Genomic DNA, 60,948 nt, shown 5'->3' on the forward strand with positions numbered 1-60,948 from the left:
ATGTGTAATGTTTCATTTTAAACATCTCCCAATAAAAGTTAAGATGCTTTTAATTGTGCATATCTTACAATTAATGGATGAAGCTTATCCCTACACCTTAAGTGCTCCATGTTTTTCATTAAATCTAAACAAACACGATAAAGTAATGCATAGAAAAAAGCTTTTTATTGGACAAGAAACTGAATGGAAGAGACTATATTCATATAGTGGATTATATTGAGATAATAGTAGTATTTTTGTAATCATGCTACTTTATATGTGTATTTTCAACATTCACTCATATTTTGATGTAAAATCTGTATGTTGCTTCACTTTAACTTTAAAAATCAACCACCTTTACACCATCTCTTTGGTTTGAGCTCTAATTAATATAATTGTAGACATGTCATTTTTAAGAAAGAGAATAAACTATAGAAAGAATGATGATGAGAAGAAAGATGCTCTCATGTCTTCAATGATCATGATGGTTTTTGGTACTTTGGCTAGTAGGTTCACATTAACATATTTAATAATAACTCTAAAAAGGAGCACCTTTCTGGCATCTTGTGCATATTTTGTCCTAGAAGGCTAATCGTAAAAGTTGAACTGAAAGGTTGTTGAAATTCAAGTGTTCACCACCATAATGTCTTTTATGCAAAAGCGAAGGGGATAATATTACAAATAGACTACAACTATTGCCAAAAAATTAAGAACATTTGGTTTACTATAAGGAAGTGGATAAAGGAAGTAGGCCTTCATGATGTTATTGCTTGAAAGACATGTACCTTTGGAGGAATGGGGATATTAGATGGAGAATCCTTGTATACATGAAAATTGCAAGAGATGTAAACTTTGATAGATTGGGAACTATGTGAATAGCAAGTTGCACTCTAAAGCCCCTAAGTATAGAGCTTTAATAGAGTGTGTTTTACTTGGTAACGAAGAGCAATACCATGTTTCCCTAATAAGGTAAAAGATAGAGCCTTTGTTTAGAAAATAGCACTTCAAGGATCATCTAGGTCAATGTAAGACCACAAGGCTATTCGTCTCTTTTTATGTGGTGAGTATCCTTTTTTAATCCTTCTTTTCACATTTCTTTTAGAAGTTGAACTTATTGGCCTAGAAATAGGGGCTAATTTTCACATACAGGACCCATGTTGAGCCTAACCATGTTAGAGCCCATCAAACAATGTTTTCATTCATGCTTTCCTTTCATTCATGCTTTCCTTACAGGCACGAGCCCATTCACCTCCAAGACTTCCACTTGTGCAATTGAATTAAGAGTGCAATAAATGGAAAAGAACACAATATTGTGCCACAAAGAATATTTCAATATGATCAATACCCGATTTAAAAATATACATTGGAATGCTTAATATAAATGCCAAAGATAATAGCCACATGACACTAAACAATAGACTATTCATTTTAAAAAGTGAAATTGAACCAAAGGTAGCATTGATTGGACAAAAGTCTCAACTCAGAAGGGCGGTGAACAAAGAGGATGTCATGTCTTAACCTAAGATGCTTGTCTATGTTGTCCTTTTCCTAGTGTTACCTCTTGTTGTGGTAAACTTTTTCTTTCAAAATCAATGTTTAGTGCTATAAGTAAGAAAACTTACTTTTTTGGTCTAGAAAATAAGAAAATGTAAAATTAAGACAAGTTGATTGAAGTGCATATTGAGTGGGTTATGTTGCCAAGTTTGAAAACCCTTCAAAGTCAACTTCTTGTGCATAATCATATTAGTGGGTGATATTAAGTTTTAAAAATTACTCGACCAGCTTCTTTCATGTGTGTGCATGTGCTTGGACATGTTCATGTCTATGTACACAAATCGGTATATCCTTTAAGGAGTTGCAACACTTAAATGCTCCAAAAAATGTCTTTTTTAAATTTTAGAATGTGTGCTTGTATTTATAACGATAGAAAAATCATCTTGAAGGCATATTTTATAATATTTATAAGAAGCATGTGATAGTAGAAATACTTCAAAAATGTAATAGCATAGCTATTTCAATGTTGAGCAAGTGCATGCTAGTCATTTTGTGAATGAAGGTGTGTGATGCATGGACTTCCAACTTTAAGAGCCTCCTAAAGAAAGGTGAATATTATGAAACTTCTTAGGGCATATAGATATAATGGTGAAATTCATTTACTGGTTTGTATAATTGTGCTCCACACAACTCACTTAAGGCCACATTGTGCATTTGCTTTAAATGTGGTATGTCTCCCTGTTGGAAAAGCTTTAGTTTTCTAAAAGATATCTAAAGTTGTGTATGAGACCATATATATATATATATATATATATATATATATATATATATATATATATATATATATATATATATATATATATATATATATATATATATATATATATATATATAAGAGCGAGACAATCATTTATTTCAATGTGGCAATCGGTAATAGTGAAGAGGTTGGAAAACTCAACTTAGTAGAAAGTGAGTATTTTTTTCCTTGACATCTTTAAGGATGCTAAGGATTTTCTCTTTGCACTTCCTTCAACTAATGCTTCATTGATCTCTATAAATAGTGATATATTCATAATAAGCTTCATTTTTTGGGACATTAACACAATCCCAAAAAATGACTCTCATTTTCTTCATAGTACCTAAAGGATATTAGATGGGTCAACCTTTACACTGGTACCACTCTAGTTCTCCATGTCTTTAGCATAGTATAAGGAAGTTTCTCTTCTAGGACCTACTCATGCCTAAGCTAAAGGACCTTGCGAAGGTATCATTGAAAAACCATGATTCACATCTCTCTAAAAAGAGAAGAATCATGCAACATATCAAGAACCCTTCCAAAGAAACTATTGATAAAATGCTTGAGGCTCTTAGAGCCAATTTGAAAGCTAATATGTTGAGCTTCTAACCTTCTCAAAGAGACTCTCAACTCCCAATCTTCCACTATTAGAGCCATGAGATAGAATGCCAAATCTATTGATTTTAAAAGTCCATATAAAGGCACAAAGGCCAAGACACATAGTATCCCACAACAATTGGAATCTTTGGTTTGTGTGCTACAAGCTCCAAGGTAAAAACTCATATGTTATTAACCACTCTTTTGGGGTATTGCAATGCAACAAAACTAGTCATGGAGTTATGAACTTGCATAAGTTTATTCACCAAATCCTTTTCAACTAGTACAATATTTCCATTAGTAAAGGACCATGTGCATAGATGAGCACCATCCAACAAAGGAAGTCCTCTAATAGCTTTCTGTTGAATGGTTCTATCAATTTTCACGTGGTAGCTCAATAGCTACAGCAAATAATAAAGGAGCAAGGGGTGCATCCTTGCCAAATCAATCTTTGAGATGAAAGCCTTGAGTAACTAGCATATTTAACACAAAGTTTAGCATATGCATTGCTAAAATCCTTAACCATTGGATGAACACCTACGTATGCACTAGGGGCACCAATGGTAATACAATACATTAACAAGGGCCAAAGCTATAAAATTTAAAGCTTTTGAACATTGTTAAGAGTCTCTAGTGGCTCACTCTCCTCTGCTTCAAAGTCTTAGGATAATAGAATAAATTTGTGCTAGTGTTAAATATATGATATCACAAAGAGGGTGAAAGTGAAAGCTATAGGGGCTAAAGATGGAGAGCTCATGGCGAGAATGAAGAAAGGAAGATATTGGTGCTTTTCCAAAGACAAAAAAATAGTGAAAGCAAATGCACAAAGCTTTTGCACATAAGAAACTCGATCTTCATCAACTTAGTGCCTCTTAAATGTGCAAATAGGTACATTCGAATATCTAACAGTGTATGGGTTACAACTATCACGCATCCACTCTCACATTGTGTACAAGGACATTATATCTCTTAACATGCCCTGAGTGTCCTAACAAGCCTTGTCCCAAGAGAAAAGTAAGTAAATATAGGATAGCCTAGGGAAATACCTTATTGGCTACATCATGTGTGCATGAATATGGCATAGGTTCAAAACAAGTCATCTAAAGTGTCTCTATCATTTTCTTCTTCCCTAATAGACATGAACATGAATATGACATAAGGGCCATAAACATGAACACTAATATGACATGTTTAAAAGAAGTGGTCTAAAGTGTCTTTATCATTTTCTTCTTCCCTAATAAAGTTGGATTGATGCTCACATTCAAACATTTATTGTGAAAGCGGCCAATCCTTCCTCATGGACTACATTCCAACTTTGGTTTATCACTTTATCTACATTGAGTGCAAGTATGTTCTTTACATCATTATTGCATGTTAGGAATTTAGAGCTACTCTTACTTTAGAAAACTTCATCTTTTAGAGTTGCATAACTCTTTAGATCTTCTTTTATTTTCTTAACCTCTTCCTAAGGAGCTAGGTTGATTCATTAAAGTATTTATAATTGGTTTAGATTTGGGATTAGAAATGCTTTTTACTAATACTTTTATACAATGCTTTTCACCAACATTCACATTGATTCCTACTAGTTGTATCACAATGCTACTTAGCTTATTTACATTATCTATAAATGAGTCATGAACTTTCATTTTTAGATCACTAGACTATATGTTGAGTTCAATTTTTGACTTTTTAGCCCATAGCACAAACGATTTTCTCTAGCTCATCCTTGGCATCTTTTGTCTACAAGCTTATGTTATAGGTTTGATTATTTAAATAACTTAAAACCATTATTTGGAACCATCTCATTCTTCTTTCTTACTAAGGACCACCTAGACACATCTATTCATGCGTATATGCATCACTTTGATTTGCCAAATATGAAGTCTTCCCATACAAAAAGTGTATTGGTTGTTTGCTCTGGAGACATCATGAATATCTACAAGGTTATAATGTCTTACTATTACATTAAATCATGGACGTTCATTGCATGAGATTTTGGTGACATATTTGCATTTAGACATTTATTCACATTCTCTCCCTCAATGCACATGGAGCAATAATAATGTTAAGCATGTTTTTAAGAACACCTATATTTTGTTGGCATACATCAACCTTGAAGATGAAGATCTCACAAAATCTTTGCGCACAATTTGCATCAAAGGCCAAAACAATTGCTCACAATTATAAAATAACCTTTTATCAACTTAGTTTCTTTGAATGGACTCTATTTAATATCGTTATTAAACCTTAAATATAAATAAAAGCTTATAATGAAGCAAGAAAGTGAAAAAACAAGATCTCATGTTAGAAGAGAGATTTGCCTACTCTTTTCTCTTGATTTGAAGCAATAGATCCTTGAAAAGTTTGCTTGCAAATACAAAGATACCATTTTCTTGTGCTAAAAGTTGAAATAGAGGGCATATTTTTTCTCTCCTCTCTATTTGTTCAAAAGTAGGGATTTTAAGAAGAGGGCTTGACAAGCTATGGGTTAAGTAAGGGAGCTAAGTAAGGGGCTAGATAGCTTGAGATGAAGAATAGCAAATGGAAGCTTGAAGGATAGAGAAATGCATTTGACTCTAAATACCACAAAGACGTTCATGGTGGAGAGGGTAAAGGAAGGCTATGGAGGGAGCTCATTGTGGAGAGGAAAAGGGAAAGAAAGTAAAGCCCTCACAAAGATGGAAGGAGGGTGATTACCAATTTGCAAAGCTTTTGCACAAAATAAACTCATGCAATCTTCATCAACTCGATGCCTCATAAATAATAAAATAGGTATATGTGAAGTATCTAGTTGCTTATGGAATACGATTGTTACACTCTCTCGTACCTTGTGCACAAGGGTGCCATATTTCTTACTTTTTTTAAATAATGTGACCTTATGTTAGGTTGAAAAAGTGAAACAAGAAATACACCAACCTAATTGGCAACACATCAATTGTTTATCAGTTTATCCTACTTAAGAGCCTATGAAAGTCTCTATAGCTCACCTTTCTCTCCCTTAAGCCACTTAACACCAACAAAATAGGCTCTCTGCATCTAGTAAATTCCAAATCGCGGTACCTTTTCTTAAAAACCTTAGTGTTCCTATGGTTCCACACATGCTTGATTGTGAGAGCTCTAAATACATCCCAAAGTTCAACAATTGTGTCATTCAACCTACCAAATTCACCAAAAAAGACCCCTTTGTAGTCTATCATCCCATTAAAACATGCATCTTCTACCCATTTCATCATCCTTTCCCTTAGAGGCTTCACCTCCTAACACTCCCAAAAAAGATGTTGTAGTGTCTCCACATGTCTCTTGCAAAGCCTGCAAAGGGGAGAGCTTTTCCTGCCTTGGTCAACCTCTCCCTAGTTGGCCACTTATTCATGATAGTATTCTAGACTACTAGGTTAGGTTATCAAGAGGGGGGTGCAACTCCAAACTCTTCTTTTCCATGTCCTCAACTTAGTTCTGGGGTATCATTTCTTCCAATTCTCACTTAGGCTAAAAATGAATCTACCACTTTTGTTTGGAAAATCCTTTCTCTTTTTGGCATTAGCAATCACAACTTCTTGCTCAATTTGGAAGCATCTCAACAGACTCATCTCCTTGTAAATGTAGTATGCGGGCCACAGTCTATCTTCACCCTCATAAGTATGCTACTCAACCATGTAGACTTGTTCTCTTTTAGTGTGAATCATCTACTCACCTCAACTCCTATGATCCAATCCTATGAGCTTGGGTCCCATACATCATACCATGACTTAAGTCCTTTGTTAAAATGTTTGCAGGCCATCTTGGGGTGATCTTTCACCATCATCCTCGAAAGCTTCTAATGAGAGCCAAATATTTCTCGAAAGGTTGGGTTCTCCCCTCCCTTCCTTGATTCCTATCCATGTTGCATCATCTATCACCTTTTTCTACTCCTTAGCCGGATCATCTTGCCACTTAAGTTTGTGCCACTTGCCTCCTGGGATTGTACTCTTCACCAAAACAACTAGTTTCTCATTAAGATAGCCCACGGTTGATTGGTATGCAATCCACCCAATGCTCCTAAAAGCATTCTTCTTGCCTTGTCCTTGAGGGGCTCTACTCCTAGTCCCCCCTCTTGTTTTTCTGTAGTAATCAAGTCCATGAAATGGGGTGCCATTGGTGTGTTTCACCATTAGTCCACATGAAATTTTTGAATACCCTTTCTGGCTTGTTCTAACACTTTGCACTAAATCTGAAAGTGGTTGCTATGAAAACTATAAGTGACGCTAGCATGGAGTTCAAGATGACTAGTCTCCCCCCCATCATGGCCTTCTCTTTATCCACTTGTGCACTTTAACCTTGTCTCTCCTTGAGAACTAGTCAAATATATGTTCTGCTGGGTGAGGCCCAACCCCATCAGCCAGCCAAGGTATTTGAAGACCCCGACCTTTTGGATTACCTTGCCCCCATATTCCTTCGGTCAATCTAGCATATCATTGAGCCCAAATATAGAATCTATGTTTTATGCGGGCTTAACATGGAGCTTGAAACATCAAAGAAAAGTTGGTAGACACCAAATAGTTCGTCCATGTGACGTACCCACCTTGATTTCTTGACAGATAACGTTTTAGCAGTCGCCCAAAGTTTACCTTCCAGTCATCACCATCCGTACTCTAACTAGAATGATTGGATTTTATCCGGTTGGTTAACCCTAGGTCTACCCCACAATGAAAGTGTCCTGTCGTTACCCACGGAGGACCAACCTGAAGGTTCCTAATTGATCTAACAGTCACCTATCAACAACTAGCTCAGATCCAGAGGTATCCTTTGAGATGCTTCTTGTATGGAAGGAGTGACTACCATTACCCTTGGTTCATGGAGTACAACGCTTTTTTCCAATAGCAAACTAAGGATTTATGAAATCCCTCGCAATGCTCTAGCACAGCCGCCGTACCTTTCCCCTAAGATAATTTACAATTCGGGTTTTGAGACCAAACCCTAGGTAAGTCAACGAATCGGTCGTTCCTAGAGTTTCTTCCTAGCATTTGTTTTTTGGGGGAACCTCTCGACTAACCGAGACCACCCCGCCATAGGATTAGATTCATCGGGAATCCATCCACCCACTTCCCTCTATGGAAGTTCTTAGTTATCTAATTACCTACCACATTACATGAAACGTATAAAAACAACTTCATTAATTAAAATCCTTTTATGCACAATTATTTGTTTACATAATTTACTCACGGACATACAATCAGAATAAAACAAATTCATTGATTATATTCCATAATGTGTGTTCTCTTGCCCATACATGAGAAAATTAAAAAAAATTACAATTTCGTGTGTGATGCCTCATCTGGTGCATCTGCATGTCACCAAGATCAAATCCACCTATAGCTAGCATTTATAGGTGTCCCAAGTAGAACTTGGGCCATACAGGGGACCAAGTAGTTCCTAGGTGCAAAAAGGGATTTACCAGCTAGAGCCCCCCATGGCACCCTATCCACCTCCTACTTAATACAATCCTTGCTAGGAGACCTCTTGCCATCGGAGCCCGTAAATGCTTCCGCGATGGTAAAAAAACATCTCCTCTTGGTATGGGGATTCAACACCTATCCTTGGGGGAGGTATAGGGCTCCTCAATTTTTATATGTTCCAACACTTAATTCAATTAGAATCTAATCTAGAAGATCACAAACAAGATTAATGTCTGCACAAGCAGTTATGACTTCAATCAATCATGCAACTTTCAAGTGATGGTTAATTCTAGTAGCAATAGACACTTGAGTTTTACATAATGAAATCTTTCCCTTGGAATTTAACTAGGGGTATCTAGATTTTGGGGTCTCTAACTTCCCAGTTCTTGTAACCAAGATTCTTGGTCTTAAGTCAGTATTTCTCAAGAGACTTATCTTATTTCTATTGAATTTGGATATAACTTTTTTTTTTTTTTAAACATGTGGTATCACAGCCGATAAAGGGTTGTCATCCGCGCCCATGACTCTGTTACTGACTCCTGTCTCGCAACTCCAACTCTTGCTTCCACGTTAGTAGGGTCATTTGCAATTTCCACTTCTGAATTCTTTGTCTTTGGGGCCATGACGAAATAGAGACAAGAATAGAGGTATGATAGAATAGGATAGAGTTCTTTAGTGTCTTCTCTTCTTGGATCAAGGTAGAAGAGGATGAGAGTCCATCAGCGTATCCCTTTCCTTGGGTTGAATGGAATGATGTCTCTTCGTCTCGTGGAATAGGGTCTCCTTCTTCTCGATCAGCATCTTGTCTTGTCAAGATTGCTCATGTCCCTCTTCTCGTCATCTCCAAGCCCTCAATTTATAGTTTTGCAAGAAGGGGGAAGGGGGGGATAAAAGAAAGGACGCTTGCTTTTTTTGCATTTTTTAATGATATCATCGATGACAAAGAGAGAACACTTTCTTATAGCATTTTTGACAACATCATTGATGATTTCAGAGAGGGGCTCCATTCCTGCTCGTGAAGATAAAAATTGACGAACATATGGGAGAGGATGCACTGTGCGCCGCATGGCCGGGCGTTACTCCAGGCGTACGACTAAGGCGGCGACCAAGGCATAGACCTTGGCATCTTGGCCTTGGCATACTTGGCAATGGGTTACGAAGGCTTCCTTGGTGTCGTTGATTGCACACAAGAAGCTCCCACTAACTTGTAGGAAAATTTTCTCAGGAGGTCACCCATCCTGGCAGTGTCGTCACCCAAGTGCGCTTAACTACCAAGTGACTATCCACTAGGCTAGTTCTTTTTTTGTTGTTATATACTACAAACATAGTTTTAATAAGCTAGTCTTGGGAGGGTCTCCCAAGTCTTTCTTCCATGAACTGGCATATAATGCCTCATCAATTATCTTCATAATGAGAGTCAGTTTCATAATTAGAGCTAATATTTTTATTTTTCTTTTCAAAATAAATGTTTGACATGAATCAATTTTTCTTTGGAATGTATACGCACATTAGAATATACTAAGTAATGGGGACATTACAGTCCAACTACTCTTTGGAGCCATATACGCACATTAGAATATACTAAGTAATGGGGACATTATAGTCCAACTACTCTTTGTTTGGCTCCAATAATTACAGTTATCATTTGCAAAAGATTGTGTGAGAAAGTGTTCTTGTTTCGACAGCTTGAGTGTCCTGAGTATCCCTCTTTGGACTAGCCGCTCCATGTGGTGTATCAGTGGGTTAGTTACTATGGCGAAGAGTAGTGGGGATAGGGGGCAACCTTGTCTTATAGACCTTTGCAAAGAGAGAAGGCGAAGAGTAGTGGGGACAGGGGGCAACCTTGTCTTATAGACCTTTGCAAAGAGAGAACGGTTGGGTAAGTGAGCTATCATTCTTACTTGTAGTTGCAATGGTGAAAAGTGTCATGACCACTCCCACACATAAGGGCTAAAACCAATTACTTCTAGAGTTTTCTAGATGAAATGCCAACTTACCCGATCATAAGCCTTATCAAAATCTATGTTTACCAACATTGCCTTCTACCTACTAGAAATTGCCTAGTCTACGAACGCTATTAGGTTTAATATTGCATCTTGAATCTTCCTCTAAAAGACAAATCTATACTGCCTTGGATGGATGACCCCAGACAGGATGTGCTTGAACTTGAGTGCTATCGTCTTCGCCATTATCTTGTATGCCACATTTAGCATCATGAGCAGTATCCATTGATTTATCTTGAGGCACTCCACTAACTTGGGGATCACTTTAATCATCCCTACATTGGTCCTAGTTGGGATGATTCCATCTTTAATCCTTGCATTAAAGAAATCAACAAAATATTTACCACATGTATCCCAATAGCCTTGTTGAACTCAACTATTAGCAGTGCATCCGGTCCTGAAGACTTGCTATTTTTCATAAGCTTCAGAGAGAAATCTACCTCCTCCTCAATGAAGGGCTTGGTGAGGAGTCTTCTAACCACTTCCATGATTGCTACTTGGTAGCCATCAAAGAAGGTGGAAATCATGTTGTCATAGTTGGTGGCCCTCTCTTAGGCTCACCCTACTATTGACAAAAGGTGGAGATTGACGACTCTTTTTCTCTCTTCTTGATCAAATAGTAAAGATCCATCAACAATCTTGATCTTTTCTATGCACTCCCTATTGGCTTTCCTCTTTAGTATAACAAAATAGAAAATTGATGGAGCACCTCCTTCCATCTCCCATCAAGACTTCAATTGTACTTTTGCAACTTTAATCTAATGGGCCTCGAGATTCAAGATAAAGCTTGGTTTCCTACAGTATATTGTCATGAGGAGAAAGACTAATAGCATCAAGAAGAGCTACTCTAGCTTGGTACCGTGATCCACAGCAACTCTCCTCTTGCTCACAAGCAACTTGACCATGCTTCTTAGATGCACTCATGAACACCATATTACATTTGATCCAAGCCTCCTTGGGGTCTCGAGTGCCTTCCTTTGTACTCTACCACACGTGTTTGATTCGTACCAAATATCTTGCATCATTAAGAAAGCATACATTGAGCCAGAAGGGGGGGGGCATCCAAAGATGCACCACCATTCTAAATTCTAAATGGTGCATGGATCGGACACTGATCTTACAAGACCACTTTTGGGACTAACGAAGTACATAGGTTGGAGATAGCCACACCAAGCCCCATCATTCATGTATACATGATCTAGTCTCGCCGCTCACCATAGGCTCTCTTTTTATCGATTATGCCATGTGTGGATGGGATGACACTTGCTAAATGTCTAAGCCACATCCACCAATTGGTGCACTTCCATCAAGGTTTCCCATGCATTATTCTCCTCGTGTAGCATCTACCTCTCATACCATGCAAGTGATCCTCTGCTTTTGTTGTCATATTCTAGCCTCGCAAGAGAAAAGAAGGGCTAGGCTACAAGTTACACTTGATCATCCTCCACTCCTCGGCTTGGGTTGCTAAACTATTTGATGCATACACAAAAATGCATTGAACTTTTTCTCCTCTAAGATTAATATCAACTTCCACCAACAATGACCCCTCTTGATTTGCCCATATTATCCTTAGGTAGAGCGTGTCTTTAATAAAAAACATAGCCCCACATTTCCCCCTTCCACAGCCTTGAGCCAAGGCTACATAGCCAAATATTCCTATTGCTAATGCCTCTTATGCATCTAGTTTGATCTCCTGGACGACCACCACATTCTACTTCCTCCTTCTCATCATGCCTCTCAATTCTATATTCCTTTTCCTACAACATAAACTCCTAATGTTCCAAGTGATGGCTTTAATTTTTTTAGTTTGCTTCATCATGGAAACTTGAGATGTCATAGAACTCATCTTCACCTTCAATTGCTATGTAATAGTTATGATCCACAAGTGGCTAGCATGCTTGTTTCTTAAGAGATAGCTTACATTGCTTCTTTTGTTTAACCACAAAAGTGTCTTGACATTCTCCTTACCCTTGTCCTTTGTTTCTTTGAGTGGCAGGTTTGGTGGTTTAATTACCCTTGCTTATTGTTTGGCCCTAGGGTCTTGCACTTCTTTCTTCCTTTGATTTATCTTCTCAGCAACTTTGTTCCTAGTTTGGCTTAGTCTACTTTCTCGTCTTTGTCTCCATTGGTTGGCCTTGGGGAGCAGCCCTTGGCCCTTCCTACTTTGGAGGCTCTTCCTTCTTTGTAGGGCGATCTGCGAAGTGCCTACATTGCTTACATAGGGGCATGCATTGGGAAAGCTCTCGAACCTAAGTGACACCACGATCTCAAACCCTTTCTGGCCAATAGAGCTCAAGGCATTCTACTGCCTTGTTTCTTTTGTCCCAAAGCATGCATGCTTTTCTCCTTCACAAGGGCAATAATTGAGGAAGCCATCACTGGGACATAATATACCCTCCCCAAAGTGCTAGCAATGGTAGCACTTTGTCATCTAGCCATGTGGGAACCATTATAGTCAAAAACACAACCTAGAAGCCATTCCCTCTCTTAAGGAGACCCCAAGAGAGCAATGAAGAAACCCTTACCAAAAAAATGGAACTATTGTGTGTAGGCCCATCCTTGTTAAGTTGCCAAAAACAACATGCTGAAATCTACTTTCATCGACAGCCTCTCCATAAAATAGAAGAAGGCTCCTAGGTAGGTGTAATTAGTAAAGTAGTGCTTGATTTGATCAATGGATACTGAGACCAACACTCAAAGGCATCACCTTCCATTGCCTGCACCTTCTACTTTTCGTTGCTCTTGAAGAAGGCACTCTGTTCCTTCCAAACCTTGGTCTCCATCTCCACCATGTCAACCCCACTCCTACAAGCAACAATAGCAACAAAATCTATTTCCATGGTAGATCCATTGCCTAATGCTTGTTTTTTCCCATGATGCATTGATCTCCTTTTCCTCTCCCCATTTGCTGACTCCTAGCACTTGCATGCATGCAAGGCCTAGGAGTTGCCACACATCAAGCAACTTAAGGTGCTTTAAACACATGCCAGACTAGTTAAAACTCTTAAATGCCACAGCCTCTGTGTCTCCTTGCATGGTTTTACTTTATCTTTGCCATATTTCTTAATGTTGGTAAGCCTTTTTTATCTTTCTCATATTTGAGCTCTTGCTTGCTAAACAACCTATCCAAAAGGAGAGCTCATGTTTCTATACCTTACAAGGTAGTGTTTAAGGCTCTTTTCTTGTTTATACTATTGGACTTCCCCTAGTGATCTTGTAACTGTACCTTCTTTTGCATTAATAAAAATTTCTATTTGTAATTTTGAATAGTAGTAAATCTCACAAATACGTGTAGCTATAATGAAACCTATAGGAAATTGGGTAAGCTTTTTGTATGAGTTTCATGAAAACCCCCTTGTGAATCTAGATAAGATTGTATGCATTTATGTGCAAAATAACTTGCATTAGATAGGTCTTTCTATTCAACTAAGGACATTCAAAATCCATATGATACATCGAGTACACGATATACCCTATCTATCGTTTGGAGCATAAATATGAAGCAATTCCAAAATTCATTTCAAGTGAAGGTAAAAATTCATTTTGGAGAGGGAGGGAGAGACTGAGACTGAGAGGCAGAGACACACAGAGAGAGAGAGAGAGAGAGAGAGAGAGAGAGAGAGAGAGAGAGAGAGAGAGAGAGAGAGAGAGAGAGAGAGAGAGAGAGAGAGAGAGAGAGAGAGAGAGAATGTGTGTGTGTGTGTGTGTGTGTGCGTGCGCGCGTGCATGCATGTGTGCTTGCACACTTGCACATGCTCATTTGTGTAATTTAAACTTGATAGTATTGGACAAATGATAAGGTTCTCCTTCCAAGAAATGTATTTCCAAGGGATATGAGTACTTTGTTGCTCAAAATCTTAGCTCACACTCGATCTTGTAAAAAACTCTCGTGTGTGTGTGTGTGTGTGTGTGTGTGTGTGTGTGTGTGTGTGTGTGTGTGTGTGTGTGCGTGCGTGCGTGCGTGCGTGCGTGCGTGCGTGCGTGCGTGCGTGGACCTACCTCAAAATTATTTAGCCAATAGGGTTCTTTAAAACATGCTATTGGAAAATCTACTTGGTACATTTTCTTCCAAGAGGTTTCTTTTTTTTATAACTATGTTCCATAACTTCTTCAAATTATCAAATAATCCAATCCTCCTAAATAAGATATTGGGCACTTTGGGGAATATTGAAAGCAAGCAATCATGCATCCCTCGCAGCCCATCCATTTGATGCATATAGTTTCTTTAGACACTCATAGTAGCAAGCAATTCATATATGATAGCTACTATCTTGATGATATAAAAAATTATGCAAGATTATACTTTACCACTAATTTTTAATGTTTTTAATTTGATAATCCTTACTTAGAGCCATGTATATATATAATACATTAAATAATGGGAGATTTTTTGTATTGAATATGAAAATATTTACATAATCCTTGAATAGTATTTCACACCATTTTTAGTAGCCTAAAAGTTGGGTTTATATGTATAATAGGTTGACAACCTTGATCCAATAGCACAATAGAAGGTATGTATAGCAATGTCATATGCAATAGGTGGATGTTCTCATTGCAAGGTGTAACTCATAGTATATGATATTTGAAGTCTTCACATTACAAGGTTGCATACTCTAAGTGCAATTTGCAACTCATAGGAGTCACATTTTTGCGATTATTTTCCAAAGATCGACTGATTATTGTATGTCTTTGAGAAGGGAATGTTGCTTTAGATTGAGGTATCCTTATGTCTACCATTCTAGGCCTCCACATTCTTCAATCCATTTGGACTTTCATCCACACCTTTGAAGATGGAAAGGCATGTGCCACTAAAGATCTAAAAACTGCTAAGAACTTAAGTAATAAAGTTGTTACAAAATGGGCGGGTGTCTCAACCTCAAGAAAATGGATTCTTGCCCTGTAAATGAGTTAGCCAAGTGAATTAGGCTTCGTGAACACAAACGAGAATCAACTCGCATCAATTGTGATGGTGTAAGTTTCTTCATCAATAAGCAAGGTAAAACAATCCTTGAACTAAAAGTGAGGGACACCAAGCTTTTCCTAGATAGAAGGAGAGATTATAAAAGTAAGTTTACTAATACTCAAACTTTTTGGAAGTACATGACTAAATAGGCTTGGAATTCCACTCCATCATCCTCGTTGAAATTTTTATTCTAGAGAACCACAACTAGAAAGCTCCCTACCAAGGACCACATGTCTAAGTTCAAGATTATCTCATCTTATGGCCCCCTTTTCTCTCTCAAAAGAGAGTCCATCTTGCATTTATTTTGGCATTGCAAACAAATTGCTACTCTATCAAACAAAATTAAGTCTTGGTTTTATAAATTTGGCCTCAGGGCTAACATCCCCATGAGATCAACGCTTTTTGGAGACCCTTATATTTTAGACCCCACTACACTAAATATATGGAATGTTATAGTCATCCATAGCTTGTGAAAAAATAGGATTAGAGTCCTAGTTTAGAAACTTCCTAAGAACCCTATTGAGAAACTCCTAGTAGAGTGCTCTAAAGAGTTAACTATCAATTTGAAGAACCTCACGAAGTGGGCCTTTGCTTACAAAGTAGGCCACGAACTCCTAAGTAAAGTTAGAGCATAAGTGAATCTTTTTTCCCTATCGCATCCAATGTAAATATCATTGTGACATTAATATTTAATACTTTCTTCATTTTGAAAAAAATTGCAACTCATGCATATGATGCATACACAAAACAAAGATTTAGACATTCTCATAGAAACAATTTAAAGCATTGGAAGGGAGTATGTATAAGGACTTCCAAAGAAGTGCTAGAGAATAAGTTATTGAAAAGTGGGTAAATTTGTATTGTTTGTTGTTGATCACCTCATGTAAATTATGTGGGGTGGTTTTGGCTTGTCATCAAAAGGAAATACTTGAGGGGACCTTTCTTCTCCTTTAAGTACCCTCCTCCATGCTTGCCTTTTAGAAGGACTAGTTGAAGAGCTTGCCTTTTAGAAGGACTAGTTGAAGAGACCTCTCCACTTTCTCCACCCTTCCACCCTTATGAAGCATGTACTACTTGACTACTTCGGTTGTGATGGGATGGCTAATCAAAGTACTATTTCATCTTAGAAAGAAAATGCATAAACTTGATGAATTCATTGTGATGTATTGTTTAAGTGAACATGCATGCATAAAAGATATTCCAAATAATGTTTTTGTACCAAACTTTCACTTGGGCTCTATCCTTATCTCTTCACACCTCAACACTCAAATTTTTTAGAGTGATTTTAATTTCATGACCATCTTTATCACCTCCACTCACTTATGTAGTTTATTGACACAAATTGTGGACACCATTCAATTCTTTTAACATCATTTCTTGGAGCTTGTCACATGTTCACCAAACTAACAAAACATGTCCTTAAGGTGTTCACATTTTCATTTCACTTTTGAGCCCCATTGTGGCCTCCTTTGTCTTACACTGAGGCATCCCACTTGGTTATATTAGGTCAAAAGATTCTTCACTATATTGAGTTGAAATTGAAGATGCAAGTCAAACATATCATAAGCTTTCTTTACTAACATACACACTTATGGAAGTTCATTAAGGGTGATAGCCAAATGGGCAAATCTAATCAAAGATTATGAGAGGCTTAGAGCCGTATTTTCTTTATACGTTTTAGTGTGGGCCCACCCTCATTACATGTCACAAGGCCTAAATTTGATGGCTATCATGCCTATTTTTTATTATTTTGTCTAGCAAAACAAGTAAGAAATGTTTATATCTATCAAATGACACGTTGTTGAAGATGTTGTCTCTCGTTTCTCATTGATATTATGTATAGCATATGTAGATTGCTATATAGGAAGAGGCTTAATCCAAATAAGTGTACTTCGAGAAGCTTAGTTGTTAGTGGAAATATTGGGCATCCAGTCAAATGTAGGCCTTGCATGTTCAATATTTTCCGTTGGTTCATCTCTCTCTCTCTCTCTCTCTCTCTCTCTCTCTCTCTCTCTCTCTCTCTCTCTCTCTCTCTCTCTCTCTCTCTCTCTCTCTCTCTCTCTCTCTCTCTCTCCTCCTTTTGGACTAGCATGTTTAGGAGTGTGTTTTGATGATTTAACCAACTCCATCATATTCTTAGCTATTGTAAATTGCCAATCGGGCATATTTTACATGATGGAGATATTTGGTTCAATAATTCTATATTAGCTCTTTGTCTCTCTCATCTCTCTTTCTCATAGAGAACATGTATATCATGGCTTGTAGTCCCCATATGTTAATTAATTAAAAATAATTTAAGTAGGCCATTTATAACATTTTAGCAAGCTGAAAGCTTACCAAGTGAAAAACATCCCCTTGAGATATTCCTAACCATCTTAAGCCACATGCCTCTTAGCTTCTAAAAAAAGGCCTCTTCATGGAGTGGAGTGGTCATGTCAAGAAAGAGACTCTGGGCCTTTATGGAAAGCGCTTGTGTAGCTTTACTTATGTGTAGGCAAACACATGCTAGTAATTCAAATTGCACGAAACACTCGATGAAAACAGACTCTTAAGTCGATGCCATAATATTAGAAAAACAAGTGCACATATTGGGGAAAGCATGAATTTACAACGTTGTAATCAAGCAAACTAGCACATAGAAGAGCTAGTTTATAAAGAGAGAGAGCTACTTTTTGGAGTTGGATTTAATGCTCGAGTGTGGAAAGAAACATTGGCTAGTTAGCAAGGGTGGTGGTGCTAATAAGGAGGGTTAATGGAGATGGGTTGGCTTGCAAGTTGTGTGTGTGTGTGTGTGTGTGTGTGTGTGTGAAGGGGGTTGGGGTTGTTCTGAGATATAAATTTGATGAGACAAAATCCTCCAAATGATTAATATTATTGGGGAAGGAGGAGGAGACCTAAAAGGGAAATGAATGGATTCTAAAGTCTCGTCAAGCGCAAAATCACGAGGAGGCCTTTTGGCAGGATCAGAATTTATAGAGAGCAGAGATCGAGACGGATGTACTTTTTGTCTTGATGAGTAGAAAGGCGTGCAGAGAGCGCAGCGCCTCTTGCTTGGCCTACGCTACGAGGCTATATCTATTCTAATTTCTATATGCCCATCCCATCCATCAATGAGCGCGGTGTGCGAGGATCGAGACACACAAACTGAAGTTTACATGTCTCCACCATAATGCCCCTTGATCATTCCCTCGAAATCTATGCAAATACCCCCAATGCTTTGCCTAAGCAAATGCAAACTCCCAATATGAACCTAAGTGTAAACCCCTCCCCCCCTTCATTGTTCCCCTCAAGCCATGCACCAATCCTTCCCAAATGATGCACCATCACCGCCTTCGTCGTTCACTTGAAGCCAAATGCAAAAACCCTTCATGCTTGCTTCGAATGAGTGCAAAATGCTCAAATGATGCACATCACCTCCTTCATTGTTCTCTCAAGATTTCTGAAATCCTTGGTAGCTTCCTTATGCAAATGCAAAAAAGAAAACTAGCATCAAGATCCCCCTCCCCAACCGTTTGGGCAACCCTTGTTGTTGCAAAGCATAAACACAACATAAGCAATTTCAACAGTATGAGCATACCATTAACTATTTTACTTCTATGAGACCAATGATAGATATCCTAAGACTCTTGATGCCGTGAGTAGCATTCTTGAGGACGTTACAATCATTGTCAATCACAAAGAGGCATTTGCACCAAGTGTTGATCATAAAGGTAGGCCGATCTATAATGCAATTCTCAATGTCATGATTGCATTGTAGATAAATTGGGATCTTTATAAATATACATGATGTGATTACCATTTAATTTAGAAAAAAGCATTTGATAAAACCGATAGGACTTTTTTGAAAAAGTAATTGAGAGACAAGGATTTGCATATGGATGAAGAGGATGATCAACTTTTGAATTGAGGTTAGGCACCATGATGAAGTGGGTGATCCAAGGATGTCCTTTGAGCTCAGTTCCATTTGCCACAACTACCAATCCCTTCTTATCAAGCCATAATGATGAAAATGATATTGCACTAGATGAACACCATCCACATTGATGTGCAATTAGAGTTTGGAATGGTTTGGCTCCCTTCTGCTAGTTTTGATGATCATCCCATTTCATTTACATCTAGGGTACTCCCCACTTTCGTCTTTGCTTCTAGAACTTTTCATGTTGGGGCCTTGAGCCCAAACAATGGGATGATACTCTTTGGAGGTTCAAAGCTATCTTAAGTCCTATAGGCACAATATCTTCTAGCTTTAGATCAATGAGAGAACCTTTGAATACTATAGGCAAAATATCTTCCTACAATATGGTTCCTTACCAAGAAGTCCACCTTTGATATAACAATCCACAAGCACAACCCAATGCAACTATGCATGAAGCAAGCACCAAACTCACCATCCAAGGCCACTTGAGTGGTGTAAGAGCTTTGAGAGTCTAGAGAGCACCACTGAGTGTTCAAAAGGCACATGGAGCTATTTGTAGGCATAAGGCACAAGGAGCTATTAAAGGCATAAGCAACATAACTTCGTAGTGTCAAATTTGGTATATACAAAGGTCATAGGTCTAGCTTTAACTTTGGTAAAAAAAACTTAGAAGCTCAGTATATTATGTGGGAATTAGTTTGTACAAGGTCAAAAGTCATTATGAATTGGCTTCAACTCATTCTCTCCCACAAAAGGGATGTTGGCTCCAATGCCAAGCAATAGTAGCAAAGCTCATGCTTGCTTGATGATAGCTAGAAGTTGCCCATACAAAAGTTGAGGTGGAGGGGGGAAAGTGTTCCTCCTCCAACCATACTCTCTTATATTAGTGCTTGGTAAAACTAATGGTCAAGTCCTCAACATATAACCTACACTCTAGTAGGGCCCTAGTAGGGTACAAGCATTCATTTAGGGCACAAGTTGTTGAGTGTAGGTCAACAGTGCATCTTAAATATTGCTATACAATTATCGTGTCGTTTTGATTTATGAAAAGCACACCAATGCCCAACGAGGTTTAGCGAAACCTAATAGGTGGTGGAAGAAGGTGATTGATGAATTCTAGAAGGCTTACGTGGCGACAAAATCTATTTGTTTGTGTACAAAGTAATGGTTGGATACGTCCTACTAGAATTATAGTACTTAGATAGACACATGTGGTAATGGATATTTGTATTAAGAATTTGGCAAAAGTCTCCTCGTTTTGGAGATGTCAAGTTTGTAGAAACATCAAAGGCAATATGTAACCTCTTTGGAGATGCCAAATGCTTATAGAGGTTGGGGAAAATGTACTAAAGGTAGCATAAAGACTTTTGGGGATTAGAACCACTCCCAATAATATCATCATTAGAGATGCATATCATTAAATGCTAAAGGGTATTTGCTCGCTGAACATCTAGAAGCTAGTCTTCAATCATAAACATGGAGTAATTCACTTCATTTGGAATTTATTATAGATAGTCTTAGTGAAAGTATTGAGGTCAAAGCATGATAGAATACAACTAATTTGTAAAATATGCATTGGCATGTCCATTTTAAGAATACTTTAAAGTATCGTTGCTTCTTGAACATCTGAGCATGTGCTATAGCTTATTATTTCATATAGACTAACATAGCCAATTTCGTCTCAAAATCTAGGCTCATCCTATTCTTTCACCTTAAACTCATGAGTTACACCATTTTCAAGAGATTAGGAGGACCAGAGACTTAGGGAGGAGCTTGGAGGTTAAACATGACTGTTATTTTATTGTGGAACTGAACATCTCATGGTAGGTGGTGGGGTGCAGCCTTTGATTTAGTACAACATGCACTTTGGATGGTTGGAGTCACCGCGCTCACACTAGTTTTTACAATTTGGCTATTGTTGATCCCATGTCACTTACTAGACTATGCCTCTACACTAGCTTGCACTTTGCCATCGCACCTTTACATCAAAGGTTTCTACTTGTTTCACCTTAACCTGTCACTGGCATGTATTTTTATCTCTCTCATCTTAGTTATAACTCAAGGGAATCTCATTCATAACACAAGAGTTTCCTAGTTCAAGGGCTATGCATCTTAAGCATTTTGCTTCATGGCATTTCACATCACAATCTCCAACCACTTGAGCTCAATGGTCACTTGGTGCACACTCGTGGTCACACTTAAGTGATTTCAATGATTGCATAGTATATGTATGTTTATGGCATTCAGCAAGTAGTTTTGCCTCCTTTCCATGTCTTTATAGAGGCAATGATTCAAGGCAATCCTAAGACGTAATTGCAAAGCCTATTTAAACAAACAAATCAAGATTTCATCTTGTAATGTGGTATAACTCTAAAACTTGACATCTTAAATTGGAGGTAATGAGGTCTTTGTCAAGGGCTCTTTAGATATTAGATTGATATACAATTATCTCTTATATATTTTTATTAACAAAACAAGCATTAGTGTACCTATATGAATTACATAAATTTAACATCAACCCTTGTGGTGTGAAATTTAACAATATCGCAATATCTTTTGGAGGTAAACGTAATATGGGACTTACAATTATCATTTGGACATGTGCATTGTCAAATAAATTGTAATCATTTTTTATTGTTTGAAGTAGTTTTCTAGAGTGTACCCACGTATGTGTCAAACTTCTACTAATGAATTTACATGTTTGCAACTAATATGAAATGTTGTCCAATGCCGTTGTAGGTAGTTAATGGATTTAAGAACTTTTTGATTACTACACAACTAGATCGGGGCTAGAGGCTCCTAATATGTTTCAATAGTCACTCTAGGGACATGACTTTATTGTGAGTGGGTGTCTACTTCTATGCATGCATGTGCTATAAACCTTGTACTTACTAGACAACGATATTGGTATATGTCTATTTCTACGCATGGGTGTGCTATTGACCTTGTACTTACCAGACACAATGATATTGGTATATGCCTTTAGGTTGATTGTGCTAAACACAACACATGATATATGGTCCAATGAGTGTGAATCTCTTATATCTCTCTATTCACATTCAATGTTTAGGCAATTTATTGCAAATGCATTGACAAATCACAACATGGCTTTATCAAAGGTTGCATCACCACGAGTGTGCTTGTGAGCTAATGATCACACTAATTGATCCTCTTAATTGTATTAACTAACCCATTAGGTCAACTTTCATTCCATGTCTAAACCTTGTAATGTTCTTGCAAGAAGCTCTTCAAAAATGTTTTAACATGTTGATCTTTATACGGATGATCTTAGGAGGTTTAAGTAAACACTTTAGTTGTCCAAACCTATTTGAGACTACAATTTGATGCAAGTGTATCATTTTGTCAAAGATTGACCATATCAAACAACCATAAGCATTGAATGTTTATCATTGCTACCAGTCATTCTTACATTGAAGTATGAGATTGGAATGCTTGTCCTTTCATGTCAATATATCCACTCCCCTTTGTCCTAATTTACAACCCATGTTTCTTGCTCGCAAAATTGCTAGGACCAAACTCTAACATGATGATGATACAATTAATATGTGGGTGCATATACAAATACCCTAGATGGATCATAACTTATTAAGGGTGGTGCCACACCCACCTCTTGCTAGATGTTGTTGTGGAAGTTTCTACAATAATGTGCACGTGGTTTACTAAAAATGTGCTTGCTTTTTAAAAAAATTGGTCTTCATCATTATCTCTTCACCTAATAGGATTACATGACTTAAAAGTTGAATTGTAATTTTTCACCCCAAATGGTTGCACAAACTAGGGCCAACCAACTCTTGCTAGATGTTGTGGTGGAAGTTTTTTGTACTAATGTGAACATAGTGCTTTACTAAAAATGTGCATGCATTTTTTGTAATTGGCCTTCATCAGAATCTCTTCATAGGATTACATGACTTAAAGTTGAATCCCAAATTTCACCCGAGATGGCCATACAAACTCGGGGTCCCAATCTCTTCACCCCATAGGATTGACATGACCAAAACAAATTCTCACCTTGAAGGGTAGCATGACTCAAAGGTCATAACATTGTGGAGCCTCCTCATAGAGGAATTTGAAGCATCAATCTCATAGGAAAAAAATATATGTGCACATCCTCCCCTTGCCTACTAGTTGGTGTCTTGGTTGTAAGTGCGCAATGGCAATTTCCTTGCTAGACTCTGGAGAGTCTAGTGCTCACGAAAACATTTTTTGGTAACAAATACAAAAACCTTTAACTCAAAATGGGGAGGGGGGTGGGGGATGGGTGGAGTCAAATTATATGTATTTGCCACCATTAAAACCAAAAGTTTTTTAAAGTTGAAAATGTGAAACCTTTCAATTTAAATGCTAAAGGGGTGTTTGGAGAATTATGGAGTTGATTTTCAATGAAACCTGAGTTTTTCATGAACACTAGGAGAGAGCTAAGGTACAATGCGTGAGTATGGGGTGTGGACGGTGGCACCAACTTTAAGGGTGGGAGGAACAATGAATAAGAGTGATAGGCAAGGGCATAAGGGCATGCCTAACTACTATAATGAAGAATGTATGGCATATAGCTATACGATACGCCACTAGAAGTTGGAACAAGGAATGTGTCGGAGAGGACGTCGAGACTCAAGATGATGGCAAGCCATGTGAAGAGAGAGAGAGAGAGGGAAAGGGGGGGGGGGGCGGGGGGAGCTGTCCGGGCTTTCAAGGTGCACTCTTCTATTATTTATATATATATATAATATAATATAATATAATATAATTGTGGGCATTGGGCTATCTAGGTATGTAATTGGATACAAAAAGGATGAGACAGGAGCACGAGAGAGAGAGAGAGAGAGAGAGAGAGAGAGAGAGAGAGAGAGAGGACGCTTTTGTCCCTTGGGACCACCCACATGGGGTATTCTCTGTGTTCTTGCATCACGCTGCCCTATTTAAAAATTGCAGCTTTAATAAAACCTCATAATCGGAAAAATAAATCTAAGCTTCTTCTTCCTTTTTTTTTGGGTACATAATGTTTGAATGAAATTCAATAAGCAGAATAAGCTGGCAAACTTGCCCCACTTCATTACATCTTCACTTGCTTGAATCTCTCCCACCCTTTGCACACCTTCCAGGTCTCTCTCTCTCTCTGTAGTATGTACCTATCCAGCTCCCTTGACCTTCTTCTTCCTTGCCTCCCTTAACCTTCAGAGTTGCCTATCCCCATTCGCGGGTGGATCGCCGCATCGGCGAGAGGCAATGTTGCCATGATCTGGGACATCGACAATGGCTGGCTGCATGGCTTGCGGTTGCGATGGCGGCTCTGGAGCTACGTGCAGCAATAACAGTGCCGCAGGCACTCGGCATTCATTTTCTTTTTTGTCCCGACAAGACGGAGTTTTTAGGCGGCCGCCCAAGAAATCCCGTCCCGCTTATCTTTCCCGATATCACTGAATGAATACATATACAAATACATCAATAATCCACTTTCTTCGCAGGCGTTCACATGCTTTCAGCCCCCACCCCCGAAAACAAACAGGTTAAGACACGCTAGCAATGTCGATGAGCTGTAGCTCTTTTGGTAGGGGTGGGTTTTTACGTTACATATTGTCTCGAGATCAATTCCCCTCAACTGCATGGGTCTATGATGTCTCATCCTTAAGATGATGGCCCCCTTTCAAGGTTTTGGGCGACATCCCCAACTCTTTAATAAATGCCGAACAACATGAATTGCATAAGAGAAAACTAACAACGTACATTCAAAGCTGCCTCTTCATTGCCAACTAGGCTTTATACATGCTTCAGCTTCTGCTCAAGCTAGTGGTTCCATTTTTGCCACAAATTCTAAGAGCAATGCAACTTATAGCTATTCTTCATCACCTTGGAACCGAGTGTTTGACGCATTATGGAGTATGCTTCTTCACAAGTTTTTGAGGTACTAAGGAAGAATATTTCATAATTGTACTTAGTAGGCACGAGTTAACCTACGACAATATGACTACCATGTCCAAGAATGTCATGTGTTTTGGTCAACTGAATGTGATAGCATAGAAAACACTTTGCCACAACAATCATTGAACTTGAGAAATCTAAGGATATCCCCATGGCTCATTTGAAAGTTTTAGCCAAGAGCATCGATGTCCACCATGAGTGCTCATAATGCCATCCTATAAAGGAAACAAACATATTGTATCAACTAGAGAGTAAAATGAAATTGAAACCTATCTTTGATCAAATGCATGATCGATAAGTTATCTTTTAGCTCCCCAATCGATCACCAATTGGAAAGGCCAACCACCAGATAACATGCCATGTAAAGATCTTCATATGAAATAGAATACAAAATATCTATTTTTCAAAGGTTGTGCTTTCTCACAAGGGTTCTTTCATTGGCCAAACAAATTACTATGAAAAACCAACAAAAATTCAATTCTAGCTTATTAACTCAGTGTTCGAGACTCTTGGTTATTGCAAACCCATTAGAAATGACACTCAAAGGTGTGGAAGGTAATGGCCTAGCAATTGACATTGGGCAATGTTCACAAGATGCATGCATGTGAAATTGGGCTCTTGCCCAATTGAGTGTTGCCATGGGCTCTGTTGAGGAAAGCAAATGATGTATGACCAGATGTATGCCTTGAAGAGGCTGGAAGATAGACAAATAATGCATGCTCTAAGAAGAGATGATAGAATACCTTAAGTAAAGTGAGGTACAGTGGTACTATCTAAAAAGCTATATAAGCATATACTTGACACTCATTTCTAAATATATAGTACTATCATTCTGTGTCACTCAAGATTGTGTTTATGAGTCCAAGTTAATCTATCTTGGAACCTAATTCACTTGAGTTACAATTCTTTATCTCAATCATGTTTTATGTTTATAACCTTCGTCCACCATAGCTAGCATAGCTCTAGATCCGTGTTTCTCAACAGGCTCTTGCCCACTGCAACATTCAATTGATTGTCATCCTTAGTAGGGCCATCGAGGACGTTCCTAGTGTGATCAAGCTCCATTGTTCTTTTAATTTACCAACTACATATCTACACGTAGGAAAAATGCCATTATGGTTCTTGTGTATTTTATTGGCTAGTATTTGGAGGGAAGGTGCCCCCTTGTGGGTGTTCACATGTATATGTCTAGTCTCAAGAAAAAAATTAATGCCATACCGAGTCCCCTCACCCAAAAAAACGATGTTAGCCCTAGTTTAATAGTTATTTGTGCAACTTCCAGCGGCATAAATAAAGGTCATTCTCGAGACTTCCCATATGCAAACTCATAATAGAGCATTCAAAAGCGTCTTGTGGGTGAATTTGTTGGAGGGATATAGCCCATAAGATTACTCTGACTCTTAGTACTAAGAAATGTAAGCATTTGCATATTTTGCATAATCCAAAGGTTAAATCATAGATGCCACATGCAACCATCATGTTACCAGCCATAAAATAACACAAAAGAATGATTTGAGAATGCTCGCCACTTAACTATTGGCTACTTAACAATTAAAGAGCAAAATCTCACATTTGCAACTTATTCATTAAATGTAGAACCATTATGAGCCAAGCGAGCAACTCTTACTTTTGCCACTAAAGTTGGCTTGGTAATAGAAGCCATTCATCAACATAGGTTCGACAAATCTGATATATCAATATGATGATATATATACAATCAAATCCCAGGGGATGATGAAAAGAAGTTGGCATGGTCACATGCTTTTTCAATGTCTAGTCGACTCATAGGCATCTCTAGTTGAAAGCTGCTCGTGCAATTTATAGTTGTGTGTGTGTGTGTTTGTTCCTAATTATTGTTTTCAACAGAAAAAAACAATGTACACTTTCCCGCCTAAAAAATAGAGAACAAAGTGTGTACTTGTCCTCATAAGCTCCGTGTTAACACTTGTGATGAATTTCATTGAAGTTCTCTTAGCCACCTTGGAGTTTCTACCTTTATCCTCATTAGTAAGACCTTCTCTCTCTCTCTCTCCATTGCACATTGGAGGTGGAGGAGAATTAAGATGTAAGTGGGGTTCGACATGTTTCTTGGAGAGTTTCAATTCTACACGCATCACGTGGACAGGGTTGAGTATTGTGGATGTGTGAGTTCAAACCTTGGGTTCCATTTCCTGGGCGGCACTGTGCACATATCTATTCGTGTCCAACAAAAGCATGCAAATCACACTTTAGGTAGCACACACCAAGTGAGGCTCACAGGCTTCAAGGACCTTGAATTAGGATCAAAAGTTAATAAATACAAATTTCTAGCTGCAATGTGGGTATTTTTAAAATACAAACTATTAAATAGAATCAATTTAAAATTCAAGAGAGTTCTCTCTCTTTCTTTCTGTCTGCGTCTCTCTCCTCTCTCATTTTTGCTAGCTCATGATTCTGCGAGAAACCGTTTGTTTTTCCCTTCAAAAGGCACTGCCTCTCTCTGCCTCTCTCTCTCTCTCTCTCGACTGACACGATTACCTGGGCCGAAGAACAGGGTACACACTAGTAGCTACTGTCATCTCAACGTGAACACACTCACACACACAACAGACAGAGAGAGAGAGAGGGGGGGGGGGGAGGGAGGTAATTTTCGCAATGCAACCACAGTCGATGCCAGAGTTATTACTTACAAGCCTGATACGCCTTGTTTGAGAGGGAGAGAGAGCACCACAAACCATTCTCTTCTGTGATTATTGCTTCCTTTTTCTTCAGCTCCAACAACACTGCTAGTATATACCAACATTCCCTGGCCCCTTTCCCCTGCTCCCTTTCCCCCTCTCCCTCTGTCTCTCGGTCTCTCTGTGTCTGTCACTCTGTCTCCTCTCTCTCTCTCTCTCTCTCTCTTTCTCTCTCTCTCTCGTGCACATTCGCCATGCCTGCCAACACACTCACCTCAATTTGCCTCCCCTCCCAGCCTCCTGGATTCCCACCCTCGCCCTGCAAATCTTCTCGACTTAGACATGCCCCCTCTTGTACATCAAGAGCAGCATTCAAGTTCCGCTTTCCTGCTGGGCCTTTGCCTTTAATTTTGTGTGGGGAAATGCTATGATTAAAGCTCGCTCTCTCTAGAAAGGCAATTCGAAGAGAGCGCGCGCGCGAGAGAGAGAGGCACTGTTCAACAAAGGGACCACCCCCTTCCCAGTCTCAATTATCACTGATCGTGTTCTCTTCCTTTAAACAGCAAAACTAGCACATAAATTCGCAGAATGTTCCAGGATTTACTGTTTCCTCTTTGAGATCTTTGACTGCTCTGTTTTTCTCTCTCATGCACACACACCCACACACTTTTGGAAAACATCTTGTCTGGTTAGTCAGTACTAGTCATGGAAAGAGTAGACAATCATGACATGACTCCATCCACAGCCTCTCACACTGGCCGCAAAGTACTTATTCCCCCCAAAAAATGCTTGGATTCTTCCTACCAGCTCCACCGTGCTCCAGAATTTGCTCACACCTAGCAGCTTTGCAGTTGACACTGTGTGTAGCTCAAGCCAAATGTAAACAGGATTGCCGGGCATAGAAAATACTAGAACATGGCCATGTGAAGCTCTCTCCTTCAGAAATTTGCAGAAGATGGGCAAGATGGAGCGCTACCTGAATGGTGAATTTGTTGCACCCAAAAAGAGTCAACTGAATGGCACACTGCGGGTGCCTCTGCACCACCAGCAAGGATCTGGAAGGCTGGCCGCGAAGTGGTGGGGCCGCTCGGCAAACTTTTCAAACCTCCCACCTCCACCACAGAAGGCGAAGTGCTTGGGCACATGGAATATGATGACCCTGGTGTGGATCTTTGCTATTGCAGGTTTGATAGTCGCTGGAATGGTATACCACTTTTTTAGCAGGGAGCACTACAAGCATTTTGAGGATATGCTGGTTAACATGTGCGATGAGCGTGCCCGGATGCTGCAGCATCAGTTTGCTGTCAGCATGAACCATGTGCATGCCTTGGCAATCTTGGTCTCTACCTTCCATTTGGGCAAGACCCCATCGGCCATTGATCAGGTACTCTCATTGCTAGCCTGCCCAGTGCCCATAAGGGTTTAAGGTTGATAAATGTGGTTTTCTTGTTACTGAAGTCAGAGCTCCTCTCTAGCTAGTCCTGGATGTCGTTTTTTCCTGTACATTTGACCATGTGGAGTGAACTCTTACACTGCCAACTATATTCACATTTCAGAGATGATTGTGATGACTGGCATGCATTCGACTTGCATTTCGAGCTAGCATATGTTAATTGCCGCCAAAAGTAGTAAACACTGGCATTTATAATCTCTAGTAGCGGAGGACCCCTCAAATATGAACTGATCTCATTGTCTCAAATTTCAGAAGTGAATGTGAAAATGTATAGCAAAGACAGACTGCAAGTTTTACTCGTCTCATGAGGAGAGCTATCTTACAGGAGACATTTGCAGAGTACACTGCGCGGACGGCATTTGAGAGGCCACTGATGACTGGAGTTGCATATGCTCAGAGGGTTCTTCACTCAGAACGGGAAGCTTTTGAAAGGGAACAAGGATGGACGATCAAAACAATGCACTCCAAAGATCCAAGTCCAATCAAGGATGAATATGCCGTGACTGTTTTTTCTCAAGAAACGTTGGGACATTTGGCATGCCTTGATATGATGTCGGGAGAAGTAAGCGGTTCTTTTTCACCCCAACCATCGAAACTTAGTTGGCAATTCTTGATATAAATTCCCACTGATGCAAATATTTATTCATTCATGTTGTGCAAATGTTTGCTTGCACTGTAGCAGCTGCCTGATGAGCTGATTGCGTATGTGATGGCAGGAAGACAGAGAGAACATTCTCAGAGCTAGAGCATCTGGAAAAGGGGTGCTAACTGGTCCTTTTAGGCTGCTGGAGTCCAACAAACTTGGAGTTGTGTTAACCTTTGCAGTGTACAATAAGGTTCTCCCCCCTGAGGCAACTGCTGAAGAGAGGATTCAAGCAGCTGCAGGGTACTATGCTCTTTTCTGCAAAACAGGTTTTTGGATCTTGTAAAGGGTTTGGCCTGGTTCTGTCAAGGAAAATGGAAGCGAGGATGTTTTTTTTTCTCTTTTTCTTCCAGCTTTAGCTTCTCTTGGTCTTGGGACTTGTAAAAACAACACAATGAGTAAGACGGCGACTTTGCCAAATTCTTCTCAGGTAGAGGTCAATATAGAGACACTACAACATACACATGCTTAAAAATATTGTATTCTACACAACCGCTTATTATTACACCATTGTTAAAACTGAAAGATAAAAGTTGAGATCCCCATGATCTAGTGCAAGGGAAAACTCTTATGTACCATGATACTATGCTAAAGGTCCCAATTCTCCTCATCTTGTAGGCGATACTCAATTTGACCAAAAGGCTACAAGTTCTTGTTGACCATTGTGTTGCTCATGTGAAACCTAACTTAGCCTTAGGTGCCCACCTAGGAGCAATTTATATTCTCCGAAAACTTGCCAACCTAACCATTTGTAAAGTCCATGGAGTTGTTTCTCTTGTGAAATGTGTTAAGACCTAAATCTCGGGGTTTCCCCAATAGAGAGAATAATACAATTCCCAAAGAAGTGAGATCAATGCATGCAAATTTTGAAATCTCAAATATTTTTCATAGTCATAGGTTCTATCTCCTAGAAAAATCTACTATAGTTAGGCATAGATGAAGTACACTGCATACCACAATTTTTACTCGCACACCCTATGAACATATATCTAACGCCAAAATTTTAAAGCACACAGCAGCGAGAATATAGGCATTTCCACCTTTTACAGGCACAATGTCATGCAGTCTAGTATGTATAGGTTGACCACAAATCAGGTTTTCCAAGTTCTAGGTTTAGAGTTAAACGACAATTGTTAAGACCCTATCTTAGATCCCAAGAAAGCAATCTTCCAAAAACATGCTACGCCTTTGTGTACATGTCATCCATAAAAAAAGACTTAAAAGATACCATGGCTAAGATACCTAAGAACATTGAGGTAGTTGAATTAGATGCCAATACAAACCCCTAGTTACATAGTCATATGCTAGAGCATAAGCACACTTGTGGGGTCTCCTCATGTGATACTAAGTGAACACATCACGAAGTTGTCCCACCATGCACTTGCCAACAAAATCCTACTCCAAGATTTCCTTGCAACAATCATACTCCCCAAGATTCACTTGTCCATGAACTGTTTGCAATATAGGTCCATAACATGTATTGGAAAATAGATTGTAAACAACACATGTTAAGTCAAATACTAAACAACCCTACTAAGTCATGACAAGGGGACGGGATAGGGGATGGCTAGGATGGGAAGATGGCTGTTGGGGATGGGACAAGGGAGGTCCCCTGTTCCATTTCGGCGTCCCCTTTGGTGCATCTATTTGGGATGGTGTTTTCACGTTCTAGGGTCCCGGGATGGCCGTTCCTTGTTACTATGATTTGAATCTCAGTGGGCTCCACAAATATGTCATAGTCTAAAGGAATCTTTGTGAGTAACAAAGCACACAATCAGAAAGAAGTAAGAAATGCTTACAATAACTATGGTGGACTTTGGCTCTCATCAAATATGGGTTTTTCCCAAGTTGAACTTGAGATAACATAATTGGCTGAAGTGTGTTAGCCCTTGTAGTAGATTGCTATTAACGCTTCTAGTGTGAGACCTTTCTCCAATGTTTGGATAGTTGGGGCTATCATTGGGGGTGAAGGGGTAGAACCAAAACTGTAAATAGGTGTATTTTTTCCATGCGGCTAACATCATCAACTTGATTAAAAAATAAGCCTCCACACACATTTCCCAATCAGCATAGTTAGGGTCCTTTTAGTTTGTTGTGATCGTTACTTGAACTGAGAAAGAAAAATTAATGCCTTGGGTGAAAAACCAGCAGATGGAGTGAAGATGCTCATCAAGGATCATGGGCAAGGTTGCTGTCTGGGGTGCAGCACAAGGCTGCTTTGACTCCAGAATGGAGGTTGCATTATGTGATTATTAAGAGCTCTCTCAATCTGGAGTAGTGCTACTTGCAGTGAAAGGAAGGTCCTCTGTGAGAGGATCGGAAACAAGTCCCTGAGTGTGGACTGCATATACACGAGTTTGCCTGCAAAAGAGGCAGGAAATCCTCTGTTAGATGCATGCTAGTACTTGATTGAATCTGTGCTATGATGATCAGTCTTCAGATCTAGGCTTTTTATGAACTTCATTTGTTTGCTTGCTATTCAGGTATTTGGGTGGAGCTTTTGATGTAGAATCACTTGTCCAGAATCTGCTCCAGCAGCTTGCTAAGAAAGAAGCTATAATTGTCAATGTGTATGACATCACCAATGCATCAAGCCCACTTATCATGTATGGACCTGAGGACTTTTCAAACACTGGCTCTGGTTCTTACCATGTCAGCTCACTGGATTTTGGTGATCCCTTCCGGAAACACGAGATGAGGTGCAGGTATGGGATCTTACTGTTGATATAAACTATTTCAAGCACTATACACTTGGTGATCTTGTAGGCAGATCAGTTGAGGATGGTTGTGATTTCACGAGTGACAGCATTGACATACATCAATTTGTTAATTAACTGTACAAGTTGGGAGACTCAATGCAAATTTGCAGTTCTCTCACTATCTTATTGTATTTTTTCCTTTCAGACTGGCTAGAAAACCACCACTTGCAAGGCTTGCTATTGGGTTTGCTAGTGGAGTCCTTGCACTTGTTGCACTTATTTGTGCCATGGTCTATAATGCCCATATGCATGTCAGGAAAGTCGAGGAAGACTATCGTAAGATGGAGGAACTTAAAGTGCGTGCAGAAGCTGCAGACATTGCAAAATCTCAGGTCAGGAAGGTCTTCCCCATGTTTCTATTATTTCAGCTTAACATAAAAAGTTTTTGCAAACATGCTTAAACCTGTTTCTTCTCAGTTTCTTGCGACAGTATCTCATGAAATCCGGACTCCAATGAACGGTGTGCTAGGTAGGTTTATCTATGGAAGTGGTTCTACAGGCATTATACATGTTCAAGATATCGTGTCAAGATGTACAAAGATTGCCCATTTTTGGATAAAGTTTCACCTTTGGCTGTGGTCAGGGATGTTGCAAATGCTTATGGACACTGAGTTAGACACTACACAACAAGATTTTGCTCGAACAGCTCAAGCAAGTGGCAAAGCACTAATCACTCTGATCAATGAAGTTCTTGACCAAGCAAAGATTGAGTCAGGCCGTATTGAGTTGGATGCAGAGCCATTTGACTTGAGAGCAATCCTTGATGATGTTCTCTCGCTTTTTTCAGGACAGACTAGGGATAAGGGGATAGAGGTAAAAAGCATTCACAAATGTGTTTATTCATCATGGGAATGTGTGTTTTGTGCAGTTGAGAGTTTTATTGATCTGCTGGATTATTGTGCAGCTGGCTGTTTTTGTGTCAGAAAGAGTACCTCATATTCTTGTTGGTGATCCTGGAAGACTCCGGCAGATAATAACCAATTTGGTTGGGAACTCAGTGAAAGTGAGTTTGCATCCCTTCACTAACAAAAATGTTCAGAATGTTCAGGATAGCATTTGCCATGTTATTTGTCATATAGATTCTATGTCAAGCACATGTTGTAAATGCTTTTCTCCAATGCAGTTCACACACGAAGGGCACATATTTGTGTGTGTCCACCTTTGGGAGGATATAGAATCTGTGCAGATGACTAAATCTGAGGTTCTCTCCAAGGAGCTAACAGAGGGCAGGAGAAGGAATTGTCCTGTACCTCCATGGAATACATTGAGTGGCTTTCCAGTTGCTGATGAATGCAGTAGTTGGGATACATTTGAGCTTCTTCTTGGCAATGACGGCTGCAAATCAACTGGCTCAAGGAGCAAAGAGGTTTCTGAACTGCAAGACAGTGTCAAACTATTCATTAGTGTGGAGGATACAGGCGTGGGAATCCCTTTGCAAGCCCAAGGAAGAATATTTCTACCATTCATGCAAGCTGACAGCTCAACGTCACGAACATACGGAGGTACAGGGATTGGCTTAAGTATTTGCAGATGCCTTGCTGAGCTAATGAATGGAGAAATGAACTTTGAGAGTGAGGAAAATATAGGGACAACTTTCACGTGCACCCTAGTCCTGAAAAGGGGTCCTGCAAACTGGGTAGAAGATGAGCGGAGGCGACCACTGAGTGATCCTTTGCCAACCAGATTCAATGGTATAAAAGCCCTTGTTATTGATGGGAGGCCGGTTCGAACAGAAGTAACAAAGTATCATCTGCAGAGGCTAGGTGTGCAGGTTAAGGCATGTCATGATCGATGTGCTGCCATTCAGTTGCTAGCTGGTCGTGATGGTGCAACCGAAGGGGTTGGCAGGTTCGTCTATTGTTTCAAGTCATGTTTCGTGTATGTTTGAGATAGACAGCTGTGCATGCTCTTCATGGCCATGCCATGATTGATATGGCTATACTGAACAAGTTTATTCTGTGTCTCAGTGGCTTGGAGACTCTTGATATGGTTCTTGTTGATAAAGATGCTTGGGGCATCTCCACAGGCCTGAGTTTTCCTTCCTTGTTGAATGAAATGCAACAAACACAAGATGGGGTAATCATTCGAAAAATGCAGCGAAAGGAGCCAAAGATGATCCTTCTGGCTACATGCATGACTGCTGCAGAGTCCGAGAAAGCAAAATCTATGGGTTTTGCAGACACAGTTATTATGAAGCCCTTGCGTGCGAGCCTAATGGCTGCTTGCTTGCTTCAAGCTCTAGGGTTGGGAAGTAAGGGACCCCAGGGTAGAGGTCTTTCAGGACCAGTAAATCTGCGAAACCTTTTGTCTGGGAAGAACATACTGGTTGTAGATGATAATCGGGTCAATCGCAGAGTTGCTGCAGGTGCATTGAAGAAGTATGGTGCCACGGTAGAGTGCTGTGACAGTGGGAAAGCTGCTATCTCATTGCTGCACCCACCCCACAAATTCGATGCTTGCTTTATGGACATTCAAATGCCAGAGATGGATGGGTATGCAAACATTTCACACTTTTATATGCTTTGAAATTATGAACAAATTTCAACTTTGTATCATCCAAATCTACAAACAATGCTATCCAATGCTTGGATTCTTTCTAAATCAACATGGAGGCTTGATCTTTTAAGACCACCTTGAACTCAAATTTGTTATGAACAATGTAAAGTAGATAGGTGTCGAGTCCTTTGTTGTGCCGTACTTTGACAAGGTCGGGCATTCCAACGGTATGCAATGCACACAAGTATCCGACTTGTTTTGACAACCACAATGTTAATCATCTGAGTTCCACGAATGTGAAGCAAATCAAGTCGCAGAGCTACTAAGGAAAGATACACCCAGCGGGCACCTTTGGAGGTTCTAAGCATCTGATGTGGAGTATCTAATATAGCAACTTTGCTTAGATGCATGCTGTAGGTAACATTTCAAGTGTAGTTAAAGATAGGTACAAAAAGTTTTATGTTTCAAAGGTTCTGGCTAATATCGCACAAGCCTTGTGCAGGTGGTGTAAAGTTTGTGACATTGCACGTCTATTTCTATTAGACATCTGAAAGATATTATTAACTACTGGAGGCCGTTGTTTGTGATGGATGTGTGCTCTTTCTAATACTGATAACTCACTTTTCAGATTTGAGGCTACAAGGCAAATCAGAAGGATTGAAGAGCTTGCTCATGAGCAGAGCAAAGATTCACCAACTGGAGGCAAGTTCTGTTTGCCAATTTTTGCCATGACAGCTGATGTGATACAAGCTACACCTGATGAGTGTAGAAGATGTGGAATGGATGGCTATGTGTCCAAGCCATTTGAAGAAGAGCAGCTTTATCAAGTGATTGCCAAATGCTTGGAGCTTTAGCCAACAATATCATCCCATGAACAGAAACTATGAGAGCATGCAAGTTGTTACATTGCATGCAAGCACACAGCTCCAGTTTTGGTGCATACACAACTGATGAATTATCTTCTCCCATATAGCAACTGACTGCACATGAAGGCGCATGCCAACATACAGCTCAGATCCCCATTCTGTGCCACAGTGATGATACACTGAAAGATTCTAAGGTCAGTTGATAGCAGCTGAGCACCTGCTGTTTGCATGAAGAGATGAATCTAATTTTTTGACACACAGACTACTTTGTTAAATATGCGGGTTATTTTTTATTATTTTCATGTTACTGATCTGATCTTGACATAATATCTCTTGTCCATAGGTAGCCACAGTCCTCAGAAAGAAGAGGAATAGTTTACAGATAGGCACTTATGCAAGACCGTTTGCAGCAGCAGAAGACATTGGAAGTTATCCTGCAGCTGGAGATTTGGTATCTTGCAACCATCAAGTAGGGTTGACGTTTCGATGGGAGTACTTTTAAGCACTCAGCCCTCAAATGCTGTCAGATAAGCTACTAGCTAGCAAGGAAGGAAGTCAGCCCCAGATATATGCTAGCGAGAAGGGAGCAGCTCATCTGGAATTGTTGGATATGGCAGAACGGCCTTCCTAACACAACACCACTTTGACTACAGGACTACAGGGCACCAATGGAGATGCATACTGCAAAGAATGCAGATACAAAGCAATTATAAGGGCCTCTCAAGTCGTAATGGTTGCACCTCTCCACTTGAATGCAGGTCTTTTTCCTACTCCATTAAGCTTGGAATGTCAGCTGTCAACATGGCGTGATGCATCTCTAAGCAGTGCGGCTCATTGTGACCTTGTGCTTGGCTCTTGTATGTGGCAGAGATGTAAAGGACACTTACCAAAGACTCGGACTTTTGGCTTGAATGTAAGGAAGGACTCTTACCAAAGACTGGGACTGGCTTGATGACAAAGTTTTAAGAGGCAGGCATCACTTAAGAAAGTTTTAAGAGACAGGCATCACTTGAGATGAGATGAGAGAGACCTCTTTCTGACCAGCTAAGTCCAAATAGAGCTTTGGACTTCTTAATTCTTAGCTCTGTCAGCTTCTGGTGTGGCTTCTACAGCATGAGGCTGGCTTAGCCTCCACTCTATCAACTTCTTGTTCTTTGTGTACATTGATATACATAATATTAGCTAGGATTAGAATGCATTGATGACCCTCCACAACATTCACGAGTAAGATAGAGGTGCCAATGTTGTGTGAAACCCTTCTGCAAACTTGTAAATTTTTTTGGGGGAGAATTTTGGGAGGATTGAGGCACCTGGTTGGGATCAGCTGGAGCTGAATATCAAACCCTATATTTTGATAAGGTGATGCTAGACGAAGCGAATAACAGTGAACTAACCTCACATTTGAGATATTATAAGAATGTCAGCAAAAAGAAAGATGAATCCTCTCTGCTGATTGTATCCAAAAGATAAAAAGTGTGCAACAGTGAAGTCCAATAGTCTAATTACAGAAGGCAACAACAACCATCTACAATATTTAAGAACCGACCAAGCTGTTCTTTTGTCTAATCTATTGGCATTTCGTGGATGTCTTCTTATGGACAAAAGATTATAGTAGTGCCACTGTAAAAGATTATAGTAGTGCCACTGTAAGGTACGAGAACCATCAAATCGCCACTGTTAAGATTTAAGATTAAACTAGTGCCACTGTAACTGTAAGGATCTAAGAACCATGAAACCATGGAATCATACTAGCGCCACTGAGATTTGAGAAACCATCAAAATTGCCACATTCAAAATTATACTAGTGCCAATGTAAAGACTTGAGAAGCATTAAAACATAGGATTAGACACGCTTTATCACATATATTTTGATGGAATTAAGCCTGTGGCAAAGCATCCATGACAGTATATACCACTGTTGAATCTTGTCTGTTGGCTTTGAGACACATACCACGTACCTTCTCAGACAAGAACTTGCACTGATTAACAAAGGTTGGGATGCCTCGTACAGCTCCTCAACGTCGCGCCATCTGCAGAAAATTCGATCCCCCATGGGAATCCCATTCCTGACGAGGTGAAGCTTCCGTTAGAGGCCAAGGCCGGCCACCATCTTTGTTCTCTATTCCTTCGGTGTAAAACTAGGAGCACACGTGCCCTCGTTAAGTGAAGGAAAATTCAAGTGTGTGTAAATTCGTTAAGAGTAAGTTTTAAGTGTAGGTAAAGTTCTTGATAAAAATTTTGCAGTACAAAAAAACTAGGAAGACTCGTGCAGTCAATGGAGGAGAGTGTTTTGTTGTACCATGAGACATTTCATTGTACCATACTCGTGGTTTTTAGAGGGCGCGGCACTTGACTCCATAATTGATAGGTCATTGAATTGGTAATTGGGAGCAAAAAGTAGCGGCATCACATGTCCGCGGGTTTTTTTGAAGTGCGGTGTGGCGCTTTACTTCAATCGGTAGTTCTTGAATTGGCAAATGGGAGCACAAACAAGTGGGTTAGAGCGAGTACAATTCTTTCCTATTAGTCCATCAAGTTTCTTCTCTTCGAAAAGTAGTACAATTACATCAGTAAGCTCCTATTGATATTAACATTATGTATTGCATATATCTCTCTTGAAGATACTCACTCAACTATAAGAAATGGTAGGCTTGCTTAAATAGGTTGACATATGTAGACACGTTCATGTAGTCCCTTTTTTTTTTTTTTTTGCTTGCTTTTGAGTAATTTGGAGGAGTGTCCCTTTTCTTTTTGTTGCTTCAAAATCAAAGTTAAATGTAAAACATATATTTTTGAAATTGGGAGTGTTTTATAAAATAGTATAAATCAAATGAATTTAAGATATTCAATTCATGGATGTTGAAAGACAAGCAATTTGTTGAAGGTTATTGAATATTTCACTTGAATTTAAGAAATGATGTATGAATTTAAAATTGAATTTTTGAAGGCCATAGATAATCTAAAAAGTAGAGGAGTTCCACTTATTCAAAGTTGAAGCATGGAATAGATAATGTATAATGTATCCCTATACTAAATTGAGCTTCTTTTTCTTCGAAAAAAGTAATATATTTCACATCTCATTAGGTGTTTGTATGGGTGGTTGTGGCATGTGGTTGTTGCATTCTTTTTTAGGATTGTGTTTTGCTCTAAGTCCCTAGCCTTGTCTATATTATTACATCTAGCTTTTGTACTGACCTCAAAACTATTCTTTAAATAATTGATAGGTTTAAAAGTCTTCTTTTAAATTTTTTGATGGGTTTTCTTTTGTGTTGTTGGACTTCTTTTTCAATGTTTATTGTGTAGCCTATACATAGTTGCTTGTGTGTTTGCATGTTATGCTTTAGATGAAGCTTGATTTTATTTCTTTGCATTGTTACTTTTGAACTGGCTCGTGGGTGTTGCTTGGAGTTGGCATTGGATGATGTGGTTGCATTTGATAGTAGCATTTGCAAGTGGTTGAAGTTGATACTTTGTGTCAGTAAAATTTTGGTTTCTTATTAATTTACTCATCTTTGCACTTTTGTGAGGAATGTTGATGTTATTAGAGACTTCTTTTTTGGGGGGTTTAAACATATTAATGGTTTACAAAAAGCACATTTGACTACTTGCATGTTACACATATGATAGCATTGAATGGGTTGGTTTGGCTACTATGGATTTGGTTGTAGACCTATTTGTTGAGTAGGTATGTGACCTTTTTGGGTTTTTGCAACCATGTGTCTAGTGATTTGTTTCCATATACTTTTAATTTATCATTTACTTCTCCTTTTATTACTTATGCCAAGGCCTTGAGTGAGATGTTGAATTCGTGATGTAGGATCTTGATTGTGGTTGCAAAGATGCTATTGGTTTTGGTATCTGGTAGGACTTGGGCAATACTTGTGGATTCTCAAGCACGTCTTTGTACAACAGAGTTTGAATTTGTGGAGCATCTATTTTAGGAGTCCCACATACGAAATTGACTTGTGTTAGTTGGACTAGATTATAAGCAAAGCAATGCTTTGAAGATTGTAATAAGGTTTGTATCGTTTACAATTCAATTATGTTCTCCAAGTGGATTGTTGTTGAGTGCACACATGGATGTATCCATCACATTTTGGAGATTTTTGTAGTTTGTGAAGTTGTCAATCTTTGTCGTTGGTCTTTGTCTAGTGACATTTGCCATTCTCATTTGGTTTGTTATCATGTACTTGCAATATTATGGATAGATTGGATGGTGCTCGATTTGGTGTTGGGTGTTCTCATGATTTTGAACGTATAGCTTGAATATTTGTGTGCATACTTTAGGGTGGCTAGATAAATTCACATTATTGTATATTTATAGATATATGCTACTATTTATATTGTTGGTAAAATACAAGTGATAATCTTTGGTAGAGAAAAAATAAAGTTGTTTTTTGCCCCCCATTAGAAGAAGTGTAGGTAGCCTTTTTTGTCATGCATCATGCAGTGGTTGGTTTATATTTAATTATGATATGATGTAATGTGTTATTTGTGTGTGAGTCATGGTGTTGGGCATGGCATTGATGCAAAGTTGGATGGATCATATGCAAATTTCTTTTTTCAGCTATGTAAGAGAGCATCACATATACTAGTCTAGGTGTGAATGCACTCATCATATACAAAAGCGCTTTTTGGATGACTATAGATCTTTACGATTTGTGATTGGTGATTGGATATACAAACGTAAATGAGAATGTGGAATTATTGTACCACTTATTTAATGCCTTTGATTGGTGCTTGCTATGTCATAATGTGAGTTGTTGATTGGTAGATTGAATTGTGACTTAGACTCCAAAGATCATTTTGTTGTTTGTTGTCTTGATGCAATTGATTTTATATATTGTACTATTTGTGGCACCTATGGTGAGGTCAATGTTCTATGCTATCACTTTGATTATGTTATCATTGCAATCACTCCGATTATTATCTCTGCTTTTTCCGTTTCTTGATGTGCCACTAATGATATGTAGGTCAGATATTGCATTGGTGAGTTGGTTGTACATTGCTGATTGTTTTGTTTTTTGAGTGTTACCATGTATTGTTCCAAAGTATTTTATGGCATGCAACATATTGGTTCATGTTGATGCAATGCTATTCCCATGCTCAATGATGTTATTCATCAGCTGGTGGGTGTGGTCCGATGCCAATAAATTTCTTTATGTATACTCGATGATATACATTTTGAGGTCTTTTTCTTTCACAATGAGAACACAGAGTTGGCACTGGACATAGTATGATTTTGGCATGTTTTGGTTGCTTATTAGTTTGATCTTAGATCTAAGCATTACTCGTCGTTGCAGTAATGTGTTAAATAAAAAACCTTCAGTTTGGTGAACTAGATGAAAATTAGTGAATTGTACTAGTTTGTTGTGTTGCTAAATGATGTTTCCACAAGTATCCCTTAGAGTGGCTTTGAGGTCAAATCCATATTTGGCTTTGGTAATGTTATTGTTTTCATGATAGTCATAGAATGTTAGTTGTTGGTTTAAGCTTGATGGTCAAGTGGAGTATAGATCAACGTAATATATGACGATATTCCCTCTCCTTGTGAGCTTTTATTGTCCTATGTTGGTAGCGGAGATGCCTATATATTTCATAACCTTGTTTCTTGTCATTATTAGAATTTGCATGCAATTCAAGGCTACTTTAGTCACACTAACTTGGATAGTATCGCTACATAGATTAGTTTCTTTGAGTCCAAGTCTTGCAAACCTAGTCACATGGCACCTTTTGTTTGAATGTTTAACTTGCCCATCAACTTGACCTTCATTGTGTACTTGAGCAGATAGAATGAAATGGATGGGCTTATTATAAGTTGAATGTCCATGTGGGCTTCCCACAAGAGTAGTAATATTAGGTAATAGGGTACAACATTGCGATAATCATCTCCAAGATGGTAGTAGATGTCTCGTTGAGTTTTAAGATCTAAACACCCACCAACCAATTGGGGATATTATCTCCAAGCTAGCCACTTAAAGGAACCAACTTGTCATGTTAGAAGCCTCCATTAGTGACCAAAAGCTGTTATATTTTATGAGCTCTACTCTCTCCCATACCCTAGTAGACATTTATGAAAATCTTGAAAGCAATGGTATGATTTCTCTATTTAATCAAACACTTTCCTCCAACAAGATAGAGAAAGACATCCCAACCATACCATTGTTTTCAAGGTTGAGGATCAAGAATACACGTTTCTCTCTCTTGAATGTATGCATGTCTTCACTACCTAAAAGAGCTCATTAGGTCTCACTAGAAATGGGGTTTTCATTACACATACAAAAGGTGCTTTGATCTATTGAGAAGCAAGATGACATAGTATCATTAGTTCCTTTGATTCATTAACATTCTCAACTCATAACACTAGTTAAGATTATTGTCTTTTTCTTATGCCAAGCATGCATTCAATGACAAGACTCGTTTTAGCGGGTCAAACTTTACAACTTGATCGAACTTGATTAGACATGTCCTTGACTCACAGAACCTATGGGATCTTATGCAAGGGTTGAAACCCCCACCCAAGCTCACACTTGTTCCATACGAGGTCGTCCCCTCATGGAAAGCTAGGAATGCCTCTGGCTAGCTATAGGGGGAATCATATGGTGTTGTTTTGTGTATTATTTCTTTTGTGTTGGTTATATTTCTATCCACCTTCTATAGTTTTGGTTTTGTGCAAACATTCTATCATTTTGTGGTATAGTTCTTGATCCTTTGTTAGAGAAATTGATTTGTATTTTGGTTTGGTTGTTGTGAATGGTGGTAGTTTTAAATAGACCCTTTACAACATTGGTGAGTCCATCAATAGTGTTATGCTTTACTATATAGAGTTCAATGATCATATCCCATTTCAGTTTTATTCATTTGAGTAATCATACAGTACTACTTTGGTTTTCAAATTGTTCAATTAATGATGGGCAAGTATTTAATTGTAGATTAAGGGCTATGAATCTAAGTATTTTCCCAACTTTGAAAGTGATAATCAGTCTATTGAGATGCAACAACCTTAGTCTAAACCTTTTTTTAAAACATTTTAAAAAGAAGAAAAAGAGCAAGACAATTGGTTCTTGCAAAAACAAAGATAGCATCATTATGGTCATCATCATCTTTGATCAACGTCTCATCACCACTTACGTTAGGAGCATCCTTGTCGATCTCAGCATCCACAAAGCTTGTAGCAAGATCTATCTCCATGCTAAGCTTGTAGACAATGGAGAAAAGTATGCTCGATGATCCATCTAGCCAATAGTTATATAAGCCATAGAGCCTTAAGCCTATGGGGTATTATTGGTTCTTATAGCATTGTGTTGTTGGACGAGAGAGAGAGAGAGAGAGAGAGAGAGAGAGAGAGAGAGAGAGAGAGAGAGAGACCTTGTCCTCTTGGATGTGTTACGTGAGAGATTGAAGCGAAAAAGCCCACCATAGATGTTGCCATGGAGCCCGCTATAGCAAGAAAAATTTAGACTAACAACATCAAGTTGCATAACCTTGGTTTTTCTTCAACACATGTCTATAATCAATCCAAGTAGTACCCTCAAAATCAAAGTAAAAAATATGAATCTTAAATCCAAAAACAATATGAGAACTAGGAAACATGAAATACATATAAATGAAAGGCAATGCTCAATACTTTATGCCATAGTCGAGGAGCTTAGGGGGGCTATGACCAAGAAAATCCCTTCTATAGCCTAGGGATAAGAATGCAACCACACATGTGCTCAACTTGTCATTGCTAGGCTTAAATCTTGAAAAGAGATGGAAATACCTTGGTAAAGAGCTACATCGAGTTGGAGCTTGTATTGGAAATCTACATAAATAAAATGAGCTATTTAAAAAAATAATAATGTGACATGTATAAAGGAATATTTAAGGTACTTTGTAACAAACAATTGAAGAAATAGTTTGCATATGTACCAACAATGTGGTAGTATAAGCCATTTTGAATATTAAAAGTATTGGTGCATGTGTGGAGAGTGGGTGAATGTGACCTCAATAGTCACATTCTAAGATGGGTTGTACTAATAAGTTAGGTAATTTTCTAACAAGTAGATCTAGTTAAGTTTAGATTTATAAAATTCAAGTGACGTAGAACCCAAAGTGATGCCATTTTAGGTGACTGGATGATTGTGCCTTGTTGATTAAGAAAAAAAACATTGTCCTCTTTGAACTATTTATTGTTGAGATGACAAGCTCAACACATGCGGATATTAATGATGGACTGCCTGGCTAGATGGATCCACATGTCTACACTTAGCACGTCGGTGGTCATGATGACTCTCACATGGCCACTGACTCATTACTTATTATATTCAGGTTGTTACACCTATTTATAGCTGGCATAGTTATAGCGCCAGTCGACTAGTGTAGTTGATTATGCATTGTTTGACTTAGTAGGCCACTTTCCTTTATGTTGTATCTTATCTATACTTTGTGTACATTGTAAAGTGTGTGGAAGAAGAAGAAGAAACCAGCAAGAAAACGTTTTGGCCTCCATCTCTCTTCTTGTCTCTTGAGTGAGCTTCTCCTTGTGCATTCTATGTGTGTTCGACGCAACATCTTGAGCAAGTCCCCCCACCACATGATTCATGATATGGTATCAGAGTTGCACCATTGATTGAGGCTGGTTTTGAAGGCTAAAGCAGGAGAGGATCCAAGGATTCGAGCAAGCAAGCAACGGGTAAGAAGCTCTTCCATTCTCTACTTCTTCTCTTGGACAGTGCATGTGGAGGCACCGGAAGCAAGGCAGAGCAAAATTCTCAAATTGCAGTGAGATTTGGTGTGCACGAAGAGCGCTGTGTATTCTTCAACTTTGCCCTTTAGGGCTTTCCCGCTGCTATTTTGGTCATCTGAGGTCATTTCACGCCCCGTTTTAGACTCGCAAGGTTGCGGACAACAGTTCGAGGTATCCTGTAATTTCAGCTGTGTCTGCCGTATACAGGTGCACATGTTATAAATTTCAGATCTGTAAGTTCAAAGGTGTTTACCAGCGAATAAACACAAGGTTTATCTACAAACTGGTTGCAGATTGCATGTATTGTTGAGCAGATAGTGAAAAAGGCTGTCTGCTGTATTGCTGTGCACTACAGGTCGAGGGTTGCAGAAGATTTGATTGCTATTTGGTATTAGTTTTGTGATAATGACAGAGAACAGTGGAAACCCCATCATTGAGAAGCTCGACAAGAACAACTACCCTTCATGGAATTTCCGTGTCACGAACTTCCTTATTGGAAAATGCCTCTACGAGTTTGTTTCAGGTGAAGAGAAGGAGCCAGAGGTGAGTGATCCTCCAACTGTAGAAGAGATAAAGGCACGGAAGGAATGGAATGCAAAAGACAAAAAGGTCATGTATTGGCTATCTACAGTAATTGACAATAATATGCTAGGACATATTAGAAATGTAGAGAATTCATATGCAGCTTGGACCATACTTGAAAGTATGTTTTTCGTAAATACAAAGGCACGAAAGATTCAACTCAAGCAAGAGTTGAAAACATTGAAGAAAGGGAAGATGTCTATCAATGAGTATGCACTGAAGGTAAGGAGCATTGCAGATGCTTTGGCAGTGATTGATGCAATGCCCGATGATGATGATTTGGTGTCGTCTAGCTTGGGTGGACTTAACAATGAAAAGACTTGGAAGTCTTTTGTAACTTCCGTATATGTCAGAAAGCCATTTCCAGATTTCGATGAGTTGGTCTCCCTTATGAAGATCACTGAAGAGATCAACATGCAAAGTGAGACATCTGAAAAAAGTGATGAACAGGTCCAAGCTTTCTACTCCAGTTCAGGAAGGAGACATGGCAGGTCCTCTTCAAGAGGCCGTGGTACGGGACGCGATAGTGATAACCAGCAAAACAGATTGAATCAGTGATTTGGCGATATGCAGGTTTCAGGAGGTCGTGGTAACTTTAGAGGCATGGGGAGTTTTAGAGAAAGAGGTTAATAGCAGAACAGAGGTTCTAACAACTCTGGTATTGTGTGTCACTACTGTGGCAAAACAGGTCATATTGCAACCCAATGTTATGCTAAGAAAGATGATATTCGTAGTGGTAAGTTGCAACAAGGAAACTATGCATCGTCTTCACGACAGAATATGCAGACATAGCCAACCTCCTGGAAACTCAACAGTATCCTCCTGGCATCTCAAGCCATGAGAAGAAGAAGCTTCTGTTAGAATCAGCCCCCAACACCTTGCTAGGCGGTGACTGTACAAGAGAGGCAAAGATGAAGTGCTGCGAAGATGTGTTGCAGGGGATGAAATTGGTATAGTATTGAAAGCATGCCATGACAAACCATGGGACACTTCGCAGGGGAAGCGACAACCAGGAAGGCTCTGTTGGTAGGATACTGGTGGTGGCTGACCCTCCACAAGGATGCATATGACTATTGTAAGAGATGTGATGCTTGTCAGCGAATGGGGAAACCTACCAAAACAAGTACCATGCCACTACAGCCCATTCTTCCCTTGAAGCCGTTCAAGAAATGGGGGATTGATTTTGTGGGTCCCATTGATCCACCTACCAGACGAAAGCAGAACATATACATCTTAGTATGTACAGATTATGTCACAAAGTGGTGTGAAGCTAAAGCTCTGAAGCGGGATGATGGTAACAGCGTAGCCTTGTTCATGTACAAGAATATTATCACCCATTTTGGCCAGTCCCCTCGAGTTGGTAAGTGACCGAGGTACTCATTCCCTTAACAAAATCATGGAGAACCTGACAAAGCTGTATAAGATCCGCCATCGCAAATCCACTCCTTATTACCCCAAAGCCAATGGCCAAGTTGAAGTCACCAATCGCATCCTTTGCTCTATTCTGACAAGAATAATTGCCGCATATCGTCGCGACTGGGACGATTGACTTATAAAGGCCCTCTAGGCATAAGAACCTCCCATAAGGCAGTAACAGGACAGACCCCTTTTCAATTAGTGTATGATATAGAAGCCGTCTTCCTTGTTGAACTGGAATTGCCCTCTTTGCGAGTGGCAGTTCAGGAACGCTTGGGAGATGATGAGTCACTGCAACGCCATCTCCTGCACTTGGAATGCTTGGATGAGATACGTCGGATGGCCCTACAATGCATGGAAACCACTTAAGCGCGACGCAAGGCCTATCATGATAGTTTCATCAAGCACAAGGAGTTCAAAGAAGGTGATCTTGTCCTAGTCTATGATTCGAGATTTAGCAAGTTTCCTGGCAAGCAACAACAACGGTGGATGGGCCCATACAAGGTACTTGTTGTCAATCCTAATGGCTCTATTCAGGTGCAGACCGTTGATGCCTCTGATGATCCCTTCCTGATCAATGGCTATCGTCTGAAAAAGTGCTACCCTCCCTAGGGATCTTGACAATCACAGTCGACCTACCCTTCCTCTTTTGGGCGTCACACTGTCCTTCTCGTTGTGCTTCTAATAGCCCTTATGATTCTCCTCATGAGGCGGTCTCGTTCTGTTAACCCCTCGTCGCAGATACCTCTCAACTCGACCTTGTTCTCTTCTCGTCTGATCCAACAACGGTGGCGAGGTTGGTCCTGATACATGGTATTTCTACCATTCTCTTTCTTAACGAAAAAAAAGAAAAAAAAGAGAAAAAGAAAAAGAAAAAGAAAAAAAACAAAACAAAATAAATGAAACTGTTATGGGAGAAAAGGAAGAAATTCCCTGTCATAATAGGCCTCGTTCCAAGAAAAGGTGGAAACACCCTTTGGTGAGAAGCTGACTGTGGAAAAGGTGGTAACACCCCACAGTTCAGGATAGCTGACTCATCAGCACAACCTTTTCAGTAAGTAATTCGAAGCCACCTCCCTTGGCGCGCTATCTCTGCAATATCAATCCCTCCGTCCTTCTTAACAGACGACCCTTCTTACAAATCGTTGAGGTACCAGATTTGTAGGCTGCCTCCCTGGGTACGCCTCCTCCTCAAGATCCTGATGACAACAGCAAGCAACATGATCTTCATCACCAACCCCTTGAGCGATGTGAGCTTTCATCCTAACAGGATGGGGACATGAGTATGGGCTGCCCTCTGTATCTATCAAAGCGTGAGACAAAGGGTGGGGTGAGTGACTAGTTTTTCCCTTTAAATCAAATGAGAGGTGAGATGTGTGAACGGAGTGTTGCATGCATGGGATGGGCCTCTCAATGCACAACGCACGATTTGTTCCTGTGCACTGCACCATAAGGCTCCTTGGCCTTTCTACTTGCACCGTATGCCGGCACAGGGTGGGATGCACAATTGCACCATCCAATGTGCACAAGACATACAACCTCTGCACAAGTGACAGTGAGGATTACATTAATGGGTTTCAAGAATGGGCTGCCCTCTGTATCTATCAACAGAGCGTGAGACAGAGGGTGGGTTGAGTGTGACTGGCGTTTCTTCAATCAATTATCGAGAGGTGAGGATTGAGGGACGTTACGACAATTGGAGTCCGGTACGTTCCCGTTTTCCTATGCACCCACGGGCTGGGTCTCTGCCATCAGCACAAGACATGTCATTCTATTCTGTACACTGTACTGCAAGGCTCCCTTGCCTTCCTATTTGCACCTATGCCAGACGGGGCTGGATGCACTAATGTACCATTAATTGTGCACCATGGCATACTCTCTCTGCACCATTCCCTTGTCGATTCCTAAACCGGGTGTGAGATTTGGTTTCCATCATTATTTTCTCGAGTGATGTTAGTAATGGGGCGAGTGATTGCTCCTTCATTCCATTTGAATGATCGTGAGTTGAGTGCAATATCCCTTGTCATTGATGACTTTCCTACGATTCCTTCAACCAGCTACTTCCCTGGGTGCTGTTGCATGGTCCCTACCATGAAGGACGAAGGACCTGTGCTGTGACGACACCTTGTTACTTCCTGCAACCGACAAAACCATACAAGACGCAACCTCGATAGTCGGCATTCTTCCTCGGCAATATGGGCCAAGTTTTTCTAACCCTACACCTTTTGTTTCTCAGTGATGATTGCGTCTTACGAGTGGGGACGTTCGTGGTTGATCTGATGTGTGGTACTAGGTCCTTGATATTCGGTTTACCCTTCCTATTAAGGTTTTAAGTGTAGGGATGCGTCCCTGCGTGTCTATGTTGCATACCCCCATGCATATACCCTGCTATGATCATGCATCTATGCCATGACTTTGTTTTACCCTGATGGGGTCCCTTTCCCCCTCCTCCGTTCTATTTCACCCTATCCCCAGAGCTGTTCCTTGTTCGTTTGCCTTTATTCTTTGTTTTGCGATTTTTTCATGTGAGCACACCCTACGTTCACTGAGACTCACATCCAACCTTACAACCTTGTTTGTCCCTTTGAACTACCCATTTTTCCTTTTTACCAACCCCTGTTCTGACACACAGTTCTAAAGTTATTAATTTTTGAAGCACTTCCCATAAATTGGACAGTTTTCCATGTGAAGACGTCTTTCTTGCATTGGAACCCTGATCTGATATACCAGCCCTGTCCTACCTATTTCTCCTGACATTTTTCCTTTTTACTCCGTGTCATTCCGATGTACGATTGGTTCGTTATTAATTTTTACGGGTTTTCGGGCCCTTTTCGTGCCTATTTTTCACATTTTTCCTTGTGAACCTGCCCTATTTTCATCGGACTTCCAGTTTAATTTAACAATGGTGTCTTGCCAGCCTTTTCCTCACTTTTTCCTTTTTCCTCCCCTCTTTCGACTACCGAATTTTTAGTTATTAATTTTTTCGAGTGTTTTCGGGTGTGTTTTTTCCATGTGAATCACTCCCAATTTCCCCACACTGAGTTTTGATGAGCCACCCATGTGAATCCTTTTCTTCCAGACATTTCTCCTTTTTAGTGTCCTCTATTCGGGTGCACGGTTCTTCGCGTATTAATTTCTAAGTCTATTGGGTCTATTTTTGGGTTTTTTTCCATGTGAACGTATCTTATCTTGATCAGAATCGTGCTTTGCTATGATAGGATTGTAGGACACATTGTTCTACACAATTTTTCTTCTTTCCACACTTCGTTCCGATGCGCGGATTTTCTGATATTAATACACGTATGTGTTTTTGGGCCTGTTTTTTGTATTTTTTCCTATGGGAACACCTTGATTTTGCCCTGGACCTGGTGTTGCATTTTTCCATCATTTTTTCCTCGTCTTACGACACATTTTTTTTTACGGATTTTCGATCCAATGTACGGTTTGGGTTTTATTAATTTTTCTTCCTTTTTGCCGTGTGGCCGCGTTTCTCATGGCGTGTGTAATGCGTCTGTTTTTGGTTTTACGTGCCTCGAGACGCCTCCGTGGCGTGTGTGCCTTGCGCGTCGTCGTCGTTGCCCCATCTGATTCTACCGATGCAATTTTATTTTTTTACTCATAACCAATTTCTTTAAATAAAAAAAAACAAAAACAAAAACAATCCACATTCCCAAAAAAAAAAACTACTAATAATAAATCTCCAAAACAACACACGCCATTAATTATTATTTTTTTAAAAACACAAAACACCTTGATAATTATTTTTAAAAAAAACAAACAACAAACAATTTCTCTTTTAAAAAAATAAAAAAAAACCCACACACACCCATCTCCACACAACCCTACATTAAAAAAAAGAACAAAACAAAAAAACGAAAAAAGAAAAAGAAAAAGAAAAAGAAAAGAAAAAAGAAAAAAAAAGAAAAAAAACACGGTTACCTTCTCCCACATGCGTGCTGTCTCCCGCCCCGTCTCCTTCGCGTCCTCCACATCCTCGATCCCTCTCCACCTCGCCCATCGACGAACCCTCCCGCCTCCTTCACCACGCGTTCTCCTTCTTCCCCTCCTCCTTCTTCTCAGTCCTCTCCTTCTTCCGCCTGTAGCCACGTCCGCACCTCCTCTCCTCTCCTCTTCTGCCCCGCCCGCGCCTCGTCTTCCTCCTCTCTTCTTCCGCCATCGCCGTCTGCTCCTCTTCTCTCCTCTTCTATCGCCTCGCCAGCGCCACCTCTCCTCCACTCCTCCTCTCTTCTTCCGCCACCACCGTCTTCTCCTCCTCCTCCTCTCCTCCTCGCCGTCGATGCCCGCTCCACTCCCTCCTTTTCTCTCCTCCGCCGATCGCTGCCACCCCCACACCTCCTCTCCTAGTTAGTTTCCACTAACCTACTAGTTTTACCAAGTCTACATTAACCTAATTAACTAACATAACTTAATTTACTTCAACTAACCTAATCAACTTAACAGACTAAACTACCCTAATCAACTTAACAGACTAACTAACCTAATTGATTTAACTTAACCTAACTAACCTAATTAATTTAACTTAACCTAACTAACCTAATTGATTTAACTTAACTAACTAACCTAATTGATTTAACTTCACCTAACTAACATTCCATAACCAGACTAACCTAACTAACCTAACTTAACAAACGACACTAACCTCACTAACCTAATTGATTTAACTAACTACACTAACTTACTTGCTTTAACCGCCTAAGCTAGCCTAATTAACTTCACCTGCTCAGTCATCTAATTCTCTTAGGCTACTCCCTTACAGCCCCCGTTTTTGCCCTTTCTCCCTTCTCCTCCGTTGTTTTCCCACTGTGTGGCCGCTCTCGGTATACGGGTGAGCTAGCGGACGTTCACGCGCGAGGACGTGCTTCCGATTCGTTCGTGCGGTGGTGTGTTGCAGCCAACCATTCACACACAGTCATCCTCTGTTGTTCACACGCAGCTCGGATACCGCCTTTTATTTTCAAACCCACAAAACACATAAAAATAAACATAAAACACATGAAAATTCCAAAAAATCAAATTTAAAAAAATTATTTAAAAAATTCTAAAAATTTTCTAATATTACTGAAATCATTTGAAATATTTTTAAAGTGAAAATTCAAGAAAATAAATTACAAAAAAGTTAAAATTTGAAAATTCCTTCAAAATTACATGTAAAATGAGTAAAATTCATTAAAAATTAGTAAAAAATCAAAAATATTTCCACAAAAATTCCAAAAAATTCCACAAATCCCCTTGTCCCTTTTGCCACTAATTTCTCAATTAAAAATGCTTCCATAAATGGCTAAAGTATTATCCGAAGCCAAAAATCCTAATTTTGATACTTCACCTCATGGAAATTCATTTTAAATTCCAAAAATCAACTGAAAAATCATGGATAAATTCAAACACATTGTTGACACTTGCTGGATTGCTAAAATTCCACCCTTACACTTCACAACATATTCATGTGTCCTATATCCCGATTTAATTATTATGTTTATAAAAAAAACAAAAGAGAAAAAGAAAAAAATAACAAAAAAATAAACCAAACCACACAATATACACAATACAAACACATCTAAAATACAATTTTTTAAAGAAACCTTAAATAAATAATATAAAAATAAAAATAAAATGAAAATAAAAATCAACAAAAACACTAAGGTGCTTTATTTTTTTTCAATGAGTGGTGTTTGTTTTTTTTTAAACTGGATTCCTTACATTTGGAGACTACTCAAGTGCGCCTTCAGTCTATTGCATACAAACCCCTACCAGGTATTTATTTTTAAGTTTTATTCATTTTTATCATCCCTTAAACACAATTAATTGCTAAAATGAACTATATTCACCCACTTTTCCACGCGCATTCGCGCTAAACACACAGTTTCTAATAATAAAAATCAACTAGTCGTTCACTTTGCCGCGCTACGTGCGTTTCAGAGGCACCTTAATTTTTAATAAGAATGAACCAGCCATCACAAAAAAGCATGCATTGGTAAAAAAGTGCTCCATATCACCATTAATTTTTAATTAATGAATTTGCATTTAGAGACCCCTGTCTGGGAATCGCAGTCCGGATTTCGTTTAAGCATCGCTTCACCTTAATAAATTGTAATTAAAATTTTAAGAAAGAATAGTCATTTTCTTATTAAGATTTATCACCTAATAAAATGTCACCCATTTTTAATAATTTCTTAAAATTAAACCTTCATTAAAACCATTTTCCCTCAGTACATTTTTTTCCCCTTTTAATAAACACGCTTCCTGGGATGGGCACGTAAAGTCCTCTAAGTTGAAATTGTTGGTCACTTGTTATAGTAAATTATGGTTTGCTTATGTGCTATGATTACAGGTGCGGTTTGCAAATTTTCTTTCTTTTTTGCCTGATACGAGGTTTTGGGTGTCTACTTGTTGCATCACATGAAGTTTTCGGTCGCATATGTGTAGAGGTCATACCGAATTTTTCCTAGGATGTGGGTTGTTTGGGATGGTAAATTAGTTAGTTACGTCTGTGTGTGTACTTCTTTTGATTGATTTCTTTTTTATAGCTATTTTGGTTGTTTTACATGCATTTTTTTTAATTGTCTATCTTGTGGTGTGTGTGTTTTCCATCTGAATGGCGCCTCACGCTCCTCCTCCTATCCAGTATGTCCCGCTGATCAGTAGGAATTATTCTTCCCTACTGGCTTTTGAGCCTATAGCGAAAGCAGGACTTGCGACTTTCATGGCTGCTTCATTCCCATTGATTCTAGATGATCCATCTCTGTGTGATGAGTTCCTTGCATCATACAGTAAGAAGTCGGGTTTGGTTCATGGTGCTTCCATGGTATTGACATCCCGAGGGTTAGGGAAAGCTTTGTCTCTTCCCTACAAAGGAGAGCCCTTTGTTACAGCTAGAAAATTATTCTCCAACGATGAGATTTTCAAGCTGTTACAGAAGCAGACCAAAGAGATTCTGGATGTCAAGAAAGTGATAAACACTTCAGGAGTATCTTTTTCCATGATCATTGATCCTCTTTGGAAGTTAGTCTGCCAGTTCCTCCAAGACAGGTTTATGCCTGCCAAAACACCATCCCATTACTTGTCTAAAGAACTCTTCACAGCTTCTAGGATGGTGTTAAAAGGGGTGGCTATTGATTGAAGTACTTACCTGCTTACAAAGATGGACCAACATTTTGTAAAAGTAACCAGAGGGAATGTCACAAATGTCACTTATGGTTCCTACTTATATATTTTCTTGACATACTCGGGCCTTAAGAAGGGTGTGCTACCACCTCCTCCATCTGATCCAGCACCTCCCCCTCCACCTTCAAAAGAAGAGTCAGAACCTATTGACATAGAGGATCTTGATTCCCCTCCTCCATTGGTCCTTCAACGAAAGCGCTTGAAGCGTGTGGCAGATAAAACTCCCTCAGTCATTCCTTCAGTCACAGTTCTTGCTACTTCTGGCAGTGACCTCCCTACTTACCTCACATGTAATAATTTGTTTAGAGCACATAGAGAGGGTTCTTTGAAAATATCAGTCCCTTCACTGAACAGTTTAGTGTTAAGAGATGCTATTCCATTCCTCTGTAACGACATCCAGAGTTCGATTGAACTTTCAGTGACAGCTTGTGTTCAACAGCTGCATGCTTCTTTCTATCAAGAACTGATGCAATCCAAAGACCAGTTGCATAAGGCAACCTCAGAGTTAGCCTCTGCTAAAGACACACTTGTAGATCTGTTTAAGCAGATGGAGCAGCAGACCCAAATGATTGAGATCCAAAGAGAATAAATATATTCTTTGAAGGCTCAGTTAACAGAAGCTCAGTCAGAGGTCATTAAAGTCTCAGAGGAGAAAGAGAGGATGTCCAAAGAAGCTTAAGCGTTTCAAACTCTTTTAGATACAAAACTGTCAGCTTTACAGACTGCTCATAATACAGTGCAATCACAAGCTTCCCAGATTATGCAGTTGCAAGACCAACTGACGTAGTCACGGTCCGTTCCTCCAAGTCCCAATGTTCCTATGATTCCTTCTATCTCTAAGCAGGACTTGGTAGTTCTCCAGAGACAGGCCACATTGTGTCCATTGTTTCAAGATAAAGTGGAAAGATTGCAATCCAGGATGGATTTGTTATGGTCTACATTTGAGCACTTTCAGGAGTATGTTCCTCCGGACCATTCTTTCTTTGTCCACTATCAGTTGCAGAAGTCGGCCTTCTATATGAAGCTTTCAACGATGGATCTTCCTCTTCCAGAGGATGGTTGGAGTGGGGCTTGGTCTCCTGAGTTGCTGACCGAAGTGGTCCGTATGGTGTTTGAAGATTCTGTGATGACGGATACCATGTTGCTATCTTACATGTATCTGAGGGGATCTGTTGATTTCAGATGATGTAGATCTGGCGTGGTATGTGGGGAATGTGTTTTTGCAAGCTGTTTTGTATGTCAACTATTTGGAGTTGTGGATAGATGACATGTTCCAGTGTTATTCTTCAAAAGTGGCTACTTGCCTTGACAATTCATGGCATTCTTTGATTGATTCTGTGGTCCTGAATCAACGTCAGAATACAGCTTCTACTTATGTACAGAGCACTAACCAACTGAGGGTGGATCTCCTAGCTTATCTTTCCAAAAACCATCCATTTGATTCATCCTTTTTTGATGCCTACCAGAGAATATTTGTTTTAGGTCCCTCAGTTCCTAGCCTATTATACTATCAACAAATGGCTCATCGCTATGATACTTATCTTTCCCTTTATCAAACCAATTCAGCAGCTATCTTACCTCTTCTTTTCCAACCTCAGGGTTTTTCTCAAATTCCTATATTTACCTATTATTCTTTTATCGAAGATCGAGTTTTTCTCCCTTCTCCACCATACGCTTCTCCATCTATCCATATACCTTCTACTTTTCATGTTTATTAATTGACACCTTTTCTACCTGATTCACTTAAATTTTCAGCCACTCCTTCTTTATCTTATTCGTCCTTTTATGATTTTGCCTACCCATCTCTTCATCCTCTTTTACTTATTTCACTTCCATCTCCTGCCACTTCTATTTCTCAACCCCCTCAGTTGGTTAGTGAGTACGATGGATTTGATCAGCAGATTCCAAGAAGAAGAGGATGGAGCTCGACTGATTCTCTCACACGACCACAAATAATCTGGCCATTAATTCCAGGGGGCTGGACTACTGCTAGTCAAGCATACCAGAATTACCTCCATTTTGCTCACCAATATTCACAATCTCTAGATCCTTCAGTGAGATTAACAACTCATTTTGCTTGGTATCTAGCATACATGTATAGGCATTCCCATAATGATCAAAAGACCATTCCAAAGCTTTGTATGAATGTTAATGTGAACATTGATTCCCAACAATTGGATGTCCTCTATTTTCATGCCCTATGTCTACCTAGCAGATACATTGTTTTGCTAGAAATGATGTGCTGCCTGCAGTTTTTTCAAAATCCTCCAAAGACATTTGTGGATGAGTCCTTCTCCATGGATCGTTTTCAAAACCAAAACCACCAAGCCTTCAAAAGGGATCACCTTCATTGATACCTTTGCAATGTATTTTGGATGATTCTTAATGATATATAAATCTCTTTTTGGAGATGTCATTCAGATGGTTGTGTTAGTGTTTGTGTGTGTTGTAATAATCTTATGTGATGAGTTCTTGCTGGTTGAATAATTTGTTCGAGAGCTCTTTTCAAACTATTGATGGTGGATGGAAAGCCTATGGTGGAAAACTAAAGAAGAACCTCTTATATCCTTTACAAATTTGTTATGACTCTTTATTGATTAATCAGATGTATTAATGAATAACGAAGTTTTCCTTTAGTAGTTTTTTTTAAAAGAAATACAGGTGATAAGTTGGGGTCGCGGTTTGGCGAGATTATTGAAGATACTGAAGAATATAAAATTGATCTCTTTAGTGAACTTATATTCTTCTTTTCCTTAAGTCGCGAGGACGCTTCCTTTCTAAGTGTGGGGATATGTTGAGAGTGGAAAAAGACTAAATTTTTGACTGATTTTTGTTGCTTTTTAGGACTGAATGATTGATTTTTTATGGATTTAGAGTGATGTATGGTTGTTAATGGAAGTGTTTGAGAGTGTTTTGGATGATATTGATTATGTTTTGGAAGTTCATGATGATTCTCAGTAGAGATATGAAGCTCTATGATGTTCTGATAGGTTCTGATTGGTTCTGTATACCTTCTGTATAGCTTCTGTTTTGTTCTGATTTTCTTCTGTATGAAGAATGGATTGATGATTGATGAAGATTGAGATATTTTGGAAGCATATTAAATAGTTTTTAATAGTTTGGAATGGTTTTAGTATGAGTTATGAGGTTCTTATGACCTTCTGTAACCCTCTGTAAACCTTCTGTAGAGCCTCTGTCTCTGCTCTGTAATTGTTCTGTATCTGCTCTGGTACTGTACTGCACTGTTCTGTAGACCTTCTGTAAGTGTTCTGTAGAATGCATGTGTGACTTTGGAAAAGTTTTCTAACTTTTGGAAAGGATGAATCTAATTTCAAACGAGCTAAAACAAATGGAAGAAACAACTGTTGAAGACTAAAGAGAAGACTGAGTGACAGTGACAGTAGTGAGCTGTGAAAAGACGCTGTAGTGGCTCTGGTGCCTCTTCATATTAGACATACCTCTTGGGAGGTGCATCCACGACCTAAGAAGGATTATTGAGAGCATTGTAGTGAGGAGATGATGTATTAATAAGAGAGAGAGAGAGAGAGAGAGAGAGAGAGAGAGAGAGAGAGAGAGAGAGAGAGAGAGAGAGAGAGAGAGAGAGAGAGAGAGAGCCAATTTCTATCAAAATAGTGTAACTATATATCAGAGATTGAGAGAGAGAACTATAAAGACATTGAAAATGAATACTATGTGATTGATTCCCATTCAAAAATAGTGTATTCTTTTATGTTCATTGTTATATTGATGGATTCTATGAAGAAGTTGAAGATTATGGTTCATTCTATCAAATCCGTGGGAGATATCTATTATGATGCTGCGTGAAGAATTGTTGTTTTCTTTGTTTTGGTAATCAAAAGAATGAAATAAAAGCTTGTTGATGTTACAAGATAGATTTTATTGCAGTAGAATTCCCTTTTCCTTGGTGTTCCTCTTGGGGCTCCAACTCCTTCAAAGAAGCCACAACTCTATCTAATGATGATCTATTAGCAACCTATATAGCATAATCATCATCATATCCCAATTGCACCAAGTCCTTATAAACAACCATCTTCTTCTCTTCATCCCCCCCAAATAAAACCTCATCATTATGCATTAAAAATTTCAACTACTCCTTACCTTTTGGTTATGAAACCTAAACCATAACATCAAGTTGCATATCCTTATAATTATCCTATAAGAAATATATCCATTCTTGACTGCACTTTAACATTCTTGACTGCAATCTTGTACAAGTTACTCAAAAATTGCAAAATATATCCATTTCAGATATGTATATATGGGTTATTGTGCATTGGTAATTTATGATAAGAAATAGTTTCAAGTTACATATTGTTTGACACATGTTACATATTATAGATTTCACAATTTTGGAGTTTGATATTAGTTGTTATTGTATGCATCAAGTATTACTATAGTAGAGACTTTGATGTATATGCTGTAGCAATTCTTGCGCAATATATATCTTGTCATACTATCCATGCATATTTACTTATATGAATGAGAGCTGAGCATGATAGGTTTGTTTACGCCCTTCTCGAATTCATAGCTTATGCTTGATGTGGATACAAATCAACATTGTATCCCAAAAAATGAGACTATTAGAGGGTCTTCACACAAACTTTTCCTACATTTGTGAGGTGTGTCACATTTCTGCTTATGCATGGCCAATTTGCTTTGCTTGTTGCTAGTTCTTCTCTTTCGTTGTGCACTCTCACATGGGATCATCGCATAAGTGAGGACACAATCTGGAGATTTCTTACAGAAGAGCAGGTTTTCATTATGGAGGAAAAATCGAGATTTCTAAAATGCAAATTTTCAGCCTGGAATAGGTAGTCCATCACCCATTTGCACCCCCAAGTAGTCAATTGACAGTTTACAAAGAGAGACGAGGTGACAACTTTTTGGCATTAGACAGCCCCAACTTTTGGGTTTTGCTCAAAATGCAAAACAGACTTGAAGAATCTATTGGGTTTTATGCACCCGGCTTATGCTTCATGTATCTTGGATGCTCGAATGTCATTCACGTTATGTTTTGAGCTTTGCTTGCTCATTTGGCATTCGACTTTTGCTTCAGTGGGAGCTACTCGGCTTTATGTATCGAGTCACATTGGTACTTAGATGTACTAAAAAGAGCATTTGGTTTATGCAGTTGAGCTTCAACTTACTACAGTGAGATAGTGGGACTCATTGTGACATGTACATGCTTTCTTGATATTTATTGGATACAATTATCCTATCATGGGTTGATTTGATCTCTTAGCTTGGACTTGGTACTTATGTCTGTCAAGCATTGTTAGTGATATTTACATGCTTTTGGGTTATGTATTGAGCTTTTGCTCAACGGGTTATGCATTTGGGAGTTCTCTTCATTTAGCCTTGAGACCTACCCTGTGCACGATATCTATGCCTATTGCATGTATGGTTAGTGACACATTGCAGTTGTGACAATCTTTAGTGCCAGTTGTTCTTGGCTTCTTCCTTCTTGGTTACTCATAGTTAATTGTTGGCATATTGCCGTAGTTTATCATAGCAATCTGTCATTTCAGTTTTATGCATTCTATTTGAGGGCAATCACCTGGACTTGACCGTCTTTTGCTTATAGTTTGTGGACAAATCATTACTTTGGCAGTATCTCCTATCTCCCGCTTAATTTAGCAGTGGCTTTGAGGTTGATTAACAGGGTATTACAGCAACCCATATTGCCCTTATTTGTACTTGCTTGGTCTCATTATGGCTAGTGGTTCTTGCAAGGGTGCTACCTTTAATATTGAGAAATTGGATGGGACCAATTACAGCTATTGGAAGACTCAGATATGGTAGGTTTCACTGCAAAAATTCCAGGTCCCCCGACCACTCAAAAATGGAGTTGTCAAACTTGACAACACTGTGGTTGAGGATGGGGATGAACTGGATGAGCTATGCAAGTCCACAATCATTTTATCACTCTGTAAGTAGGTTCACTGAAATTTTGTAATTGGAAATTGGACTGCATATGAGATTTGGACACATATTAAGAATCTTCATGACACACAAAGTCCTACATCTCAAATGTATTAGCTAAAAGAGTTGATGGACCTTCACATGAAGGAAGGGACTTCTATGTCTGCACACTTGAATGAGTTTCACTCTATCATTAGCCATTTAGCTACGTAGGAGATTGAGTTCAAGGATACTTTGCATCCTTTATTTCTACTTGATACTCTATTTGAGTTATGGGACACTTTTCATACAGCTCATGTGCTAAGGATGGGCTGAAATTGTTGGATGTTGAGAGTTCCCTCTTAACAAAAGAGGTGAATAGAAAGAATGTGGATGCTTCCCGTACATCACATCCATTGAATGTGCGAGGCCAACAGGATGGAAATGGCTATGGTAGAGACTCTAACAGGTCTTAGTCTAGGACATGTGGGCAGTCTCACAGTAAGTCTTGAGGCTGTTGTTGAAGGGGTTTTTGTCGAAAGGTCGTATCCACTAGGGATCAAAGATAGAAGGAAGTAGAGATAGGAGATGGAAGAGAAGAAAAACAATAGACAAGAGATAAACGCGATAAAGACAAAGTATGATGAATCAAATCAATATGTATTGATAGAACCTAGAATTCCTTGTTTGGCACTACTCAGAAGCAATCTCCAAGCATTAGATCTCATGGAGCTCCCTTGTAGACCAAAAACATGCCTCAAAACAATAGGTTCCTCTTTGCTGCTCAGAACCCAAATCTAATGGCTCCATTGGCTGGGGGATAAAATCCCAAGATGACTCCTCAAGAATCCCTCAGTTCACTCCTTCTTCTTCCAATTCAAAGTGTTGTTTTCAGACTGTCAACTGTGATCATGATGCGCGTGATTTCGCTCATCTTTCTGGCTGAAAAAGCCACTTGCTTTTTGCATGCCACCCTATTTTAGAAGTTTTCCTCACCTTTTAGGATATTTATAATAAATAATATCCAAAATATTAAAAATAGACTAAAATTGTTCAAAAATCTAGTATTTTTGAACCATCCATGCCACTGACACTAGCACTAATGACTCAGATCACATTGACTC

The 60,948-nt window shown here is 39.2% G+C and overlaps 1 protein-coding gene across 1 annotated transcript; it reads left to right on the plus strand.

The window, feature by feature from the left end:
* Window positions 1-28,732: 28,732 nt before the first annotated feature.
* Window positions 28,733-37,970, plus strand: LOC148018926 (putative histidine kinase 6). The gene is made up of 12 exons (XM_087701372.1): window positions 28,733-29,161; window positions 29,556-29,792; window positions 29,947-30,116; window positions 32,357-32,578; window positions 32,778-32,964; window positions 33,050-33,101; window positions 33,216-33,445; window positions 33,537-33,635; window positions 33,756-34,480; window positions 34,600-35,124; window positions 35,757-36,188; window positions 36,338-37,970. The coding sequence occupies exons 1-11, from the start codon at window positions 28,733-28,735 to the stop codon at window positions 35,980-35,982; spliced, it is 3,102 nt and encodes a 1,033-aa protein (XP_087557498.1). The 3' UTR covers window positions 35,983-36,188; window positions 36,338-37,970.
* The last annotated feature ends 22,978 nt before the right edge of the window (window positions 37,971-60,948 follow it).

This window comes from Lygodium microphyllum, chromosome 20 (assembly GCF_053477565.2).
Source record: "Lygodium microphyllum isolate KBCC chromosome 20, Lygodium_microphyllum_v1.1.10, whole genome shotgun sequence".
In the NCBI taxonomy this organism is placed as follows: domain Eukaryota; kingdom Viridiplantae; phylum Streptophyta; class Polypodiopsida; order Schizaeales; family Lygodiaceae; genus Lygodium; species Lygodium microphyllum.

Excerpts from the sequence above, each read along its gene's own strand:
- LOC148018926 (XM_087701372.1), top strand. The coding sequence starts at position 28,733 with ATGGGCAAGATGGAGCGCTACCTGAATGGTGAATTTGTTGCACCCAAA. Across the intron at positions 33,102-33,215 it reads TCCAATGAACGGTGTGCTAG|GGATGTTGCAAATGCTTATG; the intron begins GTAGGTTTATCT and ends GGCTGTGGTCAG. Across the intron at positions 33,446-33,536 it reads CTAGGGATAAGGGGATAGAG|CTGGCTGTTTTTGTGTCAGA; the intron begins GTAAAAAGCATT and ends ATTATTGTGCAG.